This window comes from Rhinolophus ferrumequinum, chromosome 7 (assembly GCF_004115265.2).
Source record: "Rhinolophus ferrumequinum isolate MPI-CBG mRhiFer1 chromosome 7, mRhiFer1_v1.p, whole genome shotgun sequence".
NCBI lineage: Eukaryota > Metazoa > Chordata > Mammalia > Chiroptera > Rhinolophidae > Rhinolophus > Rhinolophus ferrumequinum.
The window spans coordinates 93585256-93646944 of record NC_046290.1 but is presented as its reverse complement, the minus strand read 5'-3'; the positions used below and the strand labels follow the sequence as shown (position 1 = coordinate 93646944).

General features: G+C 54.2%; 1 protein-coding gene and 1 long non-coding RNA gene across 4 annotated transcripts; one reads left to right on the top strand and one right to left on the bottom strand.

The window, feature by feature from the left end:
- Window positions 1-5369: 5369 nt before the first annotated feature.
- On the bottom strand, window positions 5370-36637 carry ELN (elastin). Of its 3 annotated transcripts, XM_033110945.1 has the most exons (37): window positions 36465-36637; window positions 30403-30501; window positions 29412-29441; window positions 28851-28883; window positions 27060-27089; window positions 25755-25790; window positions 25185-25277; window positions 24845-24922; window positions 24692-24754; window positions 23958-24005; window positions 22991-23062; window positions 22631-22660; window positions 22062-22133; window positions 21246-21287; window positions 20774-20833; window positions 20469-20516; window positions 19125-19220; window positions 18987-19040; window positions 18228-18398; window positions 17129-17182; window positions 16454-16597; window positions 16197-16235; window positions 15735-15821; window positions 14741-14797; window positions 13636-13695; window positions 13493-13552; window positions 12779-12910; window positions 12051-12089; window positions 10604-10675; window positions 10459-10518; window positions 10126-10209; window positions 9415-9453; window positions 9168-9218; window positions 8733-8777; window positions 8351-8380; window positions 7704-7754; window positions 5370-6382 (listed from the first exon to the last, which is right to left on the bottom strand). In XM_033110945.1, the coding sequence occupies exons 1-37, from the start codon at window positions 36544-36546 to the stop codon at window positions 6339-6341; spliced, it is 2385 nt and encodes a 794-aa protein (XP_032966836.1). In that variant the 5' UTR covers window positions 36547-36637; the 3' UTR covers window positions 5370-6338. The 3 variants fall into 3 exon arrangements, with proteins under 3 accessions (XP_032966836.1, XP_032966838.1, XP_032966837.1); XM_033110947.1 differs by lacking the exon at window positions 7704-7754; XM_033110946.1 differs by lacking the exon at window positions 21246-21287.
- Window positions 36638-41383: 4746 nt separating this feature from the next.
- Window positions 41384-49110, top strand: LOC117024581 (uncharacterized). The gene is made up of 2 exons (XR_004423484.1): window positions 41384-41491; window positions 48913-49110. It is a non-coding gene; the product is annotated as an uncharacterized LOC117024581 (long non-coding RNA).
- The last annotated feature ends 12579 nt before the right edge of the window (window positions 49111-61689 follow it).

Genomic DNA, 61689 nt, shown 5'->3' with positions numbered 1-61689 from the left:
AAGTTGTCTATTTTAAGTTATACAGTATTTTTACATACATATACATTAGGAAATCAAGGAAATGTTAATTAGGAAATTAACATTTCCATCATCTGATATAGTTGCTTTTCTTTTTTGTGCTGAGATCACTTAAAGTCCACTGTCTTAGAAAACTTTAAGTATGCAATATAGTATTATTAACTGTAGTTTGTATTAGACTTTAGAGCTCCAGAACTTATAAGTGCCTAACTGAAACTTTGTCCCTTTGACCATCATCTCCCTATTTCCCCTGACAGCCCCTGACAGCCCCTGACAGCCCCTGACAGCCACCATTCCACTCTCTGCTTCTATGACTTCGACTTTTTTTAGATTCTACTTATAAGTGATATTATGCAATATTTCTCTTTCTGTGTGTGGCTTATTTTACTTAGCCTAGTGTTCTCCAGGTTCACCCACGAAATGGCAGGATTTCCTTCTTTTTAAAGGCTGAATAATATTCTATTGTATATATACGACATGTTTCCTTTATTCGTTCATCTGTTGATGGATACTTAGGTTGTTTCCATATCTTGGCTATGGTGAGTAATGCTGTAATAATCATGGAAAAGCAGATATCTCTTCTAGATATTATTGAATTTCCTTCAGATGTATACCCAGAAGTGGGATTACTGGATCATATAGTAGTTATATTTTTAATGTTTTGAGGAATCTCCACATTATTTGTCATAGTGGCTATTCCAATTTATATTCCCACCACCATTGTCCAAGGGTTCCCTTTTCTCCATATCCTCTCCAAATTTGTTACCTTTTGTATTTTCATAATAGCCATTCTAACCATCGTGAGGTGATATTTCATTGTTTTGATTTACATATGCATTATCTGGTGATTGATGATGCTGAGCAACTTTTCATGTATACCTGTTGGCTATTTGTATGTCTTCTTTTGAGAAATGTCCATTCAGGTTCTTTGCCCATTTTAAAATCAGGTTATATGTTGTTTGTTTGTTTGGTTTGGTTTGTTTGTTTGTTTTTGCTGTTGAGTTGTTTGAATCCCTTTATGTTTTGGGTATTAGCCTATATGAAATGTGTGGTTTGGAAGTATTTTCTCCCTTTTCATAAGTTGTCTCTTCACTCTGTCGATTGTTTCTTTTGCTGTGCAGAAGCTTTTTAGTTTGATGCAATCCCACTTGTCTATTTTTGCTGTTATTATCTGTGCTTCTGGGAGCCATATTTAAAAAAATCATTTCTCTGACCTATGCCAAGAAGCTTTTCCCTATGTTTCTTCTGGAAGTTTTACGGTTTCAGCTCTGCTGTGTGTCTTTAATACATTTTGAGTTGACTTTTGTGTATGTTGTGAGATAAGGATCCAATTTCATTATTCTCCATCTGAATATCCATTATCCAGTTTTTCCAACACAAGTTATTGAAGAGACTGTCTTTACCCCATTGCTTTTGGTACCCTCGTCAAAGACCAGTTGATCAACAATGTGTGGATTTATTTCTGCACTCTCTATTCTGTTCCATTGATCTGTATGTCCATTTTTATTACTATAGCTTTGTATTATGTTTTGAAATCAGGCAATGTGATGTCTCTAGCTTTGTTCTTCCTGCTCAAGATTGCTTTGGCTATTTGCAGTCTTTTGTGGTTCCAAATGAATTTTAGAATTTTTTCTGTAGGGAGCTATGGGCTGAAGACCTCCTATTCTGCTATTTTGCTGATGTCACTTTTCTGTAGTTTTCTCTTCTGTCTTTCTCTGGATTTGATATCAGGCCTCTTAGAATGAACTTGGAAGTATTCTTTCCTTTTCGATTCTTTCCTTTTCAATTTTTTGGAATAGTTTCAGGAGGATTGGTGTTAATTCTTGAAATGTTTGGCTTTTCTTTGTTAGGAGGTTTTTGATTACTAACTTAATCTCCTTATTTGTTATTTGGTCTGTTCAGATTTTCTAGTTCTTCATGATTCAGTCTTGGTAGGTTGTGTTTTTAGGAATTTATTCATTTCTTGTGGGTTATCCAATTTGTTGGCATACAATTCTTTCAGCTTCTTACCCTGTTTTCCCGAAAATAAGACCTAGCCAGACAATCAGCTCTAATGCGTCTTTTGGAGCAAAAATTAACATAAGACCCAGTATTATATTATATTGTAAAGACTGGGTCTTATATTATAGTAAAATAAGACCGGGTCTTATATTAATTTTTGCTCCAAAAGACGTATTAGAGCTGATTGTCCGGCTAGGTCTTATTTTCGGGAAAACACGGTATAAATAAGAATACATGTGATTACTTTCAGGGTCCACCCTGATAATGTAGGGTAATCTCTCCCAGCTCAATATTCTTAACTTAATCTCATCTGCAAAGACTTTTTCATATACGTATAACTGTTATGGGTGAATTGCACCCCCCACCCAAATTCGTATGTTGAAGTCCTAACCCCCAGCACCTCAGAATGTGACTGTTCGGAGATAGAGTCTTTAAAAAGGCAGTTATGTTAAAATGAAGTCATTAGGGTGGACCCTAATCCAATAGAACCAGTGTCCTTATAAGAAGGGGAGATTAGGACACAGAAATGCACAGAAGGACAACCATGTGAAGACACAGGGAGAAGACGGCCATCCACGTACAAGCCAAGGACAGAGACTCAGAAGGAACCACTCCTACCCACACCTTGACCTTGGACGTCCAGCCTCTAGAACTGTGAGGAAATAAAGTTCTATTGTTAAAGCCATTCAGTCTGTGGGACTTTGTTATGGCATTCCAAGCAAGCAAATACAGTAATATTTACAAGGCTTCAGGGATTATTCAGGACCTGGATATCTTTGGGGCTACTATCAGCCGAGCACATTTGCTTACTGTCTCTCTACCAGAGTGTATAACTAATGAAAGCAGGGAGTTTATTGATTTTGTTCTTAAAACAGTGTTTATCCTCAGGGAATTTACATTCTTCTATTGTCTTTTCTTCAGACAATAAAGAAGGAAAGTCTTCTGTGCCACCTGGGTGCTCTGGAGAAAAAGAAGGCTGGGGCAAGTGAGAGTGCTGTACAAGGGAGGCTACAGTTTGCAGTTTTAGAAAGGGGGTAGGGAAGGGCCTTTTGAGGAGACATTTGAGTCAAGACCTGAAGGAGATGAGGGAGCCCCGCACGCTGACAGCTGAGGGAAGAGCATTCTGGGCAGGAGAGACAGCAGACGTGGAGGCCTGCCATGGGGTGGAGGCCTGCTGCTTGCAAGAAGAATAAGAGGGCCGCTGTAACCATAGGAGCTGGTGGAAGGCTGAGAAACAGGATGTGAGGTCGGAACCCATGGTGCAACTCAGGTAAGTGCTTCTAGGCCATTGAAAGCCTCTGGCTTTGGCCCTGAGTGAGAGGAGAGCCATTGCAAGATTTTGAGCAGACGCATGACCTGAGCTGGCTTATGTTTTAAGAGGATTGTTTTGCCTGCTGTGTGGAGAGAAGGCTGAAGGGGAGCCGGGGCAGAATTGGGCGGCTCAGTTAGGAACCTGTGTCAGTAATACAGGCACTAGCTGCTGACAGACCAGAGCATGGCCCCTGGAGGTTGTGAGAAGTGGCTGGACTCTGGACATCTTCTGGAGGTGGCGCTGCAGGGATTTGCTGGTGCATGTGCCCTGGGGAGTGAGAGGAGAGGAGCCAGACATGACTCCAAGCTACCGGCCCGATCCACTGGAGCTGCCATTTACTGACCTGGGGAAGGTGGGGCGGGAAGCATGTTTTGTTGTGGAGGGTGGGAAACCAGCCCCTCAGGGACGCCTATGAGACTTCCAGACAGAGATATTGAGAATTGGCCTTGGACGTGCAAGGCTGTAGCTCAGGGGATAGGAGGTGGTGGGGAGTTGCCAGTGTGTAGGTGGAATTTAAAGCCATGAACCATGAGAAACCAAAGCAGGGAGCCCCCCAGCTGGGGCTGGCCAACCAGCAAGGGGTATTTGTGTTGACTAAGTATCTGAATGAATGAATCTCCTTTGCCATTACTCTTGGGCAGGCTGTCAGTCCTCACTGATTGTCACAGCAGCCGGCTGTGGGTCTCCATGAACTCACCCCCTACCACCTTCAGATACCTCCTCCGTCTTTCCTTAGCTCTGCCCCGTCCCACCAGGCACCCTCCCTGTCCTGTGCCGTAGGCCTTCACGGGGCTGCTCTCCCTGCCTGAAGGGCGTGGCCCTCCCTGCTCTAGTCTGCCTGATTAAAGTGCCTTTTGTGCTCTACCAGCTCCCTGAACATTGTCCCACCCCCTTTCTCTTTCCATCCCATTCTTTCTGGCACTGTGAGGGGCCTTAGGAACAAATGCAAGATCTTCCAGTGCCTGGCAAACTCCACCCACACTCGCAACAAACAGCTGCCCTGCACCCTCCTGGCTGAGGGGTGTACTACTGGCCATGGGGTCCTCCCTCAGGAGGTTGGGTGCACGCATAAGGCCATGTGTGTCCTGGAAGTGGACATGGTGGTTTGGGGAGGGAATTCCAGAATCTGGTACCCAGACTATAGCGTAGAAGGGAGTTGTAGGCACCTCCCCAGGCTCCATGGATTTCTGGCCCCAAAGAGAAGGAGATGTCCCTGGGGATGGGGGCATCTAAGGGTGGTACGTTTTATAAAGAAGTGAAGCAGTGCCTTACGTTGCCATGTGAGAGAGTAGGCCTTCCTTAGAATGGATGTTTCAGAGGGAAACCTGTCTTCCAGTTTTCTCAGATGGGGCCATGTTCCCCTTTCTGCACGGCTGTTCACTGGGCCGAGGGTTTGGTCTGGACAGAAGGGTCACTTTTGTTTCCTTTACCCCTCCAGCTACACCCTCAGCGCTTGGAGGCTGCCCACCAGGCCCTGTGCTCAGGTCTTGGTCCTATAAGGTGAGGGCTGAGAAGGTGTGGCTGGGTGGGTGAGCCACTGTGGACAGGAGACCCACAGTGGACAGGTGTGCGTGGGGGCTCTGCTTCCCCTATAAAGGGGCTTTCATTGTTAAAGGACAAGGTGAACTTGGAGAAGATCATACACCAGAAGCCAACGACAGTGGATTCTGGTAAGCAGCCCCTTAAATACACCTTGAAAAGTGGGGGTTCCCCAAGGCCAAGCCCTATTCCCTACCCAGGCCAGGAGCTAAAGGCAGATGACAGATTACAAAGGAAGCCAAGACACAGTTTCCTTTAAAAGGTTTTCATTTATTAGTCTTTTCTGAAGCAGTTAATTCTCTTTTCTTATTAAAAAAAGAAACGTGTGTTTCATCCAGAGTTATACCAAAGTGATTAAAATGAATTTTTCTACTGAGGATATAGCTCCCCAGATCAGAAAAAAAACAAAACAAAAAAAAACAAAAGAAACTTTTTTTTTTCAATTAACCACAAAAATAAAACCAAGAGAACATCAACAATCAAAAATAATCCCCAAATATCCAGGACAAAAAATAAAATATTTATTGATCTATCACAGCGAGACACAAAGAGATGGGCAGGGCAGGGGTGGGAAATGCTGTGAAGTACAGTGGCTCAAGGGAGGGATGGGGGATACAGTACTGCGTGGGGGTGACCCAGGTTGGGGGGGAGATTCCTGCCGCCCCAGCTGGCACAGCCCCTCACACCCTAGGCCCCTTCATAGGGGTGTATGTGGTGGGGCAGAGGCAGGACATAGGCTGCCCTGACAGGTTCACCAGGTTGATGGTGGGATACCTGACCAGCTAGTGGTGCCAGGTGGCCAAACTGGTGACAAGGATGGATGGACAGACGGACGGATGGGCGGATGAATTCCACAAGAGCAAGAGGGCTATTCCCAATGGGGTTCTTCTGATCTGAAGGTGCCTCAGACATGGGGAATAGCGATTGGTGTGGGGAGAGGGGGGCCAAGAGAGCCAAGAGATGGTGTAATGGAATCCAGCTTGAGGTTGTCAATGCTTGGGTACCAACTGGGCCACAGCCAAGGGTGGGTCCTGGTGGGCAGGGGGAGGTGGGACTGCCCAGGAAGTGTCGCACCATTTTCAGAGGAGCCCCAAGGAGGGGTTTCCCCGAAGGGCTGTCCTTCCCTCCTCCCTCCCCCAAGAAGATGAAAGCACCAGCACTTAGCACCAAGTTCCCCTGGAGATGGAGAGTGTTTGGAGGGGGAGCTCCCGGGCGGGAAGGGGGTGAGGGCAGGGGGCTAAGCCCACCACCCCTTGCCTCTGAAGTCGGGGGCTTCCTGGTGCCCACTTGGCCACCGTTCTCTTATTTCCTTGTCCTGTGGATTTCCATGTCCACCCGGCCAGCCCTGTCCCCTCCAGGGTTGGGGACTTAGGAGGGGGTGTTGGGGGGGCGTCACAAAGGGTTTACATTCTCCACCAAGCAGTAGCACCAACGTTGATGAGGTCGTGAGTCAGGGATCCCGGGAAGCTCACTTTCTCTTCCGGCCACAGGATTTCCCCAGGCAGGCCCCACCTAGGGGGGAGGGGCATATGTCAGTCAGTCTGGCCCCTCCTCATTGCTGCTCAAGCCCGTTGCCCACTGACCAACTCCAAGAAGCCACCGGAAGCCTGGGTTCCACCCCAGGCCAAACTCTTACTGTACAAAATCCCTCTAGACAGGTAGGTGGGAGCAAGGTTCAGATTGTGGTTGATGAAACCAAGGCTCAGAGAAGGGAAGGGGTCAGGGCATGAGGCCAGGTCCGGGAAGGACCGGGCTTAGACAAGGTCTCCATACTCTCTGCACATCTGGGAAGCCTTCAGCAAGCGGCTCAGAGCTGCCCCATCCAGGGAAATGGTGTGATGCACGTGAGTTTATGCCTCAGGTAAGTAAACGGAGGCCCAGCGAGAGGGAGAGTCTCCTCATCCACAGTCAGTGGCTGACCTGGGACTGGAACCCAGGACTCTGGCCCTCTCCTGGGGAGGTCTGATTGGTAAACCTTGTTTCCAGTCATCAAGCAAGGCACGCTGTCTGGTCCTAAGGCCTGGTGTAGCTCCTATCCCTGAGGGAGCTAGGCGTGGCTTGTTACTGCCACCTGGTGGCAGCAAGCACCACGTGGGGCAGGGACAGGCATCCGTGCAGCTCATCCGGAGTGTTTCAAAAGCAAGGGGATAGGGCCACAAGCATCACTAGGCACCCTGGAAAGAGTCAGGCTGGTCTTGCCTTTGCCTCTCCCCACCCTGGCCCTGGCTGCCTTATCTGTGTAGAAAGAAACAGGTGGGGTGGAAGGGAATCCACAGCCTGAATAACCACAGGGGTGGAGCGGGGCCTTCTTTGGGTATGGTATACTTGGGAGGAACTTGGGGAGTGGTGATCGGGACCCACCCCACACACTCCCAGCGCCATGTCTGTGTCTTTGAGCAAGGATGTGGCCAGGTGGTGGCCTCTGCCCACTCTGCCCAGCCTGGGCACCTTGGGTCCCTCTGCCCACCCCTCAGATTTGTGTCGTCCATTTTCACTCTCTGTATCTGCCCCTCTGAGTTCTCCCCTCCTCCTCCTCCTTTCTCTTTCCCTTGGCTCCTTCCTGCAGGGGGTGTATGGACAGCAGGGAGGGAGGGACTGCCAGGCCAGGCCAGGCTGGGGTGAGCCGGGAGGGTCCCGGGCCACTTCCAGACCTGATCATCTGTGTCAGAGGCAGAAGGGACGGGTGAGGTGTCTGGCTTCCCCAGCCTTCCCACTCCCTGCCAAGCCTGGGTGCAAACGTGCTGCCTCCTCTCCTAGACTGATGGGCCGCAGCCTCTGCTTCCGTCTCTGCCCCTCCCTCCCCGCCAGCTTCCAGGGTGGGGTCTCTGCTCACCTTGGTATCCCAGGGCTCCCAGGGCCCCTCCGAAGGGCTTGGGAGGTTTGCCTGTGGAGGGAAGGATGGGGTTTGGGGAGGGGGCAGGGCTTTACGGCCTCCCCAGGACCCCCACCATGTACAGCGCCTTGATCCTGTCCCAGCAGGTTGCAAAGGCCTTTTGCATTAGATCCTACACGTGGAGGTTTGAGCAGCTCAGCAGGCGCCCCTTCCCACCACAGCCAGACCTCAGCCTCAGCCTTGCCCGAGCAAACACGCTGGGGTCAGGGGTTTCGGTGTCCCTGGCCACTTGCTTGAGGACCTTGCTTTTCTCTTACAGTTTCTCTCCTTTTCTATGGGAACTTGTCCATATCTCCACTTAGACCCCAAGCCTTGGGGTAACCCAGGTCTCTGTCTCACTCCTACTGCCCTGTCAAGTGCCTGACTGGGAGCCCCAGAAATCAGGATCCTTGCCCCCTGTCCCTATATCCCAGGTGAACTTTCAGCTTCTATGACTCCCGTTGGGGCGGATCTGTTAAGCCCCCACACTAGAGGGCCAGTTGAGGGCTGGGGCTGCACTAGCCATTCCCTCAACAGGACTCTCCGTCCACCCAGCAAGGAGCTCAGGGCCTTGCTTGGAGTGGGGCCCCTCCGTCTCGCAGACTCACCACCAACTCCCAGGCCCCCAGCTCCGCCACCTGCAAGGTAAGGAGATGGACTGTGAGTGTACCTCCTCTGGGAGCCCACCAAGCCCTCCCAGGAGAGGGGTCCTGGCTCTGCCTCGCTCTCTGTGTGACCTCGGGCAGGTCCCTGGCACTCTCTGAGCCTCAGTTTACCCATTTAGAACATGGTGGTTTAGAAAATCTGATGCTCCCTGGCCTTGCAAGGCAGGGGGAGAAGAATGAGGGGAGGCTAGCCTCGTGTAATCTGAGGTAGGGGTTCCATCCCGGGGCTTGGCTCAGCCCTTTTGAGCAGAAGATGAAGAAGGGGAGGAGGAAGGTGGCAGCCAGGGCTCCAGCACAGGGCCTGGGGCAGGAAGTAGGGACATACCTGGGAAAATAGGAGATAACCCGAAGCCAGGTCTTGCTGCAACTCCTGCAGAAGGCACATGGGGTTGGCACAGGGCAGGCCCCACTCTGGCCTCAGCCCCTCTTCCTCTCTGCCCAGGACCACTTCCTCCCCACTGCCCCCCTACCCCTCCCCCATACCCAGAGTAGCTTTCTTCACAAACCTTGTCCCCACCTGGCATCCTGGTATGGGCCCCGTAGCCTCAGCTTGTCAGCCTGGTGCCCGAGGCCCACGGTGCATATCCCCTCCCGTACCCTGAGGCCTGCCCCTTGCCAAGGATGTTTCCTTTCCTGAACTGTCCCCGCCACCCTCTCTCTTGTGTCCTCGCGCTAGTGTGGCTCTGGGATCTCTCCTGTTAGCCCGAAAGACTTCTCTAGACCCCGGCAGAGCGGACTTCACAGCGGAGAAGGCCCCTACCTCCACCCGGGAAGGGCCTGGCTCCTAAGACACCTCCAAGGCCAGCAGCACCTAGGAAGAGGGCAGATGGGGGTTGGGACAAGGCACAGTGTAAGTGGCCCTGGGGTCAGGAAGATTCTAGAGGGCTGTCAGGGATACTTCAAGCAGGACTGAGGGCTGAGCTGTGTGGGGATGGGGCGGTTAGAATGGGGGGAGGTACAAGCAGCCTGCAGGCCTGGGCAGGGGAGGCCAGCAATGAGCCACTCACCATATTTGGCTGCTTTAGCAGCTGCAGCTGGGGACACACCTGGGGAGAGGGGCCGCATAAGGACTCAGGAATATCCCTGCCCTCCTTGAGTCGTGTCCCCCTCCTGACCTGCTCACCGTTTACCATCTACCCACTGACTCCTCCTTCCACCATCTCTCCACCCCTCCTTCATCCATCTATGTTTCCAAAAGACTTCATTAAGCTTCTATTGTGTCTGGTCGTGTGGAACGCATAGGAAGAGACTTCAGACGGATTTAGGTAGGGAGACACAATGATGACCCAAAAAAGAGTGAAATGTCAACACAAGGCGCGCCAGGATGGCAGAGACTTTGGGCAAGTAATTCCCTCCCAACTTTGGTTTTCTTCTCTAGAAAATGGACATATCCATCATTATCCTAATGAACCCCCCCGGACCTGCTCACACCAGCTGAAGGAGAGAGGAGAGGGACAGGGCTGGGATCGCAGGAGCGGCAGGAAGCAGCCCTAGCTCCTGCTTGCCCAAGGCCCCCTGTACCTGCTGCAGGAGCCTAGACAAGGGCGCAGGCCACCTTGACTTTTACATGAGGTACCGCTGGGGGGGTGGGGCAGAGCAGACAGTTTGAGCCAGGTGTGGCCAGGTGGGAAGGAAAGTCTCTCTGTCTCTGTGTCTGTCTGTCTGTTTCTCTCTTACACACACGCAATGTACTCACTGATTCCAGAGCAGCCTCTTACCTCCAAAGCCCCCAACCCCTGGGACAGCCCCAAGCCCTCCAACTCCCAGTCCTCCAGCTCCGAGCCCGCCGGCTCCTCCCAGGCCTGTGGAGAGAGCTTTGTGTTAAACCCCCACTGGTAGGACCCCTGCTGCTTGTCTGTGGAGGGCTGAAGTTTTCATCCCAGGACCCAGGTGGAGCTTGAGCTTCCAGGGCCTTTGTGGGTGCAGCGGGGCCAGAAGGGGTTCTGGGCCCTAGGGAAATGACGCCCCTGAGGGCTTCAGGGGCAGGTCAGACAATAGTGCACCATGGTGCACGGTCAGAGGACCCTCCAAACCCCCCACACAGGACTTACCAAACTGGGCAGCTTTGGCAGCAGCCTTGCTGGCAGCAGCCAAGGCAGCAGGTCCAGCTCCTGGAGACACAAAGGGAGCTTAGGGAGCAATTCTCCGTGGGTCAGTCTCCCTCCCCGCCCAGCCCGTCCTGGGGTTTCAACTCACCTGCCACACCACCTGGGACACCTACTCCAGCAAAAGGCCCAACCCCTCCAAGGGCCCCAGGCCCTCCTGCTCCTGAGGGGAGAGAACGGAGAGTCAGTCTGCCTATTTCTGAAGGACCCAGGGACAGTAAGCAAGCAGACAGGTGGCTGAGGCCACGTGACCCTGTGGAAGGCGCACTGGACAGAAGTCCATTCCTAGACACTTGGGCCTGTGTCACTGACCAATCAGACTAGGCGCCCCCTTCTCCTCTCCATCCCATCCCCCTGGGCTAGCACTAGAGCTGTAGGTGGCCACAGTGGTAGCCAAAATCTGCCGAGAGGGGAAGACTAGCCTCTGGTTCTGACAGTCCTGGGTTCAAATCTTGATTTCTCCACTCATCAGAGCTGTCACCTCTCTGAGCTCCAGAGCCCTATCTTCCTAAAGGGGTCATGATCCTTACCCCACTTACCCTACGGTTGTTTGGAGAGTAAAAGGAATGTACTCTAGTTCTGAGCCACTACTTCCAGGGCAGAGCTATTAGCAAAAGCAGCAGCCAGAGTTCCACAGTTCTCAGTGTTCTCACACATTAGCCTACTTCTTATTCATTGCAAAAGAAAAGGTAGGTACTATTATTATCCCCATTTTGCAGATGAGAAAATTGAGGCACAGCAGAGGTTAAGCAATATTCTCAATAGACCCCGGGCAGGAAATAGCTCTGGAGCCAGTGCCTTAACTGTTTTGTTTCCCTGGCGATGTTTGCCAAACTCAGACCGGCAGAGCAGCCAGCAGGGAACAGGAGAAGGGCCCGCCAGGAGTGGGGAGTGAGGAAGCTGGGATTTTCCGAGGTAGAAACTGGCCCCAAGTGGACTGGCCGGGGCTGGATGGTGTTTCCCTGGCGGAGGCCCTGACCTGGCTCCCAGGAGGCCAGGAATGCGGGGGCCACAGACAGTGTGGGTCTGGCCAGCTGGGGCTGCTGAGCGCCAAGTGGAGGGGCAGGCATGTCTGCCACGTCCTTGTGGCTCGTGGCAGGCGCAGTCATGCTGACAAGGAGGCAGGCGGGGGGCCGGGGCTCTGCTGGCCAGGAGGCAGAGGCCGCCTGGCAGACAGCAACCTTGGCCCCTCCATGGCCCTGGGGCCCACGAAACTGTAAGAGCCAGACAGGCCTTAGGGACCATGGTCCTCACCAAGGTGGACCTGCCCCCGGGGAGGTTAGAAATGTGAGGGGCGTGTTTGGTTGTCCCCGGGGCTGGAGGCATGATAGGCATTTAGTGGGCAGGAGCCAGGCCTGTTAAACCGTCACGAATGTGTCCTAGAAACTGCCTTTTTCCATCCCAGCCTGTGCTGCAGGCTCTGGGCACTGGGCCCTGGCTCAGAGGGAGGGGAGATGGGTAACTAGGTGCTGTCAGGGATGGTGGGGCAGTAGTGGAACCACCCCTGGGTGGCGGTGTGTGTGTGGGGGGGCACTCACCATATTTGGCTGCTTTAGCGGCAGCCAGGGATCCAGGTACTGAGGAAAAAGGAAAAAGGGAAAGTGGGGTGGTCAGCAGCTGATCTCTATGCTTGGGGGTTCTGCTTCCTCCAGGGAGCCCTTCCTGCCTTCCTCTGCCTTCTTTGCTCCTCTCAAAGCCCTGAAGCTGTGGCTTCCCAGCCAAGAGCTCAACCTGCTAGGTACAGAGCTCCAGTACCTAATCATGCCTCTATAATTCTGGTCTGAGGGTGCTTGACGGCTGAACTGTGCCTCCTTCCTTCAGCCCCTTCCCACCCCCTCCAGGTCCAGTGTGGTCTGCCTGGGGTGGGACCAGAGTAGGCTCAGTAACCACCCTGTGAACAGTGGCCGCCCTTGCCACAGCACATTGCTGAAGGGGAGCCAGGCTGGCCCACCTGTGTCCACTGAGCCCAGGTACCACCAGCCTCCTTCCCTGGATGGTGGGCTTCTTCTCAGTTTGGAGCCCTGTGACCCATCCACGGAGGGAGAAGGAACTCTGACGTCTGGCAGCCTGGGGCCTCCTCACCTGGCTTCCCCTCACCTGGCTTCCCCTCATCTGCTACCCCAGTCATCTCTGACTGCTTAGGTGAACCTAATGGGGACTTTACCGCCAGCCCCACGATGATGGGCTGGGGCACGTGCTGGCAGGGGCGAGGTCTCCCTCCTCTGAGCTCAGGGGTCATTTCTGTCCAGCCTTGAAGGCCGCTTACCTGCACCTGCCCCAAAGCCTGGAACCCCAGCACCAACTCCAAATCCGGGAACTCCAGGAGCAGCTCCAAATCCAGGAACTCCAGGAGCAGCTCCGAATCCGGGAACACCGGCAGGAAGCCCAGCTGCCGCCCCTGGGGGAGATGGGCAGTAGGGTGGTGGCAGCAGGCAGGGAGCAGGACCTATGGGGGGTGTCCTGCCCAGGGAGCTGAGTCAGGCCCCAAGGGAAGGGGCCCAGACCTAAGCAGGGGCCTCCTCCCCCTTAATCCACCCTCTCTACTGCCACCGAAATGACCTTCCTAAAACTCCCACTGACCACCAAGCCCAGCCCCGTCCCTCCCCTAACTGGCATTCATGGCTGCACACTCTGTACACCACTCTCCTTTCCAGCCAAACCTCCCACTCTTCCCTCTTGGATGAACTCATTTAGTTCTCCCAAAAACCTGCTGTAGCAGATGCCATTAGCACCCACATGTCACAAACAAGGACAGAAAACTCAGAGGTCACTGAGCTAGTGTGGGGCTCAGAATTCGAACCCGGGTCTTCCTCTTGTCAAATCTGCTCATTTAACCCCTCTGCCTGCTGCCTCGGGGACCCCCAAGCCTGCATGATGAGCCTGAGAGCCTGCATATCATGGGGCCCCGCTCTGGCTTGGGTCGCTTTGGGCCAGCCTGGAGTTGGTGGGGTGAGGAGGGATAGGCAGGCAGGGCACTCACGGAGCTGGGCTTTGGCAGCCACCTTAGCAGCAGATTTGGCTGCAGCTGGGGTCCCTGCTCCTGGAGGGAGAGGGAGGTGGGTCAGGGATGTCACCCATGGAGAATTCAGAGGCTCCTTAGACCCAGTGACTCTCGCAGCTCACCTGTAACACCTCCGGGACCAATACCAATGCCGGGACCCACGCCAGCGCCGGGGCCTAACCCTACAAGAGCGAGAAGAACAAATGCTTCACCCAGTCCTGACGGAGGACAGAAGCCAATGGAAAGAGCAGCGAGCTGGGAATGAGGAGCCTTGGGTTTTCATCCCAGCTGGGGCAGACTTGCTGTGTGACTTCGGACAAGTTATTTTTCCTTGATGGGCCTCAGCTCCCTCATTCCTAATATGAGGCATATGTAGGATCAGGAGTTCTTGGGTGGGACAGGACCCATTGAGGCTTCTGAGGGTGGTGGAGGCAGAATTATTCAGCTAGTGTGGGGGCCCATAGCAGTGAAAGGACCTCTGCAAGACAGGCAGACCTGGGTTCAAAGCTCAGCTTGGCCACCACTCAGCTGTGTGACTATGGGCAGTTACTTAAGCTCTCAGAGCCTTAGTTTCCATATCTGTAAAATGGGAATAATGGCACCAACTTCATAGAGTTGGTGTAAGGATTACTTCAGCAAACAGCAACTTTACAAAAAAGATGTCATTTGTCATGCGTCAGTTTGAGGGTCAGTGGACCCTTAAGATTTCTGTGGCCTCGACAGCCCTAGATTTTCTGATCTGAATTTTGCTGTATGCAGGTCCCTAAATCAAGGCACGAAGACCCCTAGCCCAGGGCCTGGCAGGTAACTGGGCTCTAAGGTGGGGCTATTGCCATTTGCTATAAGCAGGTATGGGCGCCCAGGGCTGTCAGGGTGGTCCTCAGATGTAGAGAGAGATGGAGAACTTTGTCAGGGAGCAAGAAATACTGCATCGAGGGGGTGGGAACTGAGAAGAGCCCAGCCTGAAGTCCAGAAGGGAGGAGGGCCCCAGCTAGACTGGGTAGTAGGGGCTTTGGGAAGGGTGGGGACCCGGGTCCTGGCGAAGGCTCACCAGGGCCTGTTCTTACTTTGCGTTCCTAATCAGAGAGTTCACCCACACCCTGAAAGTGGTCAGATGGGTCAAAAGGCCCATGCTCAGAATGTGACAGCCTGACCCCAGAGCAGGCAACATGAGAGAGCAGTGCTGTAGGATGAGCGTTGGGAGCAGAACTGGGTGTGGACACTTACCAAATTGGGCAGCTTTGGCGGCTGCCGCAGCGGCTGCAGCTGCTGGGGTACCTACTCCTGCAGATGTGAAGAGTGGGGATCAGGGAGGGGTCCCCTGCATCCCTTCTCACTTTCCTCCACCTCCCACTGTAGAAAGACCTCCCAGACTCCACCTCTAGGAAACTGTCCCCTCTCCCAGAAGACCTTCTCCTTGCTGCCTCCTCACCCTGGAGACAGAGAAGGAAGCATGCAGAGTGCGGCCTGAGGCAGGCTGCCTGGGTTCCAGTCCTGCTGTGAGGATGACTCACTAGCCGCCCAGGGCACACCCCCTCTCAGAGAAGGAGCTCTGAGACTGCCACACACTAGCTCAGGCTGTGGTGGGGGAGGAGCCCAAAGCTGTGATTGGCAGAAGCCTAGAACTTTCTCCAAGTTTCTGTCTAAAACTTGTGGAGCTTTCTACTAAAGGTACTAATAATTTTTTAAAAATCCTAATTGTGCTTGTATCCAAAACTATTGGCGGAAATAGCTCATTTCTTGAAGAAACTCAAAAGGGGAATTTTCTCCCAGAAAGAATAAGGAAGGCAGGAGAGAAATCTTCTGGTGGGAAAAACAACCAAGGAAGGCTGTGACTTAATCTCATTGTAACTCTTCATCTCTTGCCTCTGACTGGTGGAGAAGAAAGCGTCCGGGGGAACCAAAGGGTGAAATAGGCCCTGCCACCTAATCAGGAACAGAAAGGCCCTGGAGTAAATGAGGCCACCCAACCCTGGCAGAGCAGAGCTCTACTGCCCAGGTGGCTGATGTCTTGAGCGTCCTGGAGGGAGCGACTGCCAGGTTAGCTCAGCAGACGGGAGCCCCATACAGGCTCTCTCTTCCAAACTGCAGGGCACTGCTTTCCCTCCTCCCCACCTCTGGGCGGTCTTACCATCTGTAAAAGGGTGCACTTGGCCTGGGTCTACTCCAGGGCCCCTTCCATGACACAAACCAAAGCCGTCTCTGGGTTGGGGAAGCTCACCTGGCACCCCTCCAACGCCTGGCACCCCAGGTACTAAACCTCCGGCTCCTGGCACCAGCCCACCTAGGGCTCCTGCTCCTCCAGCACCTAGAGGAATTCAGAGCATTCAGCTCTGCCCCTCCAAGTGCCCCTTCTTGAGGGAGCAGAGGGTGAAGATGGGATGGGGAACAGACTGGCTGCGTGGGCACCTTTGACTCGCTGCTTTGGGGTAGGGTGATAACCAAGGTGTCAATAATCCTAATGGGGGCAACTGAAAAGAGCAGAAAAGTTCAGCGTGGCTTTGGAAGAGGGAGCCGGGGGCATGTCAGCCCCCGGAGGCATGAGTGTGAGCACGCTCTGGCCTCATGCTGGAGGATTGCTCTGAGCTCAGAGTCTGGACCCCAGGGCAGAGGAGGGCTGGGGTGGGGAGGAGGGCAGGGCACTGCCCTGGGCGTGGCGAAGGTAGAGGGCAGGGGTACTTACCATACTTAGCTGCCTTGGCGGCTGCTGCCTGAGCTGCAGCTATAAGGAAATGAGAAAGAAAGAGACCCTGAGAAAGTTGGCAGGATCTCAGCGGGGCTGTGCTGACTGCTCTCCTTTGCAGGCCCTCCCTGCGCTCTCCCCCGACTCCCCCCTGAGCACACTGAAGCCCAGTCTACATGCCCCACTCCCCCTAGATCCCTACAGAAGAGAAGCCCTCACGACTTCTCCTGGTTTCCCTGGATGGAACTAGGACTCACGGGAAATGCCAGCTCCAGGGATGGCTCCAGGGATGGCTCCAGGGACACCTCCGACTCCAGGCCCGAGACCACCGAAGCCAGGAAAGCCCCCAGCACCAACCCCGTAAGTGGGAATGCCTCCAACTCCCACTCCAGCTCTGGCCCCTGCAGAGGGAGGGGAATCAGATGGAAAAGGATCTCAGTGAGAGGAGCTGGGAGGGCCCTGGGGAATGCTGATGGACTGGAAAGAGGGTGCAAGCCTCCCTCAAGTCTGGTCCTTGCAGGACAGGAAACCATAGAATGCCTGGACCCCCACCAGCCTCCTCCAGGAAGCCTTTACTGACACCTTCCCCAGCGCTCCCCCAACCCCTCTCTTCTCTGATGGGATAGGGCTCCTTTGTTTGTTATAGAGAGACTGTGGGCAGGTCCCACTTCCCCAGCCAGGCTTGGGCTCCCGAGAGGGCCCTGGCTGGGGCAGGGAGGGCCAGGAACACCGTCCCCTCTGGGAATACCATACTGGGACTCACCCATCACGCAGCCCCATGGCCTCCTGGTGGGAGACCACTAGGGGAAACATCACTTGGGACCCAATCGGTCCAAGTCCCAGCTCTGCCAGTGACTTGCTGTGTAACCTGGGGCAAGTCACTCCCCTTCTTTGGCCAGAACAAGATGTGGCGGGGTTGTCAGCGCACTCACCGTATTTGGCTGCTTTGGCAGCTGCTTTAGCAGCTGCAGCTGGTGACACAGCCCCTGTAGAGATCAAGGGGGACACAAATGATCAGGAGAGAATAGAGGAGAGATGCTCAATATACTCTCCCTGTCCACTCATCTGTTCAGTCCATCTTTCTATTAAGTCAACCCAATGGAGGTCTGTTCATCAATTCACCCAACTCACACTTCCATTTGTTCATCTGTCTACTTAATCACCCATTTCATCCATCCTCCTACTTACCTACCCCTATGTTTGCCCATTTGTCCGTCTATCCTTAGACTTCTAACTACCCACTCAACCACTTATCTCTCTCTGCATCCATGCACCCATCTTTCCATTCATTTATCCACTCATCTACCCATTCATCTAACTATCTATCCAATCATCCATTTCGCATTTGCCTTCTGCTCACCTGTCTATTATCTATTCATCTGCTCATCCAACCATGTGCTTATCCATCCATCCATCCATCCATCCATCCATCCATCCATCCATCCATCCTAACCACTTATTTAGTCCCTCATCTGCCTTTCCATCTGTCTTTCCATCTACCCATTCATCTCTCCATCCACCATTTTACCCATGTATTTATTTATCCATACATCCATCCATCCTTATATCTGTTCATTCATCCTCTTATCAATCAACTTCTCTACTCATTCACATGGCCATTACCCACATATCCAGTTGTCCATCTGCCCATCTATCCATCTATCCATCCACCCACCCAGTCATCTATCCACCATTAATTGAGCATCTATTTAGCTAAGGGTTGGTAACACAGAGATGAAAAAGACATGGTTCCTTCCCCCAGGAGCAAACTGACAGGCAAAATGTGAATTGGAGAAGATAATTCAAACAGTAACTAGTTAGGAGGTTGTTATAGCCCAAGGGAGAGAAGGTGAGTCATAGCCAGTAGCATAGGAGAAGAGAATAGAAGGGTTAGGTGTTAGGGAGAATCTAAAAGTCTTGGCCAGAGTCTCAATATTTCTCTCTCTCTCTCTCTCTCTCTCTCTCTCTCTCTCTCTCTCTCTCTCACACACACACACACACACACACACACACACACACACACCAGCTCACCTGGTCCACCTATGATGCCTGGGACCCCAACACCTGGGACTCCAACACCTGGGATTCCAACACCTGGGACTCCAACACCTGGAACTCCAACGCCTGGAACTCCAACACCAGGGAGCCCAACACCAGGGACTCCAACTCCCGGAGCACCCGGCACCAAGCCTCCAGCAGCTCCTATGGAAGGGAAGGATTGTTCTCCTGGCCTGGACCCTGTGGGAACCTCAGAGGGACTCCTAGGGCACGGCTCTGGGGCACTGTGGGACTGGCAGGTCCTGAGTACAGCATCCCCAGGTGATCTGGCATTGCCTCTGAATGGGTTCAACTCCTCCGAGAGATGAGGAGGGCTGAGGGAGCCCCGATGGAGCTCTAAGAGCTTGGGTTTATGGGTGGGAAGAACATGGTCTACATCTAAAGTAAGGTCAGAGCTCTCCACTGGACACCCAGGTAGTTGGTGCAGCAGCTGTGGGTTGGCTCTGGGAGGAGAGTGGGAGCCAGATGCTCCTCCACAGGGCACCCACTGCTAGGCCAGTCACTGGAGAACAACAGAGAAGACCAGACAGAGTGGCCGGAATGGTCAAAGGCAAGGAGACATGCACGAGGCATGTTTGGGAAAGTGGAAGGGAGGCTGCCACAGACGCACAAAGGCAAAGCCCATGTAGCCTTAGAGGCCTGGGATCTCCAAGGCCATGCAGAGGCCCGGGCAGGCCCCAAGGGTCTGAGGGCGGCCGGGGCCCTGGGCCTGCCTCCTCTGGGGGCACTCACCATATTTAGCTGCCTTAGCAGCCGCCTTTGCAGCAGCAGCTGGAGTCCCGGCCCCTGGAGAGACAGTCACAGAGTATGAGTTCCTTCCCTGGTGGCCCTCTCGAGGACACCCCCACCCACTGCTGGAACAGACACTACCTGCAATGCCTCCAATCCCAGGAATTGCACCAGCCCCGCCAGGAATGCCAGCACCTCCAACACCAACACCAGGGAGCACTCCCGGTCCTCCAGCACCTGCAGGGTTGCAGACAGTGCAGATGTGGCTCCCAGGGCCCCTCGTGAGGCCAGGATGCTGGCATTTTAACCAGCACAGTCTCCTCCGGGGACGAGGCCCGGGCGTCTCTGGCTGATCCTGCCTGAGAAGGTCCCCACCCCATTGTTCCTTGACTCACCCCCAAAGTGTCCATTTCAACACGCTCATTAAGGGACTTGTATGTTTTCAGACAAATCCCATTCTAATCACTGCCACATACTGAGAAACCACAAGCGGCCGCTCCCCGGGCCAGAGGGGCCCCTGTAGGAATGTTCAAGGCTTCCTCTCCCTGTGTTCCGAAGACTCAGCCAAGTTTGTAATCCAAGCGCCTGGCTGCCTGGCTCTGGCAGCCCCTCGCTGCCCCGCTCTCCTGCTCCCACATTCCACCCTTGGGGGCCTGGAGGGAGGGCCTATGGGGCCTCCTTGGGGTAGGCCTCCAGCTCCGTGCTTCCCTCCACATTCTCGCCCCCTTGGCTGGTGGGCAGATGTCTTCTGTCCCACCATGGCTTCAGGAAGGGCTCGCTGGCACTAGGGATGAAGGCAAGGACTTCAGCCCCAGTGATGACTCTGAATGGGGACTACCTGGGGCAGGGGGTCAGGTGCCGACTCCAATCACCACATGGGCACGGGAAGGCTGTGCCATGTTTGCTAGCCAAGGGATGACGGGATTGAGGAGATAAATTTTTTATAGTACACACTATTAAATTGTTTAAATGCTCATATAGGTTCCACCTAAAATGATCATTGTGACCATCAAAGTATCCATTCCCTCTGCCTGGGCTCCTCCTTCCTGTTTTAACCTCATGGCAAACTCCACCTATATTTTAAGGCTTGAATCAAATGTCATTTTCTCTGAGAAGGCTTCCTGATTTTCTTCCCCAGGTGGAAATAATATCTCCCCTCTTTTCGACAACTACAACAGGGTCTATGGTCTCCAATAGAGCTCTTCTCTGTCCCTGGTCTCTGAAATGGGTGGAGGGAGGGCGGGATGGGTAATTAGGTGAGTGAGTGGATGGATGGATTATAGAGAAAGGGATGAAAGGAAGAGTAAATGCATGGATGGATGGATGGATGGATGGGAGCTGTTGAATAAGTTGGACAAATTGGGGGGTGGGGGTGGGGGAAGGGCTGCCTTGCTTAATTATTTGTGAAGCAGGCTCTCAGTAATAACAGAGATGGAGAGGTTGAGGGGCTGGAGGCTAGCAGGTAGGGACTCCAGAGGTACTCACCATACTTTGCTGCTTTAGCTGCTGCTGCTGCAGCCTGGGGGCCAACCCCTGGGGGAGGGGAAGGGAAGAGATTGCAAACTGTGCTCCTGCCCTCTTCTTCCAGCCCCAAGAGAACCCCACATTCACACATGGGTGTGGGTAGGGGCTTCATGGCCAGCAGAGGCTGATAGAGCCTCACCCAGGATCCTTCTCCAGGCTCAGACTGGGGTTTGGATGTAGGGTGGGCTGGCCTGCTTTCTGGAGAGAACCTGGCCAGCACCAGGGCTCTGGAACAAGGTGATCCAGCAGGGTGAGGCTGTGCTTACCTGTCCCCGTTGGGTACCCAGCCTTGGCCCCGGCGCCAGCCACTCCTCCAGGCCCATAACCTGTGAAACAGAGAGGCTCAGTGGACATCCAGGCAGAGTTCACCACGGCTGCCCCCCTGCCCTGCCCTCAGGGCATGGGCTGCCCAGAGTCTCTACCCTGTCACCCCTAGCCAGAATTAAAACAAATTCAAATATGTGGGGTGTGGTTTCTTCCATTTGACGCACTAGGACACCAAGGCTCAGAGAAGAAGCTGATTCTCCCAGTGCCTGGTGATAAGTGTCAGGGTCAGGATTGATAACCTAGCTGTCTGAGTCCAAGTTCCAGATCCTTCCTTAGGGAATTCCCTTTCCAGGATTCCACCCTACCCCCGTTGTGTGCTCTCCTAGCCTAGGCCTGGGGCTGCAGCTTCCTGGCCGGAACCCTGTATCTGGAGAAAGCCGGAAGTTGACAGTCTAGGAGGGCCTTACTCACCATAGGGCAGTTTCCCAGTGCTGTAGGGCAGTCCATAGCCACCTGAGGAGAGGGCAGGGTAGGCTGAGGCACTGCACCATGGTAGCCCCACGCTTTCCGGGCTCTCACTACCTGGGTGGACTGACCTATTCGCTGAGGCCTGAGACACCCCCACACCTGCCCAGGGGTCATGAGTGACTCACATAGGCTCTCAGGAGAGCAGAGGCCCTGGGTGGAAGAGGGAGAGGGCACTCCTGCCCAGGGCCGGCTGGGGCACCCATCCCCCTACCAATCCAGGCCCTGCCATGGCCCTAGGATCTGAGTATCTTCCTTATTCCCCTCTCCAACAGGAAACATCTCATCTTTCCAATGGACAGTGTTTTCCCGATGAATGGTGCTTCTTACCATCAGTACAAATGGTTCCCATCAGGGCTGTGGGTCTCTGTGCCTGTCCATGTGTGTGCATGTGTGTGCGTGTGTGCATGTGAGTGCATGTGTGCACACGTGAGTGTGTGCATTTGAGTGCACGTGTGTGCATGTGTGCACATGTGTGTGCACGTGTGTGCGTGTGAGTGCAAGTGAGTGTGTGCGCGTGAGTGCATGTGTGTACATGTGTACATGTGTGTACATGTGTGTGCATGTGAGTGAGGCCACCACCTGCAGGGTGGCTTCCCCACTCTTTCCTTTGCTGGCAACCAGAAGTAGGGGTCAATACCCCGTTTCCTGACAACCCCCCCCATCAGAGACACCTGTGGTCAAACAAGTACCCCCAGCAAGCTGGCTTCTCAGCAGCGAGATCCAGCAAGTGGTGTCCCTGGAATCCTCCTTCTGACTTACCTGGCAATTTGGGTGCCTTGATAGGGTACCCCAGTGGAACTCCAGGCTGCTGACCCCCAAAGGGTCCAACTCCTGTGGGAACAAGGAGAGTCAAATCAGGTCCTAGCAACTTGGGCCAGCAGCTCCTGCTAAGCACCCTGCCTCACTCTCCACTTTCTGCTCAGGTAGAAGGAGTCTCCACTGCATCTGCCTAGAGGGCCTTCTTGCTTCACTGTCACCAGTCAGCTGAGCCCTCCTAGCACTGGGCCACTGCCTCTTTGCAGGATTCTCTCTCTTAGGGCATGAGCCGCAGTTGGGCACGCAGTCCTCGCAGCATTTGCATAGACTGGTAGGTTTTAATGGGCGCATGTGGGCTGCTACACATGAAGGGCTGGGACTGGGGAAGTAGGGCTGTGATGGATACCACTTTGTGCTGGAGCCAGTCGAAGACCTGGAGCAGTAGGCATGAGGGAAACTGGACAGGCCTGATGGGATTCTGAATGCCCAGCCCCTTCCAGGGCAAGAGCTCCTGCCTGGCTGGCCACCCTGCTGGCCTGCCCACCCATGAAGGGGTCCCAACATTGCCTCACCTGGGATTCCAGCAAAAGCTCCACCTCCACCTGCAACGACAAGGGGCCATCACTGCAGTCCTGCCACCATGGACGCAGGCACTGAGGCACCAATGGCTGGCACCAGGCAGCACTGAGGGTTTGGCTGGCCAGGGCAGTGGCCAGTTTTGCCCGTACCTCCCAGCTCATGTTGCCCTCACACATATTCAGGAATTTCTGAGAGGTTCGGTGGTCATCTCAGCCAGTTGTACCAAGGCTGGAGTGTAAGAGGCGCCCACCCAGAGCCCACCCTGAGCCCAGGGGCCCCACCCCTACCCCTAACCCCAGGCCAGAGGGGCCTGAAGATTCCCACCATGGGTCCCCAGCCCACCAGCTGCATACCTGGGGCCTTGGGCTTGACTCCTGTTCCAGTGGGAACCCCAGGGAGCACCCCCACACCTGGGAACCGAGCTCCTGAGGGGACAAAGTAGGGGCTGGCAGTGAGGGCCAGAAGGCAGGCCTTACAGGTGCAGCCTGGCACCCGCACCCCACCTCAGGTCACACGCTGACCTCCTTTGCACTGACCATCAGCCACGGACACAGCTCATGTGGGATGGGAGCTGTTTGGTGTGACTTTGCTTCCCTGTCTGACTCAGAAGATCTGAGTTTTAATCCCATTTCCTTGCCACGTGAGCTTGTGCCTCGTTGGCCTTGTCTCTCAGCTGGAGTGAATTTCCACCTGCCCTGCCCACCCTCACCAGAGAAGGCAGACAGTCAAAGTCGGTGTGAAGTGGGAAGCCCGTGCCCTTTCGGGCGCGCGCTTGATGTGCTTTCACAACGGGACACACACAGCCATCTGCTGTGGCCAGGGACCCTGCATTTGCCAGTGTCTGTCACTCCTACATCTCCTGTCTCCCCCGGGGCTGGGCCTCGCAGTCAGAGGGACAGAGGGAGGGACATTGTCAGCAAATGGCACAGAGCAGCCTGAGTCTGGGCTTTTGGGGGAATTCGGGAGGTCACATGTTGGGTGGGGTGGTCAGGGCCTGGCGGGGAGAGGAGGGTGGGAGGGCAGGTCTAAGGGTCTCCTGCAGCGCGGCTGCTCTGGGCAGGCTCCCTGGTGACTCATGGCTTTTGGGAAATAGTTGGCCACACTGGGGACTTGGTGTGTCCTCAGGGGCCCACCGCAGGCTGTGGTGATGATCTGGGTTTGGGCATGGTATTGGGGCATGTGTGGGGTGGGGGTGGGGTGACCTTCATAGGGAAAGATGACAGAGGCCTTGTGTCCTTCAGCCTGAGCCTCAGGGAGGGGAGGGAGGCGGCCAGGGGCTGCTCTCCTTGCTCTAGGGTCCCCTCTCCTCTTTGTCCTTACCTGTGCCTGGGAGCACTCCACCTGGGTAAACACCTGGAAGCCCTACACCTGTGGCCAAAAGAAGGAGGAGCCTTAAGTTGCAGCCTGGCCCCAGTAACCCCTCCCTGACCTTTCCCTCCACTGTTCCAGGGCTCATAAACCAGCCACCCCAGTGCCCGGCCAGGATACATGTCGTGGTGGCCACAGCCCTCCTCCCACGAGTTTCGGAAGTCATCTGCAAACCCTTCTGTGCGTGGATTTATCTTGTCTCCTGGAGCCTGTTTACATGGCCGGCCCAGCCCACCTCTGGGCTAACAGCTTCCAGATGTTCCGTCCCTGCTGTGTGGACTCAGGCAGGCTTTTGTTTAACCTGAAGTCACTTCCTAAGGGCTTGGTGCAGAGGAATGAGCACCAGATGGGGAGTCAGTGCACCTCCGGCCACGCTGGCTCTGCTGTGACCACCCAGGGCCCTCTGCACTGATTCTCCATGCTGAGCCTCAGTATCCCCTTCTGTCACTGAATACCTGCCACACAGCCTGTCTCTGAGGTCTTTTTCAGCTTCAAGATCCCGGAAGAAGGGCCTGGAAGTTAGGCCAGGGTCCCTCTCCCCCGTTTTGAACTCGGCACCACGCTTTGGGCCTGGCTCTCTTCCATGCCCCGCTGTAGCCAGGCCCCGCCCTTCCTGCCCAGTGGGGTGGCGGGATCCTCAGCCCTTCCTTGACTGCACTGTGCAGCCCCAGGGATTCCACACTAACCTGGCACTTTCCCAGGCTTCGCTCCAGCTCCAACTCCAACTCCTGCTCCAGGTACCACGGCACCTGGCATAGAAGGGGCGTATCAGAGTGGATGTCACCCAGGTCTGCAGCCTTCAGTTGGGCAGTTGGGCATCTCAGGGATAGCCACCATACCTGTAGACACTCCTAAACCACCGACACCGCCAAGCCCACCGACACCGCCAAGCCCACCGACACCGCCAAGCCCAGCACCTACAGAGCCAGGAGTAGGAGAAGTGAGGGGTCATGCAAGGAGCAGAGGGAGGCAGGAGGGCTCTGGGTGCACTTGGAGGGCCCAGCGTTGAGGTCTGGTCCTGTACCACCTCACTTGGAGACTTGGGCACAGAGGGTTACCTCCCGAGCCCCAGTATATTGCAGATGAGGATACACTGCCTCCCAGGAAAGGTTCTTTGCGAAGTGGAGAGCCCATGGAGGCCAGAGGGTCATATGGCATGTCCCAAAGAGTCATACTCACCAGCCTTGGCAGCTTTATAGGCTGCAGCAGCGCCAGCTGCTCCGCCAGGCACTGCAGCACCCGGGAAGGCGCCCGCAGGAAAGGTCCCAAGCCCTGCAGAGGGGAGGACAGGACAAGGTCCTGAGTTCACTCAGCCCCTCCCAGGAAGTCTGCAGGACTTCCACGCCAAACAGCAGCCGCTGCTCCCAGGACCCGGTTTGGTGTTAGAGAGCAACATGTGCCAGACAAAACTACAGGGATCTTTTAGGGTCAAACTTCCATACCCCCTCCTCCAGGAAGCCTTCTTGAAGCCCTGCTGAGTTAAGCAACTCCTCTGGGCTCCACTGGCCCCTGCAGCCTCTTCCATCCAGCTCTCAGCATTATGTTATAACAGCACCCAGTACCCAGTGGTGACTGCCTCATGCCCTGGACAGCTTTTGGGGACAGGTGGTCTCAGCATCATACCCATGCCAGTGCCCAGGAGAGGCCTGGCCCATATCCTGGTACTCTGACTGCCTTCCACATCAGGAAGATGCCCTGGGTTTGGCTTAGGTCCCGATAGAGGCATTTTGCTTGGGTGTCAACACTAACCTGCCCCAAGGCCACCTCCTGCAAGCCCTCCAGCACCTGCAGGGAGAAGGAGACACAGACAGGTGAGGAGAGGAGAGACTGGTATGTGGGCATCATCCTTGGGCCCCAGGTAGGAAGGGTCTCATGGAGGGCGGGCAGGAACCAGGCAGTGCTGTGGTCACTGTGTAGCCACTCAGGTCCCTAAGCTGGATTCAAGCGTTTGGTACCTAGGGACTGATTATGATAAAATGGCAGCCACCATTTAGTGACCAGCTGCTATGTGCCATGTCGATGTGATTGCATTGACTCCCCATAACAAGCCTGGCTCAGGCCTTGCTTTCCCTAGAAGTTCTGCCAGATAACGGGGGACCCACCAGGGCTTTCTGTGAGGGCTGGAGCTGTGTAGAGGCTGCCAGCAAGACCTCACCCAAGCTAGGCCCTGCCCTGCTCCCACCCGAGGCCTCTCCTCTGCTTCCTCGCAGGTGTCTCCTGACTCAGCCCATTCCCCCACCCCTGGATCTGGAGACCCTTCTGTCCCCACCATCTGTCCATCTGACCATCCAGTCTGCCTGTAGTCCAGAAGCCTCCTCACTTACAGACGGATGCTAAAATGTTTATGAGAAGTCAAACGGGTCTCTCTGGCTCTCTCCTTTGCACATCTGGGCCCAATCGCAACTTCTCCCCCTCCAGGAGACATTCCATGGCTTTGGCCAGGACGGATGGGCAATCAGGTTGGAGTTCACAAGCGTGCCGGGTTTGTTTCCAATTATGTGAGAATCTTTCCTGCAAGAGCCAGTCCTCGCTGCCAGGGTCCTGAGCCCAGGGGAGTCCTCTCTGGGGAGCCCTGGAGAGTCTACCTGGCTTTCACTGGGTGTGGTCGCCCTGCTCCCTATTCATTTCCTACTTGTGTGAGTTGGTCCTGTCTGAAACTCAGCCAGCCCCTCTGTAAGATGGGTCTCTAACTCTGGCCAGTCGCCCTTCTCCGCAGGCGTGGTATGGGTCAGGCCCGGCCTGGGGCGTGCCTGGGTCACTTCCCGGCACTACAGGCCCTGCCCCACCCCATCTGTCAGGGGCTTCTCTCAAGCCAGGGCTGAGCTTCAACAGGGCAGACGACATATTTGGACCTTTCCTGACCACAGAAGGACTGGGAAAAGATGATGCGGGACCGAACAGAAAGAGAGAAGAGGCTGGGGTGGGTGGGGTGGGGGCAGGCCACCCCTCTGCAGCCATCTGCCCTTTTCCCACACTCCCCCCAGCTGTCTGGTCCCAAGGCTGCCCTCCAGCACGACCAGATCCACTCCTCTTGCTGGACTCCCGTGGACTCACCTGGCCCAAATGCCCCAAGGAGTCCGGCCCCTGGAAAGGAGGAGAGATGGGGTGAGATGCTGACCACAGCTGTGAGCCCAGGGGCCTGGTCAGCCCAACCCTCCCTCTTCCCGGGATCAGAGAGCTCTGCATTCAAGTGCTGCTGTCCCTGCTGACTCTTTGCATGCAGGAGCAAGTCACTTCACCTCTCCGAGACTCAGGTGTTCTACCTACAAAATGGCCATTGTGTCTCTGACCTTCCTGGGACAAGTGAGAGCATGAGCAGAAAGCACCTAGTATGTGCAATATGCCAGGGTGCCCAGTATGTGTGCCTTGCTCCTTCCTGTCCTCTTGCGTGGGCAGCTGGCTTCCAGCTGGTGCTGGGGGTGTGGGTGTTGCTGGCTCCCAGCTGCCTGGTCCCCTACTGAGAGTCCAGGCAGGGCCAGCCTGCCGAGGCCCACATGGAGCAGCTGCCAGGCCACCCACCCTCTACTCGCCAAGGGATTAATTGTTCCTAAGCATAACACACACTGCCTGTGCCCCGTTCCATCTCGCCTGGGCAGGCCCCGACATCCCCATGGCCCGGATGCAGGGAGCTGCCTGGGGGAGGGGGAAGTCTGGGGCTGTGTACAGGCCTTTTGTAGCCCAGAGTCCTAAGGCTGAACGATGACCTCAGGCAGGTCGTGGGATCCAGCCCCTTTTCATCAGAGAACGTTGCTCACCCTTCCAAGAAGGCAGGACGCACGTTCTGGCAGGAATTCCAAGGGCTCCAGCCTTGCAGAACCCCCAGACCCTAGGAACCCCTTTCCAAGCTTCCTGCCCTCCTGCCTCTCTCTGGCCTGGCCTCAGCCCTGGAGTTTCACAACCCAGATGGACTCGCAGGGAAAGGAAATCTGGGTCTTGCAGACTCATCTGCACTTGGATCATCAAACAGTGGGATTTCGTAAGAACTGCTGGATATCCAAACTGTCCTAGCGCCTTGGGCTTCAGAGCCAGGGAGACACAGAGCAGGGTGGGGGTGCCAAGGCCACATGCGGAGCATCTCACGCCGATGGGGTCATAAATCTGGACAGAGACGCCATTTCCGCCACCTGCTTCCTGGTGGGACACGCCCTCCCTCTTTCCTGGGTGGGGTATGTTCTTTGGAGCTAGTGGTGGACCCTGGTGGCAGATCCGGCAAGGCCAGGACAGATCTAGCCACATCTCCTTCCTGGAAAACTCCATGGTCTAGACAGAGCTAGAAGGGGCCTGGGATCAAGAAGTTTGCTCATCTGGGGCCAGGGTCAGGGTCCAACCTGGGATTAAGTGTAGGGCTGGGTCTGGAGTCAGGTTCAGCCTGGGGTCAGGATAGGACTCAGACTGTCATCGAAGTTAAGGATATTGAGAGTCTTGGCCTGGACTTAGAGAGGGCTTGGTCTGGGGCCTGGAGATCATTTGGGTAGAGTCTAGAGCCCACCATCTGTGTCATTCAGTGTTGGTGGCCACTGGAACATGAATACCTACCTTTGCCTCGAGTACTAGGGCTGTTTCTGAGACGGGTGCAGAGGGGAGAGGGCAGCTGGGCACATAGGCGCTGGCAGGGTAGAGGCTGGCCACTCCTCACATAGGGAGATGTCAAGCTGCCTTCAGCCTCCTGTCCCTGGAGCCCTGGGACCTGGCCCCAGCCTGCTCACGCCTGGGGGGCTGGCACTGCCCACCACCTCCTGCCTCCCCTCTCTTGCTCATTGGCTCCCTTGCTAGGTGAACAGCTCTGTTGGCCCTTCCCTCCCCTGCCTTGGCCTGCTCTCAGTGCCCTAAGACCTCAGGTCTTACCTGGCTTGGGCGGTTTGCCTCCAGGACCCAGTGCTGCAGAGGGGAGAGATGGCAGTGAATGAGGAGCCCCAGCTCACCTGTCTTACTATTTATCCCCCCAGGACAAAGCAAGGACATTGTGGGGTCTTACTCTCCAAGTCCTAAACGGGCTGTCAGGGACTGTCCTCTCCTTTGGACAGGGAATTGCCAGGAGCCTAGTGTCTACATGTCCGGTAGGAAGCCCAGCTCCAGCCCTGCTCTGTGGCTTATATTTTCTCAGACTCAGTTTTTCAGCCTCTGAAGGGGATGATGATACCCGCTCAGCAGTATTGCAAGGAGGTTGTGGAGGAACATGAAAGGAGGCAGGGGCCACCAGGGGGAAAGTCTTGGGAGGGGCCCAGAAGGCTAGTGGGTTCCAGTTCTCAGACAAGTCTCTCCCCATTGGCCACTCGGTCTATAAAACAAGGGGAAGGGGGCCCTTGATGCCTCGGCCTTTTGGAGTTCTGAGTTTTGAGGACATGTGTAGGCTCAAGTGACACCAAACTCCATCAATGAGGAACTAAATTTGGTTTCTGAGCTCACCTCCTCCTCCCAGGCCTCCAAGACCAGTCCCTGTGGAGAGAAAGGGGGAGGAGAGGGCGAGGGAGAGAGAAAGAGAGAGAGAGAGAGAGAGAAACATCAGTGCCCCATCAGATCAGCACCCTTGCCAGAAAGCCACCCATCGTCCACCCTTGGTCAAATCCATCACTGTCTGCCTACGTGACCTCTACAAGCCTTAACTTCTGTGAGCCTCAGTTTCCTCCTCTGTCTCATCAGGCCAATAGCCCTGTGCCAGTATGTGCCTGAGAGAGTGCTGGCAGCTGTCCGAATTTCCATGTCAGTTCTGAACACTCAAATACTTTTTAAGTATAGAAAATATTACTTTTGATTTTTCAATATACTTTAAAGCGGTATATTTTTTCTGCCTTTTTTCTAAATTAAAAGAAAATGTGGCCCCCTGATGCCATTGCCCCAATATTCTGCCCATTTTCTTTTGGGGGAGGGCTTCCGGTCTCCACCTGCACATAGTCATTGCTTTGATATTGTTTTTACCTGAACACTTTACCATATTGCACAACAGATAACATTTTCATACTTTTCAGTAATTTTGTAATATGTCAGAATTTGCTGAGTCACACCCTCCAGTCAGGTAGGTTTCTTGTTTTCCATTTTTGCAAACACCACTCCTATGAACCATGTTGCAGATCATTCTTTTGCTCTTCTTTTCAATTATTTCCTTGAAATGGATTTCCACGAGTGGGTTAATCGTTTGAAAGCTGTGAATGGCCGGGACGCGTGAAGGCACCCACTTTCCTATAGCCTCACAAATTTTGTGTTTCATCTTTCAGAAGATTATGCTCTTAAGAGTTGTAAATCACTGTCACATAAACTGCTTTTTTAAGTAGGAGTGACTTGTGGGTCCTCTAATAGGTGTGCCAACGTTCTTCCCTTCTGCAGCGTCAAAAGGTACATCTGTCGTGAGTGCACTCACTGTCTGCCTTCCCTGGGAGTGTGGAAGTTTCATGTGCATTACCTGGGTAATAAATTCCTCCAGGAACTCCTCCAGGAATTCCTCCAGGAACTCCTCCAGGAACGACTCCAGGAATGACTCCAGGAACAGCCCCGGGGACCCCTAGAAGGCAGTGGGTAGAGTCCTCCATTAGTCAGAACTAATAAAAGCATGTAACAATCATGATGATGGCAATGTTTATAATATTGCATGTCCACAAAGCAATTTGTGTCAACCGAGCAATTTATGTTTACAAAACATTTTCTCATTCATTCTCCTCAAAATGGCCCTGTGGGGTGGGGAGGGCAGGGATCACTATCTTCATTTTAACAGATGAGAAATCGGGCTCAGAGAAGTTAGGAGACGTGCCTGAAGCCACGCAGCTGGAAAGAGATGGAGCCTGGATTCAAACCCTCTCCCTGGAGAGGGCCGGGCATGAGGCCGGGTCTGAGCGCCTTTCGCTGGGCAGCCAACTCTCTCTAGCCCTGAGCAGCGTGGGCAGGGACCAGGGTTGTAGGAAGGCAGGCCAGGCTGTGACTGAGCGGTAAGGAAATGTGGTTGCTGCCAGCAAAAATGCAACCATTCCCACACTGATAGGCTGGTGTGAGGTCAGCGTCCTTAGCCACTGGGCAACAGTGGCTGGGTGGGGTTCTGGCTGTCTGACAGAGGGCTGTCTTAGGAGGCGCCGGGCCCCGGAGGGGGACACCATGAATGAGCAAAGTGAATAGTTTCCTAAGGAAAAGCTAATTCACTGGCCAGGCCAGGGGCCGTCTGCCCAGCCAAGATCACGAGTTCAGTCCCCATGGACGACTGAAGCTCTCACTGGGGAAGGCTGTGATGCTGGCCCCCAGACCCAGCCTGAGCATGGTCATGGCAACAGATGACCCTGGTGCAGACCTGGCCCTAATGCTACCACCACACAATGGCCCCAACCTTGACAAGCCACCCTGCCAATGCCCCAGCCCAGGCCCCAGCACCACCTTGCTGAAAAGGGTGTGGTGGGGTTGACAGACCGTGTCGGGTAGCACTGCAGTGTGTCCAAAGACCTCACAGACGGACATCTGGCCTCTGTGGCCTGGCGACGTTGCACAGCTAGACCCCAGAGGCCCGTCAGCCTCAGGCCCAGTCCAGCAGGGTAGGGGATGCCAAGCTGTCATGGCCATCCTGTGCCAATGTCCTGGCGCCACTCCTCCTCCTCCAGGGCCTGTGGCCCCCCGGGAATTGCAGTCCAGGCCTGGAGTGTGCAGGCAATCTGGTTGGAGCCTCAGGGGCTCAAAGCGGTGGCCCCAGGAGGGTGGGCCTGCTGGGAATGAGGACTTCGGCCCTGTCATCCGATGCCAAGCGCACACATGGCCTGCCTCGAGCCTTTGATGCCTTCCCTGGCTCTGGCCTCCAGCTCTAAGCACTGTCTCTTACGTGCCTTTCCGGGTGCACTCCCGACCTTTCTCTGCCCTGGCCTCCTCTCCAGCTCCAGAACAGACTGCAGGAGCAGTGTGGGGAGAGGGCAAGGGGTTCAGGACAGACCCATCTGCCTCTACTCTCAGCTGTGCCACTTCTTATCACCTGTGTGACCTTGGGCAAGTCACTTAACCCTTTTAAGCCTGTTTCCTTTTCAGCAATGTGGGGCTGATAACCGTTGCCTTGCAAAGTTGTTGTGAGTTGTCAAAGGGTTCAAGTAAGAGACCTGCCCTGCCCTGGACCTGGCACACAGTAATTGCTCAGGAAAAAAAAAAAGATGGTGAATGTTTGTCTCTACTTGGCTGCACAGCACATGGCCTGGGGCCAGGTATACAGTGGGTGTTTAATAAATGATGGGTGAATTAGGTGGAGGGGAGGCAAGGATGTTGCCTGTGGGTCTGGGCCCAATCTGCTCTTTATCCCCAACCAGCCAAGGGGTCTCCACCCCTTAGGACTGGCTGAACCCCCACTTCCTTTCCTGGGGTTCTGCTCTTTCACACTCCCTTGTGGCCAGGCCCCTCCCAGGCCTGCCATCTCCTCTTCTGCTTCCTTTCTCCCAGCGCCTGCCCATCCCCCCCTAGCTCTCTCCTCTCCCCATTCTCCACTTCCGTGACTCAAATCCCAACAGTGTGTGCCAAACTCTGTGCTTGAACCATGACAGCCTGAGGAACTATAGATTTTGATCCCCATTTTGCACTAAGGTAATGGAGAAGGCCTGGGGGTGTAAATGATCCCTGCCCTGCCTCCTCTCTTTGAGTGCTGAAGAGGTGAGACTATGATAAGACAGTAGTCAGTCAGTCAAGAGCCTTCGAAAAGGCAGCAGCCACTTCTCAAGCTCCAGTGGTCACCTCTACTCTCTGGTCTAAGCAGTTTCTCCTGCCAGGAATGCCTTCTCCTCTCTCCAAATCCTACCCTTCCACCAAGACTGAGCTCAGATTCTCCCTCTTGCCTGCCCTGAGCCTGTGGTTCTCACTGCTTAGCTGGCCCAAAGCAGTTGGCCTGGAGCACACTTGTCTTGTTTTATGTGGGTTTGGCTTGTTTCACCGGAGAGTACAGGGTGAACTTGTCTCTCGCATCTTAGAATCATGATCCTAGACTCTCAGGGATCATAACAGTCTTCTGGCCTGGGCTGCAACTCTTTCTGCGAACATCCCCCGGTGCTCCTGCTTGCATGCCTCCAGTGACAGGAAAATCACCACCTTCTGATGCTGTCAGCTCTACCTCACAGAGTTCTTCCTCCTATCAAGACATAATCTGCCCCCCCCGCCTCTAATTCTGCCTCTCAGAGGCCCACAGACGGAGGCTCCCCTCTGATCCATGGCTAGACCCTCATACATTTCTTTAGAGGTCTAACTCAAAGGTCACTTCCACTGTGAAGCCTTCCTGCGGCTACTCCAGGCACCCCGTCCCCCAGTCCTGTCTGCTTCCTCCATCAGTTCGTGCTCCTCCCCACTAGACACAACATGGCCTGAGTAGCAGGAGGAAAATTAAACCTTATAAATGTGCAGCAATTACAAGGGTCAATCAGCCAAAGTTAGCAAATTCTGAAGAAGATACATCATTTTAAGAATTCACATTCCCACAGTCGTCTTATTTGATGCATTTTTGGCAGATGTTTTATTGCTAGAGCCTCCCACCAGCCTTAGGAGATAAGTAGGGCAGGGATTTCTCTCCCCGCTTTACAGCCAGGGGAACCAAGAGCCTGGCTTGGGACCCACAGCTGAACCCAGTCACACACAGGGCCTTCTGCCTGGGTCCTGGGCTCCAAGTTCAAAGATCTGGGAGAAGCCTGTTTGGGAGCAAGCAGCGGGCCAGCGGGCCTTGGCAGGGGGCTTTGCCAAGCCCAAGTCCAAAGGGCTGGCCTGGGGAGCAGATAAGACCACATGAAGCTGTTTGTTGTTTGCATGGAGAAAGGCTGCCAAGGGCTTTTCAAAAACAATCTGTCCTCCAGTGAGTGCCTCCATCCCCTCCCTCCCCTGGGCACATTTGCCCTCCTGCCGTGGCCCCAGCAGACCTAGAGAACCAAATCAACCCCTAAACCAAATGTCCTTGGCCCTGGAGGCTCCCTGGAGTCACCTGGGAAGCTTGGACAAAACCTCCATGTCTGGGTTCCTCCACAGGCCAAATAAAGCAGGAATTCTTGGGTGAGACTCCAGCATCAGAATTGTTTAAAGTTCCCTGGGTAACTCCAATATGCAGCCAGGGGTGAAAACCCCTGTTTCAAAACATCTTCAGTTCCGAAATCAGAAAAAACAAACCAACAAACAAGACCCTATAATATTTCTAGGGGATGGGGAGAGAATTATGCCCTATTTAGTTTTTTCCTCTCTTTTTAAATGGCATGGTGGCCTGGGACAGCTGGTCCTCAAAGCTACTTTTGACCCATCCTAACTGGGTCTAGACAACGCTTTCCATCACAGGGTCTTCCTAGGGAGCCCCTTTCTTGGAAGCCCACTGGCAACATGGTTGTTTGGAGCCGGGAACTCGTGGAGGTGACACTCTCTTGGGGTGGGGGGCAGCTGAGCTCCCCTAGGACAGCCAGGCAGGTGGCTCTGTGGTGTGTGTGTGTATGTGTGTGTGTGTGTGCGCGCACACGCGTGCGTGTGTGTCTGCAGCCCCTCCCACTTCCCGACCTCTCAAGACTTTAGTAGGCTCTGGGCACTAACCTGTGAAGACCTCATCAATCCACACACCCCTTATTTGGACCCAAATACTTTACCACCTGGTACAGAGCTGAGATTTATGTTTGCAAAGAAAGAATAAGGCCAGCTGAGCATTTCATGGTGTCACTCAGGGAACAAGGAGAGGGTGCATTCTGCCCTAGGACGTGCCCACCATAGAGGACTCGGCCCCAGGCCTGCGCCTCCCAAAATGTTGCCTGGACCTGGCCCCGACATCCCCCATCCTTTGGTCCAGGGCAAAGAGCTGCCTGGTACTAACCTCCCGGGGCTGCCTTAGCCTGTCTGAGTCTCAGGTTCCCCATTTATAAAGTGAGGATAGTAATTCTCAACTCTCAAGGTTCCTGTGGGGGTGGATTAACTGCCATGCTCTAGGTGGAAGCTCTGGGAAGGCAGATTGTTCAGCGGACACACCTTGTGGTGGGGAGGTTCAGGCAGGTGCAGAGAGGCTGCTCTCAGGCAGGGGGGTGGTGGTCCTCTGGGTTGCCGTGCTGCCCCCACTGGGCCCCACCTGGTGGTGTGCTCATCGTCCCTCAGCTTGTCCAAGCCCAGGAGCTGACCTCTGTGCAGGAAGCCCCTGCTCTCAGCAGTCCTGCCCAGCCAGGCAATCTCACGGAAACAGCTGCTGCTCCTGCCCGGTGCCCTGCTCCAGCCCTCCTGCCTGGCCTGCTCCACCCTGCACACCCCCGCGCCCCTCCCACCCCCCCGTGCTGGCCTCCACCGAAGGTCTGGTTCTCATGACAAGGAGGATTGTCACAGGAATCAGACCCCACCCAGGCCACCCCACAAATGGCTCGTAAGCCTGCACCTCTCTCTTTCCATGGTCAGAGTACCTTCAGGGGCCCCCGGCGGGTCTCCCAAGGGTGTAGCAGGCCCGTGGGGGACTCTTGGGGCCCGTGGAAGGACATATGCCAGATGGTCCAGGACTGCCCCAAGGTCCACTCCGGCCTCTGCCATGGGACACACTTACTCTGCCGGGAGAGGGACACCTTCCCCAGCTTCCCTGTCCTCCCTTGTGTTCCATACTACACACACACATGATTAGACACACAGTGACAATCCACACCCAATGACACACCTGGACGCCAGATCTCCCATGTGTACATGTCTGTCGGGTGGCAGACTTTTGCAGGTGCTAAGAGGCACTTTCACATACCCTAAAACCTACCCCCCAAAACACACAAATACACACACATGCACATACACACATACACATACACCTGTTCAGGGATGACCCTGTGAACAGATATTTATCTCCTCCCAGAAATCTCCTCCACTATTTGGTGACCCATTTGGGCATATACACCATGCACACCTGTGTAACAGCATGCAAAACATGCATTCATGTATGCACGTGCATGCACATTCACACACATACACACACACACACACACACACACACACAGACGCTCACAAGTCCCAGCCCTTCTCACCAGGGACAGACCACAGCAGCAGCTTTCCAACTGGCGACCCCATCATCAGTAACCCCGACTTCCGTCAGAGCAGTGGGAGTGGGGGTCGCAGGGGACGAGGAACCTGCTGCGGTCACACGGCTCACTGTGGCTGGCCTCCAGCCCAGGTCCCCTGCCCACAGGGTATGTGCGCACACTGCTGGGGCCGCAGGTGTGCAAACGACCCCTGGGACCAGCCCGGCCCCAGCATACTCCCAGCACCCCGCGGAGCAGGAGCCCCTCGGCCTTCTCAGGGCAGCAGAACCTGGACATTGCTGAGGCTATCCTGCATGGTGGGGTGTCTGTGTGACAGGTTCCACCTCAGCACAGGCTGGCTCCCGGGAGGGGCAGTTCCGAGGATCCAGTGGCTATGAGGCTCCTGCCTGGGAAGCCCTGGAGGACGCCAGGGGTGAAGGCCTGCTCTCTCATCCATCAGCCCAGACACCTGGCCGGGAGGCCCGAGGGCGACAGGCAGCACCGGGAACAGGGTGAGGCCTACCTCCAGGCTGTGCGGGCTGGACGATGGACAGCAGGAGCAGGAGGACTCCGGGCCGCAGAGCTGCAGCTGTCGGACCCGCCATCTCGGGGAGAAATGCCCCAGCCTGCTCTCCACGCCTCGTTTTATCCCCAAAGCGTAATTGCTGCCTCCTCGGCTGTGAGGGAAGGAGGGAGGGAGAGAGGGAGGGCGGGCGGGAGGGCCAGAGAAGGGGGAGGCCTGGGGGAGGGGGCCAAGGGGAGGGGGGCAATTACGAAAGGCCCAGCGCACAAGCCTCCCAGGCTGGGTCTGACTGGACTGGACTGTGGACTTTTTTCCTTAAAACACAGACAGACACTCGCGTGCGCGTGCGCACATACACGCACGCGCGTGGAGACACACACACACACACACACACACACACACACACACACAGAGTTTTCCCCCATCTCTCTCCTGCTTTCCCTCTGTGGCTGTTCTCTCACTGCTGGCCCTGTTCCCGCCAGAAAGTGTGAGGGGGGCCTCTGCCAGGACAGCCCTCGGGAGAGGAAGCAGGAGGGAGGGCCCTACAGCCCGGCCAAAAATCCAGCCCCAGCCAAGGCCTGAGTGGCCAGGACCCCGCCCCTCCAGCTGGGCCCCGGGCCCAGTGTGGGGACACAGGCCAGCTGTCCCGAGCCTCTGCCCCCACCCTGGCCCTCCAGACTTCCCCAACACCCCCAGACCTGGCCAGAGACAAGCCCTGCCCAAAGCTGGGGAAGTGGGGTGTTGGGCAGGTCTGGGGGCTAGGGCCCAGGGCCAATGAAAGCCTGCAGAATTTGAGGGGCTGCAGGCAGAATGGCCTAGAAGGTAAATTCATATTGCTGTTGTCCCCTGGGGCATCCGGGAGCTGGAAGGGGGACCCTGACACACTACATGGCTCCATTCTGCAGACACTAAGGTTCCAGCCTCTGGCTTGCAGCCGACAGGGGGCCGTTGGGCAGGTCTGGGATCCATGTCTACAGAGGCCAAGGGGCTGCGCCAGGGGACTGGTCTGGGAGTTAAGACCATGGTGGTGTTGTTCCCTGGGGCAATTGGGGGACATGTGGGAGACCCTGACACACCACATGCGTTCTGTTTGCATGGACCAAGGTCAGTCTCACACTGGCATGCAGGCCTATGCATGCCACGGTGTCTGTTAAAGTTTAGGCTGGACCCCCCAGGTGCCCTGCAGGATAACAGGGGGCTGGGGAGCCCACCAAGACTATCAAGGTGGCTCAGTGCTTCTTTATCACTCGGCCCTCATCTGTGCCAACACTGAGCATTGCTGGCATCTAGACCAGACATGGGAGTCTCCCGACTGCTAGTTCTCTCCCTGCCCCAGAACACCCAGGACCGACATTCCTCCAGTGGCCAGGAGGGGGCGGCCCTGCGCTGAAACAGCTGGGACCAACATTTCCAGAAGGACTCTGTCTGTTCCCGCCTAACTGGGCAGGATGAGGACCCTGGAGATTTTTGGGGGGTGGGGTGGGGGAGGAGAGGGTCATACCTCCCTGCTCAAGTGGGGAAGAAATTTGGGAGCCAGAGAGTAGGATCGGGGAACTGGTACTTGCCCTCATCACAGCCTGGGCGGGGAGAAGTAGAGGCCACAAGTTCTGAGAGCTTTCCCCTGCAGTCAGATGGAAAACGAGGGCAGGATACAACCACAGCTCTGAGGGAAGCAGTTAAATGGCCTCTCCTGTAGCCAGGAGCTCCGTGGCAGTCCGAAGGGCTACCAGGGGCAGCCAGGAGTGGAGATGCCAGTCAGGCACTGGACTCACCTAGGAATCAATTCTGGCTCTAAGCACACTCTAAGGGGTCACTTCTTCACAGGGCTTCAGTTTCCTCATCTGTCAAATGGTGATAAATATTCTTGCCTAGGAGGGTTATTGCAAAGATAAATAAAATGTGGCCATATATTTCTGTACTGTGCCTGCCAGATCCAAAATGCTCTGTACTCATCTGGTGCTCGCACTAGCACCAGTGCCACTGTTACTACCACTGGTGCTCAAGCACCGCTCCCGTTTGCTGAGTAACTATTAGGTTTGGCCCTCTCCTGGGCTACCTTGGGACCCGGGACCATCCCTTCCTCTTCCTGCTCTCAGGTGGCGGGCGTTCCAGGAGTTTCGAAGGAGTGGGCATGCCAGGAGAATTGTCGGGCAGCTGTGCTTGCACAGCAAGTGTGCAGCTCTCACTTCTAGGGTGTGTTATTGGGGGGTGCATTTGGGGTAGCTGATGGAGATCATGAGCCCAGGCCAGCCCTTGTTGAGGGGGCAGGAGCTGCTCAGGGCGAAGGTCTGAAGCTCAGTGCTTAGGATGGGCCTGCTGCTAGGGAGGGGAGACCGGGGGGTGTATGTGTGTGTCGGCCCCCTCCAGGGAAGGGGGAAGGATGGGGTGCTGGGAGGACCTGGGCCCCACTCCTCTCAGGGCAATGACGTGGGCAGGAACCGGCTTTCAGACTTGCAAACCGCAGTCTGCTCAGAGTCTTTATTAATTCCAGGACAGAGAGCGAGGCTGGAGCCAGCGGGAGAGGGCTTGCTTCGGGGGGATCCAGGAGAGGTGTGGTGGGGTGCTTGCAGGGAGAGACTTGAGGCTGCTGGGCCAGGCCTCTCTCTGCAGGAACTGGGTCCTGAGTCCCACCCCCGCCTATGCCCCTGCTTCTTCTTAGCACCCCGTGCTCCTTGCAGGAGTTCCACTAACTCATATGCAGCCAGGCTCTCTGTGCCTCGAAAGGGGGCCCGAGTTCAGAATCCAATGCGTTAAAGTGATTATCCAATGCAGTTTACCCCAACGCATTTAATACTTAAGGTAAGGACTGGGTTAGAGTTAGCAACCAACATTCATTCATTCATTCACTCATACGTTCAAGAAACCCAACAGTCCTCAGCTGTTCTGTGTCACCTCTCTGCAGAGCTGCACAGATTAAATAAGGTCATAAATGTAGAACTTCCCCCAGAGGGCCCACAGAATGCTGGGTGAGGCTGGCTTCACCGTTATCATTGACAAGCCTCCCGCGCTGGGCATCCAGGTGAGTCACCCACAGGCCATCTCTGTCGTAAGAGCCCCTCCCCAAGCACACCTGTTGAGGAAGGACAGAGCCACCAGCCTCCACACAGCTCTAAGCATGTCATTGCTTTGCTCAGAAACCCTCAGTTGCCTTCTGGATAAAGTCCAGACTTCTGAAAATGGCCTTCAAGGCCTTGCACTACCCAGCCCGACTGCGCTGTCATTCTCTTTCCTCCTGGCCGTCCTCCCTTCTGCCCAGGGCCACTGCTCCCCGGGCCCCAGACTTGTCCTAGAGGGTTGTGCACTGGACCTTTGTTGCTGAGGTTCCCTCACCTCAGCTTCCATCTCTGCAGGTCTGTGGCCTCAGCATGCTTCCCCCCTAGATCTCTCTGAGGGTCCTTGATGCCAGTCCCCATAGGTTGAGCTTGATGCTTCATCTTATTGATAACTCCACTGCCCTGGGCATCGCTGGGGTCAGTTGGAGGATGGAACCATTTCTATCTCCCTCATCGTCTAAGAGTACCAAATAAGCAGAGATGTGCTCTCATGGAGATGGGTGCAGAGACTGCCGGCATGGACAGATGTCCTGAATCCTGGGAGTGTGGTTTCTGTTTTCTCCCTTGTCTCCACATGGTCCTTTTATCCACTGAACGCAGGATGGAATCTTGGACCAGAGAGAGAGCGCAGCGCGGGCTGCCTGGCTAGCCTGGGAAGAGCTCGATGTCAGCCAAACCTAGGGCCCTGCTGTGCTCCCTCCCAGTGCGGAAGTCTCTGCTGTCAGTCATTTATGCTTCTGTGTGAGTGAGGGTCCCTCCAGCCAGTCCCACAAAGTCAAGATTACACTAATAGGAGGAGCATGGATTTCTCATATGGACCCAAGTGAGGTTTGGGACAGAAGAAATGCTGGTTGGATAAAAATGTGGCTTCAAGTGTCGACACCCCAGGAGAGAATCAACAGTGAGGTAGAGTAAGGGACCCCTTTACGCCTTCCCCCAACCCACCCGCCCTCATCCGTGAGACCCAGCTGCAGACTTAGAGCCAAAACCTTCTCCTCTGATTTAAAAATTCTTAGTAGCTATATAAAATAAAACATAAGTAAAATTAACGTTAATAATAAGCTATGTTTAACCCAATACGTACTTCTAAAATAGTGTTATTTGAACATGTAATTGATGTGAAAATTATTAATGAGATACTTTGCATTCTTTTTTTGTACTAAGCCTTAAAACTGGTGTGTAAGTTGCTCTTAGAGCATATCTCCATTTGGACTAGTTGCATTTCCAGTGTTCAGAAGCCACATGTGGCGAGGTGGTCACCAAAGTGGGCAGCACAGGTGGAGACCATGAAGGGACTGGTAAGAATGAGCCTGACTTATGACAAGTGAGGAGCGAACATAAAATGGTGGTTTCTGCTGCTCCAAGTTTACAGGTAAGATGGGGCATGAGGATGAGGAAGAGGGCCAGGGAAGGAGGGACATCCTTGACGGCCAGAAGCGAAAGGCCTGAGCGCACCCATGACAGGCAGCCCCAGGGGAGAGGCCCTGCCCTCATGCTGGTGACCAAGCCAGAGAGGGTACCGCCTACGGCCGGGCAGCATCGGCCCGGAGCCAACACTTCGGCTGGAAAATGAGGAAGGCCCTTTGCGGCTCGTCTCTCCCCAGAGGCAGCGGGGGACCCTCTGACAGCAAGAAGCCAGGAAAGGAAGGGACCTGCCGTGGGGACAGATGTCAGACTTCATTGGAGGTAAAGGGTTTGCAGCTGAAAATAGATGGGACGCTGTTGGCCTGGGCCACTAGAGTCTCACTTCATCACATAGGATCAGCCCAGCCAGAAGGAAGAACAGGCTGTGCTCAGAGGGTGGTTGGAAAGTTGGGGAGGGGTCTGGAATTCCAGCACAGGCTGCCTCTGCATCCCTCAGGCTGGGGAGCCAGGAGCAGATTGGGGGTGCAGAGGGAGCCACTGGAGCCACGTTGTGACAGAGACGAACACTGATTAGCATGTGAGATTGCACAGATCACCTAATCATACCAGGTAATGATGGCATTGGCAGTAATTAACCCAGGGAAGCCCCGGTTTCCTTTTATAGAGATAGGGCTTTTCACAGCCTTCAAGATTGAAGGCTCGTTTCTGTGAGTCTGGTATACAGCAAGTGCTCAAAGGCGGGATGGGGTGCATGGCACCATCTCAGGCAACTGAAGCCGATGATTGAAGCTGGTGCAAGAGGGAAGGAAGCCCCTCCCAGAAGTACCACCACCACTGCCCTCCTGCGTCGCCCCAGCTCCTGAGCCACGCGTGTCTCTTATCCAGTGACCTCTGTGCTGGATCTGCCCAGGCCCGGGTGTTTGCGTGTCTGAGTCATTTGTCAGTCTGGGTCCTTGGCAGTGAGCGCCTGGGGGGGTGGGGGCGGCGGGAGTGGAGGATTGGGGTGGGGGGTGTCCCGGACGGGGCGTTCTGCCCCGTGCCGTTCCCCTATCACCTCGCGGGCTGTCTGCTGTGGCCTGGGGGAACATTGTGAGCCGGGTCTCTGTACACCCCTCCCAAGGGACTTGGGATGAGGAGTCCAGAACATGCCTCTCATTTGACACTTGACAGTTTACAAAGCACATCTCCATTTGCGATCGCAGATATTATTATCCTAGTTTATAAACACAGGGTTAGGAGCCCTGTCTACAAACTCTGGCCGCCAGAAAGAGCACTCTCGGTATCTCCTTTAGATCTATTTAATCTTAACTCTGAGCCCCTGTCACATGGGCAGGCAGCAGTAAATTCCATCCCAGTTACTGGGTCTCTGCCTCTACCCTCCACCCAACCAAAATCTGTCTCGAGAGCATGGGGCCTTGCTGGAACCTCTGTGCTTTTGTGCACCCTGAGACTGTGCTGAGTCTGGGGAGCCTGAACCCGGGCCGTCTCCGGGAATGCTTGCAAGGAGTGACTGGCTCATGGGACCCACAGGAGACTCTGGCATCCCCAGGGTGGGACATCTTCCCTCAGGGCCTCTTGCCCCTCTAGGGTAGTCACTCAAGGGAAAAAGGCTTCAAACTGCTTTGGCTTGCAGCCTGGTGAGCTGCAGGAGGGGCAGGATCCAGGATGGACACCCACAGGGATTCATTACTTAATAAACCATCCTGCTACCCAGGTGTGGAGATGGAGTCTTTTGAAAACACACAACTGGCCCAAGGTCACCCCAAGGCACTGTGACCTGGAGCTGAGGCTTCTGGGATATCTCACTTGGCCAGTCACACTGCTTTCTGATAGGGCGATGGCCCCAGCTTTGGGGTACACTCAACACCTGGAGACCAGGGCCTTGTGTTCCCTGGGCTGTGTGCTCCAAGGGTTCCCGTCTGGCTGTGGGAGCTGGTGGGCAGGCTGTGCATGCTCCACCCCCAGCCTGCATGCTCCCTCTGCATGGCTCACCGCAGTGCTCCCTCCTGCCCTTCCTTATCGCCTTGCCTCCCCCCGCCTGCCGTGCCCAGGAGCCCTTCCAAGAGCCTGAACCAGGAACACTGTTGGGCGGGAGCTCTCTTCCTCCATGGTTCTGTCGGTCTCCATCCCTACACCACGTTTGGCCACTCCATGCCCTGGACAGACCCCCTCCACCCATGCCCGGAACCCTCAGCTGGCCTGATCCCTGTGGCGCCGGGCGGGTCCCACAGGGCGGGCAGGGCAGCTGCCAGGATACAGGGTGGGAGGCAGTCCAGGCTGGGCTGGGGGCTCTTGCTAGACCTGGGTTATCTACTCCCTCATTCATTCTGCTCTCCACATTCCTGAGCTGACTTTTCTGGCTGGGCAGCATGCCTTGGGAGGGGCGACAGACAGGACACTAGCACCTGCAGTCCTGAGAAAAGGGGAGGCAATCAGGAAGGCTTCCTGGAGGCGATGATGCCAGAGCTGAATCCTGTTTTCTTCTCTCAAAGGAAGATGTGTACCGGATGGTGTTTGCAAAAGCAGGAAAGCTGCAGGCAGCCCTGACAGAGGCTGGCCTTTGCCCTTCTGCCCACCCACATGCTGCCTGCCTGCTGGGGGAGCTCCCAAAAGCACAGATCCCAGCTGTCCCCGCCCTGCTTAAAGCCTGCCAGTAACTGACTCTGGGAGGATGCTGGCCCTTCCTGCTCAGCGTTTCACGTGCTACCAGCACTTTTCAAATTGCAGGCTGTAACCCATTTGTGGGGTGTGAAATTGATTTAGTGGGTGAGGAATGGTATTTTAAAAGAAGGGAATAGAATAGAACAGAAGAGATGCAAGTGTGATACATGTGACCAAATCCACCTTGTATCTTGAACCTTTTGTCTGAGTTACATGTATTTGCATGTGAGTACTGGATTATGATGAATTTTTCCTTTTTTAGCATGTCGCAATTAGCAAGTCTGAAAGACACTGCTGCAATGACTTTAGAAATTGTTCTTGCCCTCTCCACTGGGGGCTGTCGTCCTGCTCATGGAAAGGAGGCTTGCTCTAGTGTTGGCACCCACAGTGTGGCTGAGTGAATGTATTAGTGAACAAATGGATGCGGGGGAGGGAGACCCGTTTGCTACACACCTCCCTGACCTCCTTCTTTCGCTTGGACACTCACTGTGCTCCTGCCAAGCTGATAAGAACTAGGGTGTTGGCACCCAAGCTTGGGTCGCCATTGTTCTGGAGGGGAGTATGTGCCTGCTCCTAGCCCCCAAACCCTCCAGATTCCCCCAGGGGTCCCCTGAGAGGACTTCTTGGGGGAGCTCAGTGATTTCAGGACGTGTTCCTCAGAACCCCAAGGATAGAGGTGGGGCTGCTGGCTTCGCAGTGCTCCAGGCCCCACCCCGCTCCTGCCAAAGCAGACCTGGTTCTGTGTGGTTTATATAGTGGGGCTCTGAGCAGCATTTCATTTGAAGAAAGTCTTCTGGGGCTTGAAAAATCATGAAAACCACCTCTCTGCTGGGAAGTCAGAGTCCTCAGTTCCTTGACCTGCCCAATCACTGTGTGACACTGGGTAACTTCTCTCCTCTGGGCTTGGAGCCCCCTCTGAACAGTGGGGGTACAGACTGGAGCAGTGGTTCTTACCCCCGGCTGTGCATTGGAACCCTGGGGGTTTCTCAGGCCCACTGCCAAGGCTGTGCCAGACTGGGGTCTCAGGGGCAGGGCCCAGGTGTTGGTATTTCTATAGTGCTCCAGGGGCTTCCAAGGCATAGCAGAGTTTGGAAAACACTGGGCTAGATGGCCCATCTCTGCGAGTGACCCTCTCACGGGGGACTCAGGCTATCGGGACAGTGGTGCTCAGAGTTCACCATACTCGTACTCACTGGTTCTCAATGTGTGGTCCCTAGACCGGCAGCATCAGCTCCGTATGAGAACAGACTTGTTAGAAATGAAGATTCTCAGGCCCTACCCCGGATCTTTTGACTCAGAAACTCTGAGGTGGGACCAGTGTGACCTATGCTTTAGCAAGCCTACTAGGTGATGCTGATGCACGTTCAAGCCTGAGAACCACTGGTTTAACCTTGACCACCATGTTCCTCTGTGTGGTCACCTGTGTCCCCCAACCACAGCGTCTTCTTCTGGAAAAAAGGCGGAGCTAGCAAAGGTTCCTGGCGGGTAGACTGGTTTTCTCAGGTTACCATAACAAAATTCTGCAGATGGGGTAACTTAAATAACGGGAATTTATTGTCTCACAGTTCTGGAAGCTGGAAGTCTGAGATCTAGGTTTGGGAAGGGCTGGTTTCTCCTCTCTCCTTGGCTTGCTGATGGTACCTTCTCGCTGTGTCCTCAGGTGGTCTTTCCTCCGTGTGTCTCTGTCCTAATCTCTTTCTAAAAGGACACCAGTCATATTGGATTAGGCCCACCCTAAGGACCTTATTTTAATTTAATTGCCTCTTTAAAGACCCTATCTCCAAATACAGTCACATTCTTAGGAACTGAGGGTTACAGCCTCGTCATATGAATTTTGGGGGGACACAAATCAGCCCATAACAAAGGACTTGTGTGGGCCCGGGAGAGGGTTGCCTCCTTACTCCCAGGCCCCAAGTACGGTGAGGGAACATTCTGTAACTAAGCCCTCCAGCCACTCTGATTCTTTTCCTGGCCATCAGCATGCTCATTGCACCCTCTCCTGAAAGCAGACCCTCTATTCTTGCCTGAGCTCGAGGGGTGGGCCTGAGGAGGTGTGTGCATTTCCTGAAACATATGCAAAATGTCCCGTATAGGAGAGAAGACCCCTCCTCTGCACCAACTTCTCTGAGGGGTCTTTCCAGGTCACAGTGTGTTACCAGACAGTCTGAGCATCCCGGGGGGTATATGATTGTTCTCATCTACTTCTTTCAAAATATTCTTTGATTCACACTGAGCTGGCCACTCTTTACCCATCAGCCTAGAGTAGTGAGACCACTGGCCCCCAAAACCATGTGTGTGAGAGTTCACGGGCATAGAAAAAAAAATCTGACAGTGCTAATCACAAACCAAGGGCATGAAGCAGAAGAATTGCCAGGTGGGGTCAGTCCGGGAAGGCTTCTCAGAGGAGGTGACATGTGGCTTTGGATTCTAGCCTGTATTGTCTTCCTACCACCTGCTCACCATGCTGGAAGCTTCCATGACAATAAGTAGTTTAATCTCCAAACAAATGCAGAGGTACTGTTATTCCCCTGTATAAATCATGTCTTTTTATTCTGTATTTTTGATGACTTCACATCTTGGGACCTTGTTGAAAGAGGAGGAGGCAGACCTGACCTAAGTTTGGCCCCCTCCCTTTGGACAGATGGAATCTCTATTTCCTCTTTCCAGGAGCTCCTTGGGGACTGGTGCTGTGTCTTGGCCCCTGTGCAACCCCAACACCACCATAGCCTAGGACAGAACACATACCTGGGGGGTAGGAAAAAACTGAATGAATGGATGTCCCCTGCTCTCTGCCCCCTTCTTTCCATCTCCCTCATTCCGCATCTGTGTGTGTGTGTGTGTGTGTGCGCGTGCGTGTGTGTGTGCGTGTGTGTGTGTGTGTCTTTGTCTCTCTGTGTGTGTATCTCTTTTTCCCGTGTTCCTTCTGGCACCTTTCTCTGCCTCTCAGGGATCTACTCCTGCAAGGCCTGAGGCTGTCCGGCCCCCCAGGTTTGCATTAAGTTGTTTATCCTAAGCAGACCCAGCTGCCTGAACTCTTGTTCCAAGCCCCAGAGGAGGAAGTGCCACCAGCGGGGTGGTCTCCATGTTCCCCAGCACGGGTTTTAGCTTTCAGCTCTGGGGGATATGCATCCCTCGTCTGCCTCATGCTCCACATTTGGAATCACCAGGCCAGGGAGGATGCCCTCCTTCCACCCCCTGCTGATCGCAGCGGAGGAGGCTGAGGCCCGCCTGCGCTGGGGGTGTCCTGGGGGTGTCTGTGAGAGCTGGTGGGTCTGTGTGTGTCTCTGTGTCAGTCCGTCTCTGGGTGTGTGGCGTGTGTGTGTACTGTCATACTGACTTGCATAATGATAACTGCTTACCCAACGGCTCACTCAGCTCCATAAGAACATTTTAAAGTGAGAACAACACACGCGCATTACCGCGCGCAAACCTTAGGTGTGCAGCCTGAGGATTTTTACGTCTATATGTCCATCTCCCCACCAGCCACGTCAGCACAAAGAACGTTCCCAGCCCGGCAGGCTCTGCTGTGCTCCCTTCCCCGTCAGTACACGCTAGGGAGAACCACTCAGCTGACGTCTCCCACCACACATCAGTTTTGCTTGCTCTTGAACTCTGGTGTGGGTTAAATTGTGTCCTCCATGATACAGAGGGTGCCAAAAAACTGTACACACATTTTAGGAAAGGACAACTGTATGAAAATTGTAATACTCAATATATACCGATAACAAAAGATGAATACAAGTCACGTTTGATTTCCGCAGTTACAAGAGGCGCTCAAAGTGGTGACCATCAGCGTCCAGACACTTCTGATGACAGCAAACCACTGCCTGAGCAATGTTGACCAAAGTGTCCACTTGTGTACATTTTTTTGGGACCCCCTAGTATATGTTCCAGTTCTAGTCCCTGGTACCTGTGAATGTGGCCTTTTGGAAATACTATAGAGCTTTTGAAGATATAATCAAATTAAGATGAGGTTATATTGGATTACAGTGGACTAAAAGCCCTGACTGGTTTCCTTATAAAAAGGCCATGGGGACACACAGGGACACAGAGACACCCAGAGAGAAGATGGTCATGTGAAGATGGAGGCAGAGATTAGAGTGAATCCCCGATAAGCCAAGGAACACCAACGATGGCCATCACCCACCAAGAGCCGAGAGGCAGGAAAGGTGCCAGGAGGAACACGGGAGAAAGAGACACACACACAGAAAGAGAGACAGACAGACACACACACACACACACACACACACACACACACAGACACAGAATGACAGAGATGGAAAGAAGCGGGCAGAGAGCAGGGGACATGGAAGAATTCTTCTCTAGAGCTCTCAGAAGGAGCATAACCCTTCCAACACCTTGATTTTGGACTCTGGTTTCCAGAACTGTGAGAGAATACATTTCTTTTGTTTTAATACCAAATTTCTGATGGTTTGTTACAGCAGTGCCAGGAAACCAATGCAAACATCATATAAATGGAATCCCAATGTATATACTCTTTTGTGTCTGGTTTCTTTTGCTCATCTTGTGGCTGTGAAATTTATTCATGTGTGTTATGTTTATTCTTTTTCATTGCTGTGTGGTATTCCTTCTTAAAAATACATCACAATTTATTTACGTATTCTAATGTTAATGTACATTTAGGTTGTTTTCTTTTTTCCCCTTTTTTTGCTATTATGAATAATGGTGCTAGGAATATTTCTGCCTTTTTGTGAACAAATGTTCACATTTATCATGGGTATAGAGCCAGGAATGGAATTGCTGGGTTTTATAGTATGTGTTCATTTAACTTTTGGGGGAACTTCCAGGTAGTTTTTAAGGTGGTTGTACTATTTCACATTTCCACCAACAGTGTATGAGAGTTCCAGTTACTCCACATCTTGTTAACACTTAGAATTGTCAGTCTTTAAATTTTAGCCATTCTGTGGGTGTACAGGGGTATCTCATTGTGTTTTGACTTTTATTTCCCTGATGAGTAATGATGGTGACCACTTTTTCATACACATTTTGGGCATTTGGATAGCTTCGTGTATGATGTGTCTATTTGAGTCTTTTGTCCATTTCTGAAAATTGTGTTGTTTGATATTTTCCTATTGATTTGTAGCCATTCTTTATATATGCTGATACAATTCTATGGTTGGTTTTATGTATTATAAAGACCTTCTATTGCTTTGTGGCTTGCCTTTCTTTTAATGTTGTCTTTTGTTAAACAGAAATCCTTGATTTTAATGAAATAATGCAGTCAAATTGATCAATCTTTTGCTTAGTAGTTAGTGTTTTTTTCCTGTCCTGTGGAAGATACCCTTGCCTACTAAAAGGTCATGAAAATATTCTTCTAGAAGCTTTATAGTTTTACCTTTTACTTTTAGGTTTCTGATCTACTTCGATGCAAGAGCATTTAAAATCTCAGCAGAACCAGGCCTCAGCTTACCTGCCCAACCCCTCCCCAAGCTTGCTGGGAACTTCTTCCCTCCAGAGTCGCCAGCTGCACTGCCTTTTTTCACTGGTCTCAGCCCTTCCTCCCAGCCCTGGAATTAATAAAAGCTCTGAGCTGCCTGTGGTTTTCAGCCCGAGTGCTGGTTCCAATTTCTATCATGTTTCAGGAAGCAAGAGAGGTCCTCTGTCTCTCTCCATGTGTACTTCTTTTCACACCTAGTGTGGGACAAGCTCACCTATTCATACAACTCTGAGGGTCCCCAGACTGTGATAAGGAATCTCTAAGAAGCCTCCTCACCTGATCTTTCCTACTCTTCCCTAAACCCACCCCACTGCCTGGGCCTCCCCAGTTTCTTCTCTGACTTATTCATAGATTTAAAGACTGGAGGAGCTCATCCCGTCCCAGGATGGCAAAAAGGTTCTATTACCAACGACGTTTGATTGGCAATGGCTGCCAAAAGTGGTGTTAGAAAGGATTCTGAGGCTATCCAGATTCAGCGGGCACTTGGTAATGTCTGCCTGGGAGCAAGAGGTGGGCATCGTGCCCTACACGTTGTGCCGGTAATGCCTCTGATGTCTAAGTTCCTTGTTAGGATTAATCCAAAGTAGAGTTTAACTGATGCATTCAAGAGGCTCAGCTATTAATTAATAGAGAAGGTTTGGAAGCTCAGGTAGCATCCATTCAACAGAGGGACTTATTAATTCAGCAAATATTGATTGAGCACCTACTGTATTTCAGTAGTGGTATATTTCAGCACTGGGCACAGAGGATATAATGGTGAATGAGACCCAGTCTGGTCTGTCCCTAGTTCTGCATGATTTCCTTGACTCCAATATTCAATATATAAAATCAGTGAATCAGGGGCCTCATGTGATGGTCGTTGCCATCTGCCGAGCCTGCTACTGCTCTCTCCTCCACCTCCAGCCCCAGTCCCTGGGGTGGGAGTAGCAGACAAGTAAAACAAAACAGAACTTGGTGGGTAACTGGGGTTCCATAGTTGAAATGTTTCTCTCCAGCTAACTTTCAGGCAAGGGGTTCACAAATGAGGTCTGTAAATAAAAGGGTGTGAAAACCCGACCTGCTAATGAAGTGGACCAGGAGGCTCTGGAATTTCTGAAATGGGACCGCTTGGCGACTGACTGCTCGGGCACCGTTCTGTGACAGACCCACTGTCCTGCCCCGCTGCCTACCTCTGAGCCAGCCTCAGGGCTCCCCACCCTTCCCCAGATGTATACAAACACAGAAACATGTACACAGACACACACTCTCACACACACACGGACACGCATACACATACACAGACAATACACACAGACACAAACATTTCCATAGTTTCTCTGCCTCTGTCTGCGTCCTCTCCCTCACGACAGAGTAGTGAAAAGCCACGGTTCTGGACTCACATATCTCAGGTTCAAGTTCTCACTGTCCACTTGGAGCTCTTTGACCTTGAGCAAGTTACCCTCCCTGAGCCTCAGTTTTCCACTCTGTTAGAGAGGGTTGTGGGGACGCGTCAAGGAGCGTGTTGCACATGTCGGTCACACGACTAGAGTAGCTGCCTAACAAATGTCAGCTATGGCTCTTGTAGCCCCACTCAGATCCTGGCTCCGGGCTATGCCAACAACCTGGGGCAGTTTGGAGGTGTGTGGCCCAGCCTTGGGGCTCTGTACAAAATTCACCTTGCACCCCCTACGCAGAGCTTGGCACTGAGCTGGGGATATGGTAGAGATGCAATCAAAGCCTGTTATGGAGGGAGGGTGGCAGGGAGGACCAGGTTTTGCTCTCAATCTTCTGGTTCTTTCCCCCTGGGAAAGCCCTAATTTGTTTCAGAGACATAAAGGGCCAGCGCCTGAATGTTTGCTAGAACAGGTAAGCTGGGAGAAGGCCACTGTGGCCTCCACTGGACCAAAGGGGCCCAGGAGGTGAGTCCCAACCCTGTCACAAAGCTGCTGACCAGAGCTCAGCTGGGCCCCTGCTTCCTGCCCGGGCCCCATGTTCTGTGCTTTCATCATGTCCACCGCCCTGGCTGGGCCCCGGCCAAGCCTTCGCTCGCTGGTGAGGGCCAAGCCGGGGCCGTGCCAGGCTCAGTGGAGGCCCTCGGCCAAGAACAGCAGAGCTGTTCTCAGGAAAGCTGGGGGATTAAGCCGCAGGCCTGCGGGGACTCAGGTATCCACCTCCTGCCCCAGCCTGGGGATGAGCGGCAGGATAACCTCACAGCAGCCACAGGCTGTGAAACAAGAGGACTGACATGAGCCACCCACCCGGGGACATGGGGACACAGTACCACCTGGGCCAGCTCAATGGGGGGACCACCTTTGGGGAGGAGATGAAGTCATATGCTTCCTGCTCCCTGCACAAATCGGCCTCGGTCTCACAACCTGAAGCACCCTCTTCCCTAACCCAGGCCAAGCCCTGACCCCACTCCAGACTAAACCCTGGATGACAGCAGCCTACCTCTGGTCCCTGATCCCAGGTCGAGCCCTGGGTCATGGTGTGAGGGGTGGATTCCCGTTAGAGGGCCAGGAGAGGAGCTGCCCTGGGCTGTGTGCATCTGCCCACCAAGGGGTGGGGGTACCCAGCTTTGCTCTTGTATGAGGCCCGAGTGCCCTGGGCTCTGATTTCACTCCCCTGTCTGGAGTGTGTTTTCCCCATTCCTGTCTTGTCCAGATCCAACCCATCCTTCCAGACTTGCTTGCTTCTGGGAGCCTCCTCTGACCCTAGGCTGGGTTACAGGCTTCCCCCTGCTCCCCCGCCCCCTACTTCTCCCTCTGCTATGACACTGACCACACTGCAGTGCCACCATCTGCAGACACCTCTGTCTCCCTCAGGACCCCCAGGGCAGGGCCCCGTCTTCCCTCTGCTCCCCAGCCTCCCTCTCTTAACCCTAATGGTCTTGCTGCCTTCTGGGCTGGGCCCAACACTAGAGCAGGTGGCTGCCTGACCTGGCCTGGTCCTCTGTCTGGGCTGCCTCTTGGCCCCTCCCTATGGGCCCAGGCTCGTGGGGGTGTCTGTAGGAACGCTGACTCAGATGTTATTTTGGGCTCCCCTTGGGCCCAGCAAGCTCTAGGCCCTCAGGCCTATTGAGACGGCTGGGCCGGATGTGACCGGCTCCAGGCGCTCGGGCCTCCACAGGGCTGGGTGAGAGGCAGGCCAAGGCAAACGCCGGCTGGGCAGGGGGCAGACAGGGAGGATGGGCCCGGCGGGTCAAGGGATCCAAGGGCTGACCAAGGCCCTGCCCATTCTGGCCTGGTTCTCAGCTCCAGGGGTCCCAGCTGAGGACCTGAGCTGGGGGCTGGTGCACTCGGCCCTGAGAGCTCATCATCTGGTACATTTATAGTCCCGAATCCCTCAAATTAGAACCCCAGTCAGAGGGCATAGCCTCGACATCCCCCACCCAGACACACACCTGTGCTCCCATGGCAGGGGCCTGAGGCTGAGAGAGGGAGCGACAGGTTCAGGTCACAGGGAGAGGTCTTTTCCAGCCAGGGTCTGAGAGCCCCAGAAGATGGCCCTCCTTACAGCTGCCACCTCAGAAGCTGCTCAGCCAAAGGCCCAAGGCAGGTGCCCTGGGCTCTGTGCCCTGTGCCGTGTGGGGCCTGGGAAAGCTCGTCCCCTCAGTGGGCCTCAGCTTCCTTGCCCGTGAAAGGAATTGTTTGGGCTCTACCACCCTTTGGACCTGGGCGCCGCAGAAGCCTGTGGGCCAGGACAACCGCAGGTCTGCTGCTCAGATGTGGGCCACCGCACAGGGCAGGTGGGCCACCGCACAGGGTGACTCCTTGCCCTGAAATCATCCATCCTCGCCCCCTGCCCCCGCTTCAGCCCAGAAATGTTTAAGGAAACATGAAAACCCTTAAGCCCTGTCTACCATGTCCAAATCAAAAGCAGAAAAGGCTGGAGTGTTGCTGTTAACTCCTGTAGAGCAGGCGATGGGCCTAGCTTGGGGGCTGCCCCCTCTGCAGGCTCCGTCACCAGCACGTTCAGGACTGGCTGGCAGTGTGCTTGGTGTCAGCCAATCTCATGCGTGAGCCCAGAGACACCAGACCCGCTGCCTAGGTGGGAGGCCTTTCTCAGGGAAGGTGGGGGGCAAGAGAGGGCAAGACTGGCTGCTGAAGAACTGCTGGGCCACTGACACTCTCCTGCCACTCTGGTAGCCCCAGGGAAGTGTACCCATCCCAGCAATGTTTCAGAGCCACCTGAGGGCTGGGCTGGGTTCCCCACTTGAGAGGGAAGAATACAGACAGCATCCCCCACTGCTCCCCCTTGCTCTGTCACTCGCAGCACAAGGGCAGGAACAGGTAAGACTAGAGGGCCATGGAGGAAGGAGAGGCTGGCAAAGTGACCAGAGGGGGCTGCTGTGGCTGACTGCTGTGCTCAAGGCAGGAAGAAGGGAAGCTTTTGGTGACAAGATGTCAGCAGGAATAAAGGCCGGGGTGTCCCTGCCATTGTGGGATGTGGGCAAAGGGATACTGGTGGGTTTTTTTATCCTGTTGGTGGGAGCTGCCTAGGCCAAGACCCAAAGTTTCTAACTGCGGACCTCTCAGAGCTGGGAAGGCCTTGGGGGAGCCCATTGTAGGGAGGATAAGACTGAGGCTCAGAGAGAAGGGTGGCTTGCCCAAAGTCACATGGGTGTGGCCAGTATGGGAACTGGCATCCATGTCTCTGTCTCCCAGACGCAAAGACAGTACTTGGCCAGCACGACCCAGGCCTCCATGCTCTGGAAATTACCCCTCCCCCGGCCCCCAAGATCCCAACTCCAGAGATATTCCCAGTAGGTCTCCCAGGCGAGTCGGAGGCAGGTGGTCGCTTCCCAGGGACCAGGCACCTCTGGACTGAGGACATGGCTGGCCTGGGCAGCTGAGTATTCCAGCAGCTGCCCAAGTATGTGGACAGCAGTGTGGACAGCCGTTCTCGCCACGTTCCCAGAGCACGCACCAAGGAAAACATGGAATGTTTCTTGGATGACACAGTCTCCATCCAAAGTCATGCATTCCTGTGGGAGGGCAGTGAGGAGGGGTCGTGGCTGTCTGCAGGGGCGGGGGCTCTGGGGCCGCACGCACAGCCCTGTTTGCAGACACAAGTCTGCACACAGCCAAGGGAGTCTGTGCTGGAGGCACCAGTGGATGGCTGTGCCATGGGCATGCAGCTGTGTCCCTGCCCATGCAGGCAGTTAGCAGACGCCGGCTTTGTGCACACAGCTGATGCCCTGGTTCTTCTGTCTCCTGCCTTGGGCACTCAGCAGGTACCTACCCCTGCCCCCCTTGTGTGACTTTGCCCACATGTGTCCTTAGCCCTGAACACGCAGCCAGTGTAGCCCTTGCCTTTGTATACACCAACATTTCCCCTGTCCTGTACCTTGCCCAGGGACCAGCTGGTATGTCCCCTGGCCTGTACTTAAATCGAGCATGTCTTCAATGTACTCTAGACATAGGGTCATTTAAGTGAACCAACTTGGGCTCTGCCACTGTTCGACCATGGCAGGATAGGTACGTCGCCCCAGCCCACAGCCTCAGTTTCCTCCCTTTAAGTGGGCCTGGTGATACCCTCCACATGACTGCTGTGATCCTGATGAAGGCCAGTGGCCAGAACTTTGGTTCCTGGGCCCAGGGCTGGGTTTGGTGGGAACAACGCTGGAGGCCTGATCCTTTGGTGGGTGGAACCTCCGGCCTTGACTTGGGAGCTTCTGTGTCTTCAACAGCCCAAGGTGGAAGTCAGGGACTCGGAGGCCACAGACGAGGCCTCTGCCCGAGAGAGCCCCCATCAAAGGGAAAGCAGGCTGGCAAGAGTGCTGAATACTGTGGCTGAGGAAGCAGGTATGGGCTGGGCGGTTGTGGAGCTGAGGGCATCCCTTAGAGAGGCAGGAATGACTCTGGAGGGGCAGATCTATGAGATGGATTTTAAAGGTTGAGTAGGAGTTTGCCAGGCATCATGTGTACTAAGTCCCCAAAGTGGTAGGAAGTGTGGGACACACTCAGGGAAGTGCAAGAGGTTCGGAAGGCTGAGCTTAAGCAGGGCCGTGATGAGCCACTGACCTGGGGGCAGTGATGAAGGAGAGCCTGAGGAATTCAGGGAAAATTCTGGAGGAGGTTTGCCTTGGGAAAGGATGCCGAGTTGGGCAGGGTTCAGTGATGAAGCAGGATCTCTGTGGGAGGTATGGTCTGAGCAGTGGTGAGGGGTGGGAACGTGGGGAAGGATGAGGGGTGTAGGTTGGCTGACGGGGAGAGCCAGGCCAGGCCCTGGAAAGTCTTGATGCCTCCTTCCATCCAAGATGGCTGCCTTGTCCTGCCCTGTTCTTGGTGTCTCCGACTGGTACGGGGGAGCTGGGGTGTCCACCTCCCACTGTTTACATCGCTCACATACTTCTGGGCTCTTATCTCCAAGGGTCTGTCGTGAGTGCCCACCTTGCCAAGTGGTCCCATCACTGCTTGCCTCATAAATCAAGCCTGCCTCTCCCCATTGCCTCCCTGCTCCTGTCCTACCTTCCCGGTACTGCCCACCCCTGAGTCCCACCCAGCTTGGGAGGCAGAGAGGGGCCCAGAGGCGAGTCTAGGGCCTACTCAGGAGCTTTTGGCTCTGCAGAGCAGACGTCCTGAGTGACTTGGTTCTCAGGAAGCGCCCCCAAAGATCTCCAAATACTGCTCCAGTTAGCCTCCCTGCTTCCTGGCTCCTGGAGAGGTGGTAAAGCCTGCTGCTCCCTGCAAGGAGCTTACTTGGGGTGGGGTGAGGCACAAGCAGATCCCAGAGGCCAGAAACTAGCCTACACCCTCTTAGAAACTCAAAGGCCTGTGTCTGCACTCCACAGTGGCTCACAACCACCATCACTTCTGGGCCTCGCTTCCCTTGTCTATACAATGGGTGCATTCACTCATTCATTCAACAAACACTTACAGTAGTCCCCCTTATCCTCGGTTTTGCTTTCTGTGGTTTCAGTTATTTGTGGTCAACCATGGTCCAAAAATATTAAATGGAAAATTCCAGAATAAATAATCTATAAGTTTTAAATTGCACACCGTTTTGAGTAGTATGATGAAATCTCAAACTGTCGTTCTCCATGCTGCCCAGGACGTGAATCATTCCTTTATCCAGTGTCTCCACACTGTATATGCTCCCCAGTCATTAGTCTTTTAGGAGCGGTCTCAGTTATTAGACTGGTTATCAGGGAAAGAGAGAGGTCACATTCATATAACTTTTATTACAGTATACTACGATAATTGTTCTATTTTATTATTAGTTATTGTTGTTAATCTCTTACAGTGCCTAATTTATAAATTAAACTTTATCATACGTATGTATAAGAAAAACCAGTATATATAGGGTTTGGTACTATACATAGTTTCAGGCATCTACTGAGAGTCTTGGAACGTACCCCATGGATAAGGGGGGACAACTGTACTGCATGCCAGGCCCCAGGCATGGAGATGCACCACGCAGAACCTCAGCCCGAGTCCACAGTCTAGAGGGGATGATAGACGAGGACAGAGGAGTGTCCCAGAGTGTCTCATGGTCCAGGACAGATGGCGAGGGGTGAAGCAGGTGGACTGAGGTAGAGCAGTCAGTCCTCTCTGGAGAGAACGGGATTGTTTATAGAGTACCTGGGGTCCGATGGGTGCATAGAGGGTGTGGTCCAGGCAGGGGTGAAGGCTCAGGGGTGAACATTTTGGGGACGTGACCATGGTTCACTCTGAGGTACGGAAGTACTGAGGATGAGGTATGGATGTTGAGTAATGAGGCTGGAGAAGTCAATAGACCATGGGAATCAGGCCAGGAATCCAAGATGGACTGGATTCTTGCCCTGAGGCACTGGGGAGCCATGGAGGGTTTGAGACAGGGAGTATCATTGTCAGATCCCCATGTGAGCAGGTACCCTCTGACTGTGGAGAATGGGCTGGGCAAGGTGGAGAGCCTCGTTATGGGGCTGTGGGGTCCTGGGGGCAGCTGGGGGAGTCAGAGGAAGTCCAAATCAGAGGTGCTGTCCAAGACTGGTTTCCGACTCAAAGGGTCGCACTGCCTGACTGCCTGGCCAGCGTGGAGGACAGGCTGGCTCATCCCTGGGAAGAAGGTCTTCATTATAGCCCAAACATCTTCACATGACGGGACCCATCTAGGGTCCTGTACCAGCCCAGGCCACGTGGGCTGACACTAGTGAGTCTCACATCTGTCTGGTGTGCCACACTCGCTGGGCCACAGCCCTGATTCCATTGGTCTCCCCAGTGTGGAGGGATGCTCGGCCCCAGCCAGGTTTCTTTCCCAAGCCCCAGACCCACACGACCAGTTGGCTGCTGGATGCCTTGGCGGGGATTCTCTCAGGCACTCACTCACCACATGTCTACTCTGTGCCCCTCGTCAGTGTCAGCCTCTCCTTCCGGGGCCCAAAGTCTAGGGAGGAGGGTATTGCAATGGAGGAATGGGGTGCTCCGAGGAGAGCATGAGGTTGTGGGACCCCAGAGGAGGCCTGCGCCTGTCTTGGCAGTCAGAGAAGGCTTCCTGGAGTGTGTGTGGGGCAACTTTCCAGCAGAGTCTTCGAGGGCAAGAAGTTTCCTAGTTGAAAGGGTCACAGGGGGCATTGCAGTTAGGGTAACCACAATTCAGAAAGCACAAAGCAAGAAACAGCAGGCTAGCCTTTGGGTGGGGTGCTTGAGAGCAGAGAGTAGAAAGAAACAAGGTGGGGAAGCCAATGGGGCCAGATCCAGGCATGAAGTGCCAGACGGCGGATTTTGAATGATTTCACGGAGACAAATAGGAGCCACAGGAGGTCCAAAACAGGAGGGCTGCTGCGGGATCAGATCTGCATCCTAGAATGACCCTTGAGGCACCGCGTCCTGTGTGCAGAGCACCACGCCAGTAGTACTGAGGAAGGGACTGCCAGGGGCAGGAGCGGTCTGGACAGAGTCGAGGCAGCTTCACAGAGCAAGTACCACTCAGTCTTGTTCTCAGGGGAGGAGAGAAAGGATCTGTGGACAGTGGTGTCTGCTCCCATGAGCACACACTGGCTGAGTGGTCCACGAAGGCGTTTGTTCTTGGAGAGAGACAGTGGACAGTTCGCATCCCCTGCTGTGCTTAGGCTGTGCCTCCATCCACACCCCACTCAGCTCTGCTTGCTGAAGGCCTCAGGGCCGCCTCCTAGAGGCCCTGCCCGAGGAGGCTCCCCTTCCCACTCAGAAGGCGGCTGTTTGCCCCTTAGCACCGGCTCAGGCCTTGTTTTCCCACTGTGCTTTCTGGGAAGGCCTGGGCCCGTTCCTCTGGTCTCCCACTTCCTGCTGCCCCGCATGAGGGCATTGGTCTGGGAGCTCAGCAGAACCCCCAGGCCACCCCCTCTCTGGGAGGACAGCAGGCCGGAGGTGTTTGTTCTCTTGAAAAGGCTCCCTCTAGAATCTTCCCCATGGGGGGGCTCCTGAGAACTCAGGCGGGGGTGGGGCCAGAATGGAGGGGGCACAGGTGTTGCCTGCATCAAACAAACACACTGTCAACTGCAGGCAACAGCTTTGAAGAATCTCGAACATAAAAGGTTACATACTCCAGGTTTCTATTTGCATCAAATTCAGCAACGGGCAGAACCAGCCCATGGCAGGAGAAGTCAGAGAGGTGTCATTGCGGGTGGGAGAGCAGTGATGGGAAGCGGTGTCGGGGAGCTTCCGGGGGACCTGGCTGAATGCTACACGTTGAGCTGGGGGCTGTCAGCACAAATGTGTTCAGGTTGTGATAATTCACATTTGATTTGATGAAAGTTCATATATGATTTGTGCATTTCTCTATATAAATATACTGATTAAAATTTCAAAACTTAGAGGTAGTATTTCCATATATGTATGTATATATGCGTGTACGCATATGTACAAATGTATGTCTGTCTAGCTATCAATTAATCACCATCATCTAGCTCTGTAGATCTGTGTATTTGGGAGGGGCTGGTTAATGCTTTTCTCCACGCACAGTTCGGTTCCTGCTGGGGGGATGGGTGGAGGGAGGTATGGACTATGGAGTAGGGCCCCCTGCCCCCACTCATCCTGGACAGAGACCCACAGACTTTCAGAGACCCAGGGAAAGGGAAGGACTCTGAGGCCCCCTCCAGCTGCAAAGACAAATAGTGGTGCTGGTCTGAGGGGACGACTACATCCCCTTCTCAGTCCCTGTGAGCTGGCATACGGAGGCAGGCCAGGCTGTAAGCCCTCAGGCCCAACCTACACACCTCTGAAGAAATATTTGTTGACCAACTGCTTGCTGAACTCATAGACTGCTGACCCCACTGGTCAGGATGCCCAGAGGTAGGCTGGAGCACACACTATCTGGTCCTAGTTATCAAGGACCTTCTGGAAAAAGAGCAGTCGATGTAGCTGGCATTGATTCAGGGACAAAGGAAGAGGGACAGACAGTTGGACATTTGCACACACATGGTCACAGATTCACGTGGATGCCCCCCCACCCACCCACACCCACGTACACCTCTGTCATGGACCTGGGTGTCAGGCACCCAGAGGAACCACCAGGCCCCAGGCCCCAGACATAAAGATACACACTTATCCTGCTGTGGTGGGGGCTCTTCTAATCCTGGACTGGGAGTGTCTCAGGGGCAGGGCTGGTGCTTTGTGGGATGACCAAAGGGGTGAACCCCAGATACCCAGAGTGCTGCAGAAGACACCAGGGGGAGCTCAGACACACGGGGAGAGGCAGACACACCCTCATTTGTTCTCTCCACAGCGTCTCAGTCTGGTGTGTCTTGGCTAGAAGGGGCTGGCTCCAAAGAGCCACTGGAGAAACCGGAGAAGATTCTGGGAGGCAGGGGGTACAGATAGGGTCCCAGATGTGAGATCCTACTCTGGGTCCCTCTGCTCCACTAGGCCGGCTCATATGTCCGTTCGCTTCACCCCAGCCACCCCTGAGGCTTTCACCCCCAACCTCTCAAGGGCCTGCTTTGCCTCCCACCCCCACCTTAAAATGGCAGCAGCAACTTTGCCAGCAACCCCTGACCTCTCTCTGACCCCTCCACTGTCTTCCTCCTGCCTCCCCCACTCATCACCTCCCCAGCCCTGACTTCATGTCTGCAAGGGCCTGGGCGGCCTGGGCGAGGGCGAGATAAGGCTGGCATTGCACGCGGCTCCCTCCTGTGCACCGACGGGAAGGGTGGGCCAGGCCGCCAGCCTCGAGAGCGCCCATGAGTCACTAGGTGGGCAGGGCTGAGGCTGGTGTCCGGGAGGAAAAGCCATTTCCTGTGGATAAGGCCAGAGGCCCGCCGTTTTTGCATTACAGTTTATGCATTTGGGGTTTTGTTTCGAGAGGTCCTTCCCCACTCCTAAGTTACCAAGATATTCTCCAAGTTTATTTGAGCACATTCAGTTTTTCTTTTCACATTTAGGTCTGATTTGAATCCATCTGGAGTCACCTTTTTACGAGATATTAGGTAGGGATCCAGTTGTAATTTTTCTCCATAAAGCGAGCCCATTTCCTCCGCCTGATGAACAGCCCACCCGCCCCATGGACCTGCGGTGCGTTACCTTTGTCTGCTCCATGGCCCATTTGTCTGTTCTTGCCCTCCAACCATATTGTTTCCCTTCCAGAGGCTTTGTAGTACATGTTAACATCGGGCAGGGCAAACTCTCCCTCTTGATTTTTTTTCATATTCACTTACCCATTCACGAATCTATATTCTTCTGTATATTTCAGAGGAAGTTTATCAAGTTCCTCAAAAATATCCAGCTGGAATTAGGGATTTAGGTTCAGTGAAGGACCCATGTTCACAGTGACAGACAAGAGGACAATATTTGTGATTTGTAAGCATCAGGAACTGCGATTTGGAATATATAAGGAATATCTGCAAAGCAAGGAGGAAAAGATAGCAGCCCCAGCAGAAAAACGGGTTCAGGGTATGAACTGGCCATTTGCACAGGAAACATACACAACTAGAGATCATAGGAAGAGAGACGCAAACTCACTCATAATCAGAGAAATGCAAAGTAAAACACTAGAGAGGTATCGCTTACCACCCGTCAGGCAGCCGGGCAGGCCGTAGAGAGCTGGGTAACGCCCAATGGTGGCAGGTGTGGGGGCGGAGGTGTCATCTACCAGTGCGCCGTTAAATTAAGTGACATATCCCTTCAGACTCTGCTCTCCTAGCTTTCTCCTCAAAGCACTGCCACCCAGGCGCACAAGGGGACTTCCACAGCAGCAGTGTGTGTGGTGGCAGGGAGAGGGGCTCCTGGGTGGCCAGCACTAAGGTGTGGGTGCAAAATATGGCCACGACCACCCTGGGACACCACGCAACCATTCCAAGCAACGAGCCTGGTGGAGACAAGACTATGTTGTTAGACCTAAGAGCAGAGCACTGAGGGGAAAAAGTGCGAAACGAATACGGTACCTATTCCAACTCCACTCATGTCAACAAAAATCCCCCCAGTGATACACGTTTAAAAAAATTGAGGTAAAATTCACATAACGTAACATTAACCATCAACCCAGAGTACGATCAGCTATATTTAGCACGTTCATGATATTATGCGACCACCACCTCCATTTCCAAGACACGACATCCTCCCAAGAGGAAACTCCTACCCAGTAAGCAGTCACCCGTTGTCCATGTTTTACAAGAACACGCATGAATGAAAGCACATGCGTTGGAACAGTTGCCTGTGGGGGGAGGAGAATGGGACCAAAAGGGACAACATAAGTAAAACGCCTGCACTCGAGGGTCAAAACAGATTTAAAAAATAAAATGTAAACTGGA

Coding starts and splice junctions, on each gene's coding strand:
- ELN (XM_033110945.1), bottom strand. CDS start 36,546: ATGGCGGGTCCGACAGCTGCAGCTCTGCGGCCCGGAGTCCTCCTGCTC. Junction 30,502..36,464: donor CCAGCCCGCACAGCCTGGAG/GTAGGCCTCACC, acceptor ACTGCCTTCTAG/GGGTCCCCGGGGCTGTTCCT. Junction 17,183..18,227: donor AGGCATCATAGGTGGACCAG/GTGAGCTGGTGT, acceptor TGATCTCTACAG/GGGCTGTGTCACCAGCTGCA.